The sequence below is a fragment of the Hypomesus nipponensis genome, chromosome 28, assembly GCF_054491055.1.
Source record: "Hypomesus nipponensis isolate SF chromosome 28, ASM5449105v1, whole genome shotgun sequence".
NCBI lineage: Eukaryota > Metazoa > Chordata > Actinopteri > Osmeriformes > Osmeridae > Hypomesus > Hypomesus nipponensis.
In genome coordinates this window covers 4,656,896-4,728,605 of record NC_140388.1, presented here as the reverse complement: position 1 = coordinate 4,728,605, position 71,710 = coordinate 4,656,896, and the positions used below count along the sequence as shown (strand labels likewise).

The 71,710-nt window shown below is 45.0% G+C and overlaps 4 protein-coding genes across 4 annotated transcripts; 1 reads left to right on the top strand and 3 right to left on the bottom strand.

Moving 5' to 3' along the window:
• Window positions 1–6,985: 6,985 nt before the first annotated feature.
• Window positions 6,986–24,700, bottom strand: LOC146219587 (protein NLRC3-like). Its single transcript, XM_084694708.1, has 6 exons — window positions 24,478–24,700; window positions 22,463–24,239; window positions 22,166–22,333; window positions 13,558–13,731; window positions 9,980–10,026; window positions 6,986–8,032 (listed from the first exon to the last, which is right to left on the bottom strand). The coding sequence occupies exons 1-6, from the start codon at window positions 24,656–24,658 to the stop codon at window positions 7,491–7,493; spliced, it is 2,889 nt and encodes a 962-aa protein (XP_084550834.1). The 5' UTR covers window positions 24,659–24,700; the 3' UTR covers window positions 6,986–7,490.
• A 25,219-nt stretch (window positions 24,701–49,919) lies between these two features.
• On the top strand, window positions 49,920–53,848 carry LOC146219586 (uncharacterized). Its single transcript, XM_084695029.1, has 10 exons — window positions 49,920–50,026; window positions 50,262–50,364; window positions 50,474–50,586; window positions 50,770–50,815; window positions 50,986–51,087; window positions 51,295–51,798; window positions 51,936–52,016; window positions 52,120–53,316; window positions 53,471–53,513; window positions 53,641–53,848. Exons 1-10 carry the CDS (start codon window positions 49,989–49,991, stop codon window positions 53,757–53,759), a joined length of 2,346 nt encoding a protein of 781 aa, XP_084551155.1. The 5' UTR covers window positions 49,920–49,988; the 3' UTR covers window positions 53,760–53,848.
• A 6,246-nt stretch (window positions 53,849–60,094) lies between these two features.
• LOC146219585 (stonustoxin subunit beta-like) lies at window positions 60,095–68,982 on the bottom strand. The gene is made up of 3 exons (XM_084695308.1): window positions 68,866–68,982; window positions 62,935–63,055; window positions 60,095–60,772 (listed from the first exon to the last, which is right to left on the bottom strand). The coding sequence occupies exons 1-3, from the start codon at window positions 68,980–68,982 to the stop codon at window positions 60,240–60,242; spliced, it is 771 nt and encodes a 256-aa protein (XP_084551434.1). The 3' UTR covers window positions 60,095–60,239.
• On the bottom strand, window positions 68,847–70,364 carry LOC146219584 (olfactory receptor 1D2-like). Its single transcript, XM_084695307.1, has one exon. The coding sequence runs from the start codon at window positions 70,362–70,364 to the stop codon at window positions 69,423–69,425; it is 942 nt and encodes a 313-aa protein (XP_084551433.1). The 3' UTR covers window positions 68,847–69,422.
• Between the last annotated feature and the right edge of the window lie 1,346 nt (window positions 70,365–71,710).

Below are 71,710 nucleotides of genomic sequence, written 5' to 3'. Positions count from 1 at the left end.
TATCACAACCATCAGCACGACTTGCCTCCCATAGCAGCTGCACCTTTCTTCAGCCCCAGGAGAGGGAACTGATCCATGATGTGGAAAGTGCTGTTAGTATGAGGACTGTGTTTTGTGTTGACTTTGTACTTGGTAGGAGAATAGCTCGAGTTGATCTTGTTGTCTTTATGCCTGTACCCTGTATAGAGCTTTGTGTTTGTTTGTTTCCACCTTCATACAGTGGAAAGAGGATCATGAAGCTGCCCATGGGCCTGCATCCCATCACATCGTTTCTATCCTGTTGAACAACACCAGGTACGGAGCGGGGCACTTTGTGATGAGAGAGTCATTATGTGGTTAGGAATCAGAATCATAAAACACGGGACGAGATGTTCAAACTGTCCATTGTGCCAATAGATGGTATGCACTCACATGAGATTTGCCGTGATGTTGACAGAGTGGCATGGGAGCTTTATTTCTTAAACTGGGTTAAGATATCAATTTTGGGACCCATCCTCAGTAGTGTGCCTTCGAATCAGTGGGTGTTTCGGCCTTTAATCACTAAACACCCTCATCCAAGGAGGCCAGCTACAGGGTGATCAAGCCTTAGCTTGTGTCCCATGCCCAATTCAGATTTCCCACAGGACTATGCAAGGCAGGGGCGTCCTCTTGAGCCAGCCCTACAGCTGACCGCATACCTCACATGCCCTCCTCAAGTTGGAGGGATCTGACCTGGGTTCTGATGAAGTTACAGCCCAGCTTCCTTCCATTTGATCCAGATCCACTGGCTGCCTCTTTCAGCTGCTCGACAAACTGCTCTGACGGTCTGCCGCAGAGCCTGGCCATGGATTCCAAGTTCTCTCAGCAACCTGATGGTGGAAGAAGCCACCAATCCTCTGCATCCCTCTTCAACTGGCCAGACTTTAGCATTCCAGCCACGCTGAGTTGTGTCTGCTGCCAACTCTGTGGAACACAGTTTCTTACGCTCGCAGGGCTCTTCAACAGAGTTTTCCCACGGGACTGTGAGCTCTATGATGTACACGATGTGAAGGGGACCAGAGTACCATGTCTGGCCTAAGGTTGGTAGAAACAATCTCAGGTGGGAAAATGAGTTGCTGGCCAATATCGACAGCAGGGATGGAAATTAGCACCCGCCACCAGCCAAATGCGGGTGATTTTGTGTTGTGGCGGGTAAACTCGCTTCACCTACCGGCCACCGTGGCGGGTTAATAAAATTATTACACGGCTGTTCTTAATGCTGTAGAATGCCCCATTCGCTTGCATGGGGTTTCCCAACGTTTTGCAGTCAATTATTTTTCGATAACAGAGCGTTGCTATGTATAACTTACCGCTGTCAAGAGAAGTGGCCTTTTTGCCTCGGATTCACGTCTTTCGTAATACTCCGGATGTAGTTTGGTAACTTTTCAAACAAAGCGTACTCCGTTAGCGACGTCAGCTGATTTGAAGCCTAAATGTTCAAAGTCTATGAAGTTAAACGTCTTTGGCGAACTATTTCTCTGCTGATCAACACTACGAATGGGAGCATATAAATTGTAAAAAGACATACTGTCTTAACTTATTTTTTGGGGCAAGTAGCCGTGTAATAAGCGGGATAATGTATAGAAAGCCGTTGTCGTTATCGGGAAAATAAGCCCCTTCAGAGCGAAGCTACACCCCTCCGCGAAGAAGAACGCTCAGGAAAGCACCTCTGAAACTTCAGAATCAGATTCTGATGAGCAGGAGTAAATTGTACTGGGAGTGCGGGGGATTGGTGGAGGAATTTTAGTTTGTTGTTTAATCTGCCCTACTCATTTAATGAAATGTATATCAGTTCGAGGTTTGTGTATGTATAAGAGACCAGTGTTTCATTGAGACTTGAGATTAAATAAACTGGTTTTGTAGTATTAATTTTCACATGCAGTTACACATTGTCGGTTAAAAACAAGAAAGTGTCTGGTAAAAACATTGAGTGGCTGGTAGATTTTGAAATCCACCAGCCACAGTGGCCGGTGAACAAAACATTTAATTTCCATCCCTGATCGACAGGCGTCTTCCAGTCCCGGGCCATGGCTAGGTGTCCAGTGTCTGGCTTCGTAGGAGGATGCTTGGGCCTTTTCTGTCCCTCCCGGATGAATGTTGCCGTTTTAACGGGATTGCTTGTTTTTGAAGGTAATGAATTGGTTGCACTCCTCTTGGTCTCAAGTGCTGCAGCCAGGCTCTCGAGGACCTGACTGTGCCTCCAGGTGTAGCAGCCTTGTGAGAGGCTGGTCTTGCAACCTGTCATGATATGCCTGGGAGTCGCTGGAGCTGGGCAGAGGGGGCAGGTCGGGTCCTCGCCATACCATGGATGGAGGTTCTTTGGTGATGGAAGCACATCATGAACAGCTCTTCTGATGAAGCTCATGTTGCTTGCCTCCATTTGCCAAAGCTCCCTCCAGTTGATCTTTCTCCTCTCCAGGCCTTCCCACCGCGTCCATTGCCCTTGTTGAGCAGGAGAGACAGCCTTTGCACTTCTTGTAGTCTCCTCCTGTCTGCGCTCCTCCTCGACCACCAGCTTCCTGCATTCAGATGTTGTTGCCTTATGGAACGTTGGTCTGCTTGCTGCCAGGCCAAAGCCTCCTCTTCCATGCTGGATATTCCCCACAATGTCTGGGTGTCTCAGGGCTGATGTTGCTTGCTGCACAGCCTTGGATTATGTCCATTTCCGTCCAGTTTGTAGGGGAGGTGCAGCCTTGCTAATGGTCTGGTCTTTGGAGTCCTTCAATGTCATCTGAAGTCTTACTTCAGAGCACTTGTACTCCTCCATTAGACTTGTAAGAGGTAGTTCAAGGACCCCTTTGCCATAGAGGCCGATGTTACTCAGACATGGTGGGACACCCAGCCATTTCTTCAGGTATGAGGTGATGGTTCGCTCCATCTTCTCCACTGTTGTTATCGGGACCTCACAGACGGTGAGTGGCCACATTACCCGGGGGAGAAGTCCAAACTGGAGGCACCAAAGCTTGAGCTTCCCAGGCAGTAGGGTCTTGTTGACGTTCTCAAGACCATCGGCGATGTTCTGCCTTACCTGCTGCACTTGATCTTTATCCTGGAGGCTTTCGTTGCACCATCTACCCAGGCTCTGGATGGGTGGCTCAGACACCGTTGGTATGGAGTCATCTCCAATGCATCACATCTTGAAGCTGTCCCTTGACTATGGAGATGCTTCGAGATTCGCTCGGCTTGATTTTCACCCGGGCCCACTTGATGTTATCCTGCAGTTTGGCAAGTAGCCGCCTGGTGCATGCTGCAGTGGTGGTCAGTGTGGTCATGTCATCCATGTCTGCTCGGATAGGTGGGAGACGGAGCCTTTCCTTAGTTCTCCAACCACCCATCTGGATGCCCTGATGATGACTTCCATGGCCACAGTGAAGGCCAGAGGTGATATTGTACAGCCTGCCATTATGCCTACAGCCTGCCATTATGCCTACAGCCTGCCATTATGCCTACTTCCAAGTGCTGCCATGTTGTTGTGAAGTCAGGTGTTGTGAAACACAATTGCAGGTCTCGGAAATAGGCCTTTACCAGTGTAGTGATGGGTTCTGGTACGTGGAAAGAGTTGAAGGATTCCCAGAGGAGTTCATGGGGAACTGAGCCAAAGGCATTGGCCAGGTCGAGAAAGATGACATAGAGGTCTCTCTTGTCCTTCTTAGCTGTTTGGATCTGGTGCCAAATCATACTAGTATGTTCCAGGCAACCAGAGAAACCAGAAATGCCTGATCTTTGTGCAAATGTATCAATGTCCCTTTTCTTTTCCAGGTAAGTGGACAGACTCTGTGCTATTATACTGAAAAAGATCTTCCCTTCGACGTTGAGAAGGGAGATTGGTGGGAGTTGACTGATGTCTGTCGCATCCTTCTCTTTGGGGATTAGCACACCACTAGCCCTTCGCCATGCCTTTGGTATTATCTCCTTCTGCCACACTATCCTCATGAGCCTCCAGAGAAAGTGCAGAACATCCGGGGCGTTCTTTTAGAGCTTGTACGTTTTCTACTTCCTTCCATTTTGGAGGGTCAGCGTCCAGATTGAATTCTGGTGGTTGAATAGGTGGGATGTCATGTGGGATGATTATCTGCTCATGCCTTGTTGTGTCCTGGTGGACCTTTTCCACATGTTCTTCCAGGTTATAAAACTAATATCCCACCTCCATCAGACCCGCCTGCTTATATGAGCCAATAGGAAACAGGAGGAGATGAAAGTTGATCCTTAGAGCAGGAGCTGAAAAGAGACAAACACACAGGAGACACACCACACATAAGAAATGTAATTATCTATTTCATTTTATTTCATTATATAGTTGATTTGAATGAATCCACAACATATGTCTAAGACACTACAATGAGATGAATCTATATGTAATGTATGGCGCTAATGCTCACATTTCAGCAGGATATGATTATTAATATCACAGGGTTCTGTTCTGTCTATGACACCTAAACGGATGATTCAGTGTGTTTTCAAGCAGCTTTGCTTTAGATCGAGAACAGTTACTTACAAAAGGCAGCCTACAAGTATTACACAGTCTTAGACTGACATCTAGTGGACAAAAGTGGAACTCCCGAAGCTGATTTCTGATTGGGTTGGTTAGTGCTGACAACATTAGCATGACGACCATCTCCACAGCAATATCAGGTTGTTGTTGAACCCATTCAGTTGAGGCTGCACTGCCTGGTGTGGTGGGTGTGACTGTGGCCAGCTCAGGGCCCAGCCCTCCCTTAGAGTCCTCCACAGACCTGCTTCCCTGGCTGCTCTGAGAGACACTCACCTCTCTCCCATTGTCTCTCTCTCCATCCCTCTCTCCATCTGAGAGACACTCACCTCTCTCACACTGTATCTCTCTCCATCCCTCTCTCCATCTGAGAGACACTCACCTCTCTCTCACTGTCTCTCTCTCCATCCCTCTCTCCATCTGAGAGACACTCACCTCTCTCCCACTGTCTCTCTCTCCATCCCTCTCTCCATCTGAGAGACACTCACCTCTCTCCCACTGTCTCTCTCTCCATCCCTCTCTCCATCTGAGAGACACTCACCTCTCTCCCACTGCCTCTCCAGTGTCTGGTGAAGACGTATTAGATAGTACCCAATTGCTGTGAAAGTACCAAGTCAATGAAGTGAATCAACAAGCAACAAATTCAAGACAAAATCAACGTATTTATTATAGATCTATAAGGTGCAGGGTGTCTGATACACTCAAGTTGATTATCTCAGAAGACTGGACCATGAATACAGGAATCAGGGCAGTTAAATAGTATCACAATATGGGGGTTTTACTCTAGCAAGAAACGTCAGGGGGGATAATTAACAGCCTTTGCAAGCACAGAAAAAGGCCGCTGCATGCTAGATAGCTTGTGTTGAGGTCTTTAGATAGGGCTCCTAGAAATGGCCTTGACGCTCCTCCTATTTTCCTCGTTCATAGTTGCATGGCATTATACACTTTGGGAATAGTGTGACCTCTGACCTACACTAGTGTCACAGGAATTTCCTAGTCGCACCTTAGAAAGAACTAACTTAAGGCTGTGCAGGCATAAGCAAACAGCAGTTTATCAATGATACAAGCAACATCATTCATAGATTAGGCATATTTCTCTCCTGGACATAACCAAGGGTTATGTTCTCATGAGCTTAATATAGCAGGGTATTGATCAAACATTGTTTAATATATTTAGAGCATTCCAAACAGTATACAAGTAATAAAGTCATCATTAGTTCTTGTTAATTGATCAGTGGTTAAGGACAGACCTCTTCATTCCCCTCTTCGAGGTCTCTGGACCTCCACAAACAAGGAGTCTCTTTGTGTCAGTATTGGCAGATCAATTTAACGAGTCCCCTCTTCTTTTGGCTCTCGACGAAGGCGGTCGCATTTTTCTCTCCCTCCCCTACCCTTGACCTTCCCTGCTTGGCTTCTATCGTATTGTCTTGTCCTGTATACGAGAGACTCTCTCTGCATCACTCTCCGAAGCAAGAAGGATGGAATTGATTAGCTGGTCTCTAAATGCAATTTACACCATCTTCTCGAAGAGAAGCTTGGGTTCGGGGGAACCTAATTGCCCTGACGGGACGTTTGCAGCTGGCTCAATGGACCCAGGCCTTGGCCAAGGCCATTGCTGGAACAACAACTCCCCTGGAGAGCAATGCAGTGAGACTCTCTGTAGTCTCCTCCCTTCCCCCTCCCACAGACACCTGTGGATTGTGTCTCTGTCTTGGGTCATGACCAAGGATGTCTCCATGTCAATACTATCTGCGAACTGAGAATCTGACTGATTGGGGCCTAGGCGAAGGCGCCAACCCAGGCATACTCATAGACTATCTTAGACGTACTACAGATATGGCATCACCCCCCCCACCCCCATCCAACGCCTTCACCTGCTTGTTTCCCCTGGGTGGCTGGCGGGTCTGTGTCCAGAGCCTACCATGGCTGCAGGTCCAGATGCTGCTTGTCTACCCCAACCTCCTCCCCGTTGCATGTGTTGATGTGTTTCTGTAATGTTGTACAACTTATGTGCTGAGGTGTTTTTTTCCTGTTCCCACACTGTACTCCTCTGGGAGCATAGTCTGGGGGTTGCCTTTTTCCTCCCCTCCCCAGGGGCGGTTTTAGGCACGGGCAGACCGGGCATCATTTTTTCATGTCACGTGGGGGGCGCACGAGCATTTAAAAAAAAGAAATATCTCCGCGGTTTTGTCTTATCGATCATTTAAGTTAGTGGGCAATTGACATATTGGCAGCCAGGTTGTACCGGTGCTCGTTCTGGGGGCGCTGTCGGGGGGCGGCCGACGGGATAGGGGGCGGCACACGATTTCTTCCTCCCTGGGCGGGGGGGGGGGGGGGGGGGGTGCAAGTGATTAACTCGCCCTGGGCGCACAATGTGCCAGAGCCGCCACTGCCCCTCCCCTCCCCTCTCCTCATGTTATGCTGAAACCTTCTAGATGGCGCCGATAATGGCTGCCTCGGTAGGCACCTTCCTGCCAAAGTTAATTCCTTGTCTGTGCAAACTTTCATGGCGAATAAAACCCATTCTGATTCTGATTCTGATGGCATGACTGCGAATCAGCCAATCGGAACGCTTGTCCTGTCGTTGCCTTTAAATAATAGCCAGTAACGTCTCGTAGTACATGCAATACATGCAGTATCGTGATATATACCGTAACCGTGATATACAATTACGCATACCGTGATAGAAGATTTTGGCCATATCGCCCAAATGATGTTGTGTCCCTGGGCAAGGCACTTCACCCTACTTGCCTCGGGGGGAATGTCCCTGTACTTACTGTAAGTCGCTCTGGATAAGAGCGTCTGCTAAATGTAAATGTAAGCCACTATTTAGTTCATCACATTCAGTGGAACTGAGATCAAACAAAACAAACATTCAACACACACCAGTATTTACAAACACTCCGGGATATCAATTACAACTGCATACAGTTCAATCTTCAATGACATCTATGTGAGCACAGTGTGTGATAGTGTGTGTGGTCTATTCTACCTCACACAGGGACACTGAGGAGTCATAGTTATAAGCACAGAACCCAGGATAGAGGGGCTCAGTGAATGTGCTGTGGAATGTGTGCAGGTGGGTCAGTGTGTCAGAGGAGACTGTGTAGAAGGACAGAGTGCCGGCTGGCCAGTCCAGATACACTCCTACTCTGAGGGAGCTGGAGGGGGGGGCAGGTATGACAGTGCTCTTCTTATTGTGACAGGCAGAGTAACTGTTATCATGACACTCCAGACTCCAGGACTTGTTATTGTATCCAAGCACACAGTCATCACCCCCTCCTCTCCTCCTGATTCCTTTATATGTCACTGCTATATCAACCCTTCCTCCTCCACTCCACTCTGCCTCCCAGTAACAGCGCCCAGACAGACCCTCTCTACACAGCACCTGTGGACGATAGTCAAATCTCTCTGGGTGATCAGGATACGGCTGCTGGTCTCTCCTACATGTCACCTTTCTGTTCTCCTCAGACAGAGAGAGGCGTCTCCGTGCTGTGTTTGGGTCCAGTGTGAGCTCACAGGCATCTGATGGGGGAGACCAAGACACAATATATTACTGATCATCATCATTCACATTAGAATGTCTCCCTCTTCCTGCCCTCCCCCTTTCATCCCCCCCCCCCCCCCACCTCCCTTATCTACTCCTGTACTACGGTACTTAGGGATGATTTGCTGGACCTGATGTGAGTTTCCTCCAGGAACACAATGGGCCTCATTCTCGAACATTTTCTGAAGTTTCTTCTGAAATGTTTCTTACGGGCTTCGGAATAACAACGTAAGAAAAAGACATCCGCCAAATTCATGAACGCTTGAAAATGTGTTCCTACGCAGCAGACGTTTTCTGATCTGTGCTCCCCGGGAAGAGTTTTCTTAAGTTGAAAGCGCGTCCTCGTGCTCCTGAATTTGCATACATACACGCCCCGACAGCTCCTCATAAGGGCACGCAACAGCAGTGACGTGTGCAGTCAGAATCGACACAATTAGGAAAGCAACAGGAACACACGTTATGTCCATGCGAAAAGCAATTGTGCCATATTGTATGCCTAGGGTGCACACTCGTCCCTTTAAATAGGTCGAGTGGTCAGTGATAATTGGATGGCCTGCTTGAATTTATATGATGTTGAAGTTCAAGTGCAAGTTAACGGTTTTATTTGTCACATACAACATCATACCAGTAAGATGAGCAGTGGAATTGTTCTCCACTAAACCTAACTGTTTGCACACTCACTAAGCAAGGTAAATTATTATAATTCTGGTGTTTTTTGCCTGTTCCCACACTGTACTCCTCTAGGAGGATAGTCTGGGGGTTGCCTTTTTTTCTCCTCTCTCTCCTCATGTTATGCTGAAAATGTCTTCCTGTCCTGTCTACCCCCTTGTCATGTTTGTGTATTAGAAACTGCAAGTGACAGCTCGGATCTAAGACGGATTCGAGAGACCGCAGATAGAGTGCGGCTAGTTAGATCAACACTTGTATTATTGTTTTTGTTGATTTTATGTAAAGCTCTTTGAGCTGCAATTCTTGTATGAAAAGTGCTATACAAATAAAGTCTTACTTACTTACTCTCCCCCCACCCCCCTGACCTCCTCTCCCCCCACCCCCCTCTCCCCCTATGTTCCCCATGTAAAGCCTGTCACACCAAAATTAAATAAGTTGGGAATACTACCAACTTTAGGAATCATGTGAGCCGTTTCCATCCTGAGTTGCTAGCAACAACACCTGCGGCGGAAAATGCAAACTCTGGGCCAGCAACTCGGAGGATTGATGCAACTCTGTTTTCAATACTGCTAATAATGCTGTCTGTTGTGTTCAGACTTGGTTCAGATTTTTTGATGAAAACATAACCATATGAAGTAATATAGAAAACTGTATTATATTGACATAGTATACAGTATCTTAATGCATTCTGTCAAGTCAAATATCCTATATGGCTTTAATAGAAAAATGTATTTGACGCATCTTGATGCATCGAATCGCTGACATGATAATAGTAATCGAATCGGGAGATCAGTGAAGATTCACACGACTACCCCCCACCCCCCTGACCTCCTCTCCCCCCACCCCCTTTATCTACCCTCTGCCCCCCAACTCATCTAATGTCAGAATACTAAAACAGGTCAAGTTCAGGTTGGGACGGTTCATTTTGCACTTCTGGACAGTACTGATCAGTGAGAAACAAAGTTATTTGTGAGCCCTGGGGGTGGAGTTGGAGGAGAGGTAGGAGGGGAGGGGTGAGAGGAGAGAGAGGAAAGGGGAGAAGGAGATGAAGGGAGGTGGGGGGAGAATAGAAGGGTGGAGGAGAGGGAGGAGGAGAGGGTAGGACAGTGGAGAGGGAAGGAAGAGAGGAGTGAGGGAGGGGGAGAGGGTGATGGGAGGGCACATACCTGTCTCCATTTCTGACAGTGTCAAAGTCACTAATGGTATTGTCCCTGTATGACCCTGTGTACTAGAACTAAGTAGCAGTCAATACTCACATTTCCTAAGACCAGGTTTGATCCAGCACTCTCCACCATGATCCACACTGTAGGGAGAAGCAGAGGAATGATGAGGAAATGACACTTCACCTGTTGCTAAGTGACTAAAGTAAACATGTTGTTTCTATGTTTATCATCAGAGATGTATTCCAGAAAACAGGTATTACAAACTCTGAGCCTAACCCTGAACTCTGACTTGATGAACCCTGAGATGGGAAGCACAGAGTTATCGGTTCCAGAAAAGCTGATCTGAGTTAGTTTAATTGTAATTCACTGGAATTAGAAATTCTCTTGTGTGCAAGCGAGTATGCAAACATTTTCTGAAAGATAAACAACAACTGCAACAGCAAAAGACAGACAAGTGGTCAATGAGTACATTTCAATGCAGTCTATTTATTTGACACTTAACCACACGTCTTACTACAGCTGAACAAGTGGAACAATAGGTAGGGCAGGTAGGGCATATTTTGCTTAGGCCTACCCGACACATGATTGTTTTAATCATGTTTGACAGGATTAACCAAGTACATATCATTCAGTGGTTGTGGTGTTACCTGCCTTGTTGAGCCTTCTGCCACAACAGAACCTCTTGCAGTTTAAGTTCTCAATATTGCAAATAATGTTTACAGTACAGTAGAACAGAATGCTTTTCATCACAGAATGATAAAGATATTGTCACGTCTGTGCATGTCCGTCGCTCCTCCAGAGGGCGATGCGGATCCTAGGACACACCTTTCACCTGTCACTGACTTCCTATTTAAGGACAGGAAGGCCCTCCTTATTCACTCCGTCATGGTTTGTCATGGACACGTGAACCGAAGTTGGTGAGAATGTTTTCTGCCGTGGATTACTGTTTCTTTTGTAGTATTTTGGAATATTCCTCTTTCGTTGTGGATTATATAGGACTATACTGACTGCTCCACACTGTGAATTTCACAGTAGCCGGATACAAACTTTCCTTTGTTTTTTCTGGTTTCCTGTGTGGATTATCTTTTGTTGAAATATTGCCCGCTCTGTTCCGAGGTGAACTCAATAAACCCTACACCTGCATTCTGCGCTTGTGCTTCAGACCTAGCCTGATAGATATGTTAGATAGATCTGCTGCCACAGAGAGGGATTCAGAAAGACCTACAGAGGTATACATCTTACTGTATGGTAGCTACTGAGCTACACTGTTCTCTCCCCATGTACATTGTTTTGAGGTTCTTGTGTGGAATTATGGGTTTGACATGTACATCGACGTGATGAGAAAAAAGAATGAATGGTAAAACAACTGGCACATTCTTCTCCTTTATAACAGAGCATGACTGGGCATTACAAGGAGGAGCAGGGTTTCCCACAGAAAAGGTGTTAGTTAAGGTGGTAGAGTTTGCCGGGGTGGGGGGGGTTGTAGAGTCTAATGTGTTCTGGGGGAGGGTTGTTTGTACGATAGACTAATGCATTCTGCAGAGAAAGGACGGTTTGGAATGAAAGGGAGCAAACAGGACAGAGTAACACGGCATTAATAAAAAAAATGACGTAGTTAAGGCAGCAGGCGTGTGTTACTTAGGCGGCCGCCTTAACTGGAAAGTGCTGCAGGAAACCCTGAGGAGGGTCCATCAACCTCCACAGCACAGATTAACAGGGACATGTTCAGTAAATACCAGGTTAGCTCTGCATGGAAAACTGGAGAATTTCATGTCATCCTTATGTGGTATACGGCTTCAACGACATTTGGGTTGATGACAGGGCTCTAGAAAGATGGATTTTTGCGATATTTAGTTTTTTGATGGTGCGAGTATCTCTTACAACTACTCGTACAAGTGTGACCTGTAAATTTGGCATTTCTAAGATTTGAACATAACTACTTTTTTTTCTTAATGTAGAAAAAGGAGGAGGGAGCGAGTCTGCCAGAGTTGGCCAACGTGTGTGAGGGGGGAGGGTCCAGGAGGGATTATTCAACTGTGGGTGTAACGTCATCTACACTCGTGTGTCTCTCTCGTGTCTCGCAAAGGGAGTGATTGACGGTTAATATTAACCAATCGAAACTCTGCATTAAAATTAAGAGTCTAAAGATGAAGTTTAATTGGTTGTGTAACGTTGGATAGAACGGTGGACCGGTCACTGTATCAGCTCACAGCAGACACATACTACTGTGCAATTAGCCAGCATTTTGTAGAGAAATGAAAATTTTTATTCAAGTAGGCCCACAAATACTTTTTGAACAGAAAACGTAGCTATCTACCTTCAGGGCTGAAAAATGAAGCCACACGCCCTTCGCCCCTCCACAACTTCACCCTCTCGTCCAAATATGGTCACTTCTGGCTCCAAAACCACAAGATGGCGACCAGGAAGTGCAAAAATCAAGGCTCCAAAACGGGCTTTCACAAACCAATAGGGTAACGTCACGATGACTACGTCCATTATATATACATTTACATTTAGTCATTTAGCAGACGCTCTTATCCAGAGCAACTTACAGTAAGTGCAGGGACATTCCCCCCGAGGCAAGTAGGGTTAAGTGCCTTGCCCAAGCACACAATGTCATTTTGCATGGCCGGGAATCGAACTGGCAACCTTCAGATTACAAGCCCGATTCCCTAAGCGCTCAGCCATCTGACTCACTCACTCAGTCTATGCTAGCTACCCACAACGTAGCCCAGACCTCACTGCACCCTTAAAGGTGCAGTGTCCACTTGAACCTATCCACTGAATTATGCACAAGTAATCTGCTACACTCCCAAATATATTTTGAGGTCGCACAGATAACATTTCGGGAGCATATGCAACCAAAATGGCTGCAATTTAGAGCCTCTCCATGTGGTCATTTTATATCAACTATTTATTCATTGAATTAAAAAAAAAAAGTGCCATATTGTGTTATGTATCGTTATCGGGATATGAAAGGATCTATCAGGATATGAGATTTTGGTCATATCGCACAGCCCTACTGCAAACTAAAATACAACAGCACATTATCAGTAATACATTTAAAATGGGGAAAATGTGAAAGATTGCTTTGCAGGTCAATTTAAGGTGTACGCCCCTACATGTTCTGCCCGTGCCCCCAACATGTTCAGTTAGGGGCTACAGTGCTCCTAGTAAAACAAGTTAGTCTGGAGCCCTGGATGAGGAAAGGACACCCCATGTCTGATAGTTGCTTCAGGCTCGGCATGAGGGAGGAGAGAGGGAGAAATTCATGGTTTGTTAAACAAAAGCTGCCAGCAAGCAGGTTAGGTTAGTGACCGTCAGTTACCGTGTTAACGTAACCAGAGTTTGTGTTTCCTCTCTTTCTGGAACAGAAAACCCAGAGTTTCCCTCATCTCAGGGTTAACAAACTCACTGTTTTTACTTAAACCCACTTTCTGGAATAGACCCAAGGAAATACAATTGTGATTGTAGCTATATAATCATAATTGCACTAAAGGCTACTGTAGATTATATAGGGCTTCTCTCTTCCTAACCCACTGTCCTAAATAAACATGCAGTCTGTAATTGTATCATCATGAAATGCAAGGCATGTTAACATACTTAGATGTCTATTCAGTGTTAAGCAACATTACATTAAGAGGTATATAAAAACACAAACATCTCCTTACTTGAGTTTCTCCAGTCTGCAGTGTGGATCCTCCAGTCCAGCAGAGAGCAGCTTCAATCCTTTTTCTCCTGGATGATTGTAGCTCAGGTCCAGTTCCTTCAAGTGGAAGGGGTTGGACCTCAGAGCTGAGGCCAGAGAAGCACAGCCTTCCTCTGTGACCAGACAGCCTGACAGCCTGTAGAAAGAGAGATCAATGTTGTGACAGAATCCATCTGGGCCTCCAAAGCAGTAGCGGACTGGCCATCGAGAGAATCGGGAGAATTCCCAATGGGCCGAAGCACTTTTGGGCCGGAGGGCCCATAAAAATGTTGGAAGAAGATTGAGCAACACGGTTTGCCGGCCCCCCTTTCCCCCAGGCCAGTTGGTCTATTCCAAATGAACGTCTATGCAGCCCATAGTGCCGCTTACACACAACAGTGACACTGACAGATCGAAAGTTAGCTATGGAGACAATATAAAGATGGAAAACCAGGTTAAGAAACGTAAACGTAATTACCTTCACAAGACAATGTTTTACCAATTGGACAAACGGCTATGTTTGTTTTTTTCAAATCAGCCAAAATAATTTGCTCGCGCACTACGCGCGCTCGCATTAGTCGTGGAGGTCCCAAACTAGCATCACATCAGGCACAGAAGTTGCATGCAGTGGTGGCTTATACGGGACCGGTTCTGGTAGGCCGGTCTGGATCAAAGTCCAGGGCCTATTTTTACTCCCAGTCCGTCCCTGCTCCAGCGTGAGTCAGCACAGAGGGGTTCATTTGGCAGGTGCTGTCATAGCTGCTCCTCCCCCTCATTAGACAGAGTGACCTTTCCCCCCAGTTCAGGAAGGTTTGTTTTGTGTTCAGTTTGGTGCTAGTAGTTCTATGCAACATCAGGACGTCTGCTACATAAAGCCCGCTAAAAAAAAATTATGATACAAGTCCAACACTTGACTTTAATGAACACATTTACATTTAGTCATTTTAACAGACGCTCTTATCCAGAGCAACTCACAGTAAGTACAGGGACATGCCCAAGGACACAACATCAGTTGGCACGGCCGGGACTCGATCTGGTAACCTTCAGATTACTAGCCTGGTTCCCTAACCGCTCAGCCATCTGACGCCCTGAATCTGAACACAACAAATTAGTGGGGGCTATAGCCCCTATTCTTAAGCAGTCCGAGTCGAGACATAGAACATGGATCATATCTATCCACCATTGCAGAATGCAATGTTCACGGCCACGTGACCTCTCCCTTTAATAAGTTCTCTCTAAACCGAGTTCTATGACATCTCGATGTTATGGAAGCAAATCGTGACCAAAATTAAAATGCATTTGCAGAAATGCTTTTTTCATTTTAAGAATGTGGCTGCATTATTTGACTCATAAATGAAATTAGTATTCAATCATCCTATTTACATTTAAATTTTCTTCTTCAAGAGTGCTCAATCTTTCACTTAATTAAAATGAAAAAGAAATAAACATTTGAGATTTAATTTTCAAAATATGCCCCAGCAAATAGATACCAAAATTCAATTTGAAATGTAAAATTTGAAAATTAAAATGCATTTGCAGAAATGCTTTTTCATTTTAAGAATGTGGCTGCATTATTTGACTCATAAATGAAATTAGTATTCAATCATCCTATTTACATTTAAATTTTCTTCTTCAAGAGTGCTCAATCTTTCACTTAATTAAAATGAAAAAGAAATAAACATTTGAGATTTAATTTTCAAAATATGCCCCAGCAAATAGATACCAAAATTCAATTTGAAATGTAAAATTTGAAAATTAAAATGCATTTGCAGAAATGCTTTTTCATTTTAAGAATGTGGCTGCATTATTTGACTGATAAATAAAATTAGTAATCAATCATTCCATTTGCATTTGCATTTTCTTCTTCAAGACTGCACATTTTATGCCATAATCAAAAAGAAAACAGAGCGGACATTGCTTTTTCGTTTTCGTGGTCTGCCTGCAAAGTACTGCCATAGAATTATATATTAATAGACACAACTAGATTTTTCTTCCAAGATGGCGTCCCCATTCATTTCTATGAAAAGTGCTCAGTGGCGCAGTGAGGCAAGCGAGAGCGCGAAATGGACCGCGCCATCTTTCCAGACCGACTCGTCCGGTCTTGCGCAGAAGCTTGTTCCTAGCTCCGAAACTCGTGCATGCTTGCAACTAGCTGTACACGTCATGCTTTGCAACAACCAGTCAAATGAAATAATCTCATTAAATACTTTTTTCTTTACATAGTTGAATGTGCTGACAACAAAATCACACAAGAATGATCAATTATCAATGGAATCAAAGAAAAAGAAAGTTGTTTAGGCTTCATTTTATGTCAATTAACCAATTATTTTTGAAAACAGTTAAAGTGACATTATTTCTTAACTTTAAATTAATATATTCTTTGGAGATTAAGTAAACACGTAAATCCATTCATGCTGGGTCATATTGTGAGATGAACTGCAACTGATTAATTCTGCACTTGTTTCCGAACACAGACAGAACAGAAGTGCTTTGCGCGCTGGAATTCACTTGACGGAACTGTCTCTTGACATTGGTTCCGCCTGTTTGAAATGATTTGCAACACATCTTAATTTAGCTTGACCATCACCCTGACACGGAGCAGGCTAGTTCAGAGGTATAAGTTACCTTGGTTACTTAGCTAGAACTCGAATAATCCACCTTACTGGAACAGAACTCTTGCGGAACGAAGCAAGACTTGTCGAAAGCCTGTGGATGTACAATAATATGATGTGTGTGTGTCGCGGGTGATAAGGTATTGATGGGTTAATTGGTCGAGGGAGTATCTGGGTGGATTATGATTGTCAACAGGTGCCGACTCCGGAGGGGGGCGTGGTCGCTTGGCAAACCAGCCCAGAAAAGATGGATGCAGCAGCCAGAAGGGCAGGTTCCGGTAGACAAAAGACGCTACGACAACCCTTAGGTTCCAGCCATTGTCTCGGGCTACCGTGGACTCTTCTACTGGGAAGAATAGACTACGTCCACGAGCTGGTGTGGGAGTGCCGACCTAGTTCTGGATTCTAGCGGACGCTCTGCTGTGGTGCTGGAACAAGGCCGCTGCTTCTGAAGGGGGGGGGGCTTTCATGGAAAGTGGATTACAGTCATTCCTTTTATATTTTAGATAAATAATAATTTATGCTTGTTTGGGATTGGGATGATTTAAACTCAAGGGAGGGATTTACAAACTGGAAAGGGGTAGCTAGGGATTGGGGTCGGAATTCATTTGAACTGTGGCCCGACAGACCCCGGCCCGCAGCCTGTGGCCTACCCTGTGTGGAGCGTGTCAAATGCATGTTTTAGACTAGTCAGGTTAAGGTGTGCGCAGAGGCGTGTTCGTCAACTTTGTGGCCCCAATCAAAGCTGAGTTAAAGGAGACATGACATGAAAACTTCATTTTATGAGGTTATTTAACATTAATATGAGTTCCCCTAGCCTGCCTTTGGTCCCCCAGTGGCTAGAATTTTCGATATGTCTAAACAAAGCTCTGGGTGTTCTTCTCCGCCTTTGACAAAATGAAGGCTCAAACGCTCTGTTTGAAAATCTCCTCCAAGTGACGTAGATACGAGAAAGGTTACCTCCCCTCTCTCTGCTTTGCCTGCCCACATCATCTGGCCCGCCCATGAGAAACTGAGCTCACCATGCAAGGGCAAGTGCGATATCGGTTTTTCCTGGAGAGACATCATGGCGAGCAAACAAACGAAGCACAACAGTTGCTCAGTGCTTGGATGTACAAATGCAAGCACAAATCTTTATTTAATTCCTTCATCCGAGCCTCTGCACAACCAATATCTCAATTTTATTTTCGCTGGAAATGCTCCGACACAACTTCCCAAAGTTTTGCATGTCTGCGCCAAACATTTCAGCCACTACTGTTTCCTCAACTTGAGCCAACACAAAGCTGGCCTTGCTGAAATTAAATTCTGGATCATTACTAAATCTCCTTGGTCAAGCTACAAACCTTGGACAAGTAAGTTAACTAAAGCTATATCATTTTGTTGCTTTACTGTATATGGTTACCTAGCTTGCTACCCTTAGAATGTGGCTGTTACATTAGCTCTGCAGCCAACAGCTGAGTTACTGTTGCTAACGTAAAGATAAATGGCATCAAGTGTGTGTGTGAATACAAACGCTGTAACGCCAGTGTTGTACACTTCTTTGTTATTTGGATAACCGTTCTGCTGTTGGTGTTATGGCTCGCGATATCCGCCTTTCTCCACATTGAAATGACTGAGAGTGCACCTCTGCAAAACAGGGTGATCAGATGAGAATGGCTAAATTCGAGGCATCTTACTGCAACGGGGGCTACGAGCCATTGCGATACATCCGTTGTAAACATTAGCGCATGTTGCCGCCCCTCTCCTCCTCATTAGCATTTAAAGCTACAGACACAGAAACAGCGCGTTCTGAGGAAAGCTGATTGTGGGACTACTTGTAGTGGCTATAATTCTGCACAATGGCTGAATTTCGGGAAAGAGACTTCAGATACAGTATTAGGGGACCACTAAGGCCTATATAAAAGCATCCAAAAACAGCATTTCATGTCTCCTTTAAGGGGTCCTCCTTCTCTTCAGGGTGAGCTACAATAACGACAAACCCTGGTTTACAGCTAAACTCAGAAGGCTGAGGCTGGACAAATAGGACGCGTTTAGGAGTGGGAAGTCCATCAGCACCGGATCACCTCAGGGCTGCGTCCTGTCCCCTCTGCTCTTCTCCCTGTACACCAACAGCTGCACCTCCAGTCATCCGTCCGTCAAACTCCTGAAGTTTGCGGACGACACCACCCTCATTGGGCTCATCTCTGGTGGAGACAAGTCTGATTATAGGTGGGAAGCGGCCAACCTGGTGACCTGGTGCAGCCAGTACAACCTAGAGCTCAATGCTCTCAAGACAGTGGAGATGGTTGTGGAGTTCAGGAAGAACACAGCCCCACTCACCCCCATCAACCTGTGTGACTCCCCAGTCAACACTGTGGAGTCCTTCCGCTTCCTGGGCACTATCCTCTCCCAGGACCTCAAGTGGGAACTGAACATCGGCTCCCTCATCAAAGGGGCCAGGGCCAGGGCCCCTGTAAAAATGTCCCTGGCCCTGACTGAATAAAAAATATATATACAGTATATACATATATTTTTTTTACACGTTTTTCTTCTTCTAGTAGTCATCATGAAATGAGGAAGGGACATTGCAGCCTTTTTTTGCCCCAGTAAATACAAAAGTTAGAAAAACATATCAAGGTATTGAGAGAGCTGAGGAGCTGGAAGAGGGAGAGCCAGAGACGTTTTTTTTATGATTTTAATGTAAAGCTAAATTAAAGTATTTAATGTTTAAATATCATTTGTTTCCGTTTTTTTTAAGTGCCCCTCTGATTAAACACTGACCCCCTTGTCCCCCCCAGTAAAATGTGTCTAGAACCGCCACTGAACAGGGCGCACTTGGGTAAATCGCAGATTGCCTGCCACATGAGCGAGAACAGACAAGTTGCGCTTTCAATACGTGTTCGTGGGAGGGTCATGGGTAAAGTGGGAGGGTCATGGGTAAAGTGGGAGGGTCATGGGTAAAGTGGGAGGGGCATGGGTAAAGTGGGAGGGTCATGGGTAAAGTGGGAGGGTCATGGGGAAAGTAGGAGTTCCACCCAAAAAGGTGGGAGGATACGCGTAAAGTGCGCCTAATTATATATTCTGCGGTATTTACAAAGACTGCCAGTAAGAGCGCGCCTCTGTTTTGCGCCTCTTAAAACCAGGAGCGCATTTTCCTGTGTGTACAAATGTACCTTATTCAGTGGCAGAAGTGTCCCAAGTAAGGCGAAGACATAGGCCAATTTTTTTTCAAGGGTATGGATGTTCTTCATGTTCGTATGCTTCATGTTTTGGTTACTGTGAAGGCCTGATAACTATACTGCTAATCAATGCTGCTATACCAATCACTACGTCAAGTATATAAAATGTGTAATGCTTAATACTAAAACATATATCCAATTGTGATCAATTGCTTTAATTAAGAACAGATGGGATTATGCAACAGGATGTTTCTCGTCAGATGCCCTTTCCCCCTTGGAGACCCTGCCCCACTCGCCCATGTACTCATCAGACCTTGGAGGGGTCTGAAACCCCCCTTCCCCTGGAGACACAGCCCCAGGTCTTTGGACTACCCACCCCGACCTACGACTCACGCCCTGGATACCTAATTGTAGACCCCGAAGCCATTTGTTTTGAGAATAATGGCTGGCTGATGAAGTTATTGGCTGGCTAGCCAGCTCAGCCAAAACCTATATGGCTGCTGCAGCCGCCAAAATGTTAATAGCTACAAATGGCTGAAGCTGCCACTTCATGTCTACAGATGTGTATGTTATACTGATTTACTAGATCTCAATATTTCCAAGTTCTAAACAGTGTTTCCTCTAGGATTAGGATTTATTTTTTTTGCAGTGGGGGCAGGTCTGTCCGACCTATCAACAGACGTGCAATTTACTGTAGCTAGAAGGGGAAGAATACAAACAACAAAAATCACCAGTTAACTTAATTTAAATACTAATACAATAACAGGCTTAAATGAACTGACAACATAGGTTATACGATTTACACTTCTCAAGGACGCACACACGCAATCTCAACTGCGGTGTGAAGCGTGCCATTCTCCGACATAGACCCCGAAGCCATTTGTTGTCCGCCACAGCAAAATCAACATAGAGGAAACACTGCTAAAAAGTCGCCTACAAAAATATCGATAAAACACTAGTCCTGACACAACGAAAAACGTCATTCTAGTCCTGACAAAACGGCATTCTTACTTCCAAAAACTGAAGACCTAACAAAAGTCTGAGTATCCAACGTAGAAATTAGGAAAGTATGTGAGAACAACACAATTACCTTTTCTAGTTGTTTCCGCCATTTCAGCTCAGCGTGAGAGAAAAATGCATTGCTTCTTTAACTGTCTATGTCTATGATCATCACTATCGGAAAACACGCAATTTTAATTGGTCATCAATTCACTGAGTCCTGTGTATCATAGCAATGAGCATGAGACTGGCGAATCCGGTGTGCAAAATTGATTTAGTTTATCATTTATTTTTCGTGTGTGTATGTCTCTATGTGATAGATAGAATTATTGTTTGATGCAAATCATTTCAGCTGACTCAGCCAAAAAATGTCAGATGGCGGCTGAATATGGCTGACAAAATTATTAGCTGGCTTTGGCTGAAACTTAAATGGCGGTGGCTTCGGGGTCTACCTAATTGGATGACCACACTCCCTCCCTATGGTCTTCTGACCAATCACCTGACAAACACCTCCCTCTCTTGGGGGGTACAAGACCTGTCTCCCAAGGACAGGGAGACAGAATTTGGACTGGGCAGAACTCTCTCTGATTTCTGTCAAGACTACTTTCTCACAAATGCTTTCGTTTAATCTACTCTGTAACTCTTTGCTCTGTGAAGCTGCATGACATCATCGACTGGTTTTACTGTTCTAGACTGAGAACATTCTGGTGTGTTGTATTCATTGTGATTGCATCATTACTTATTAATGATTGATGAATGAATTATTAATAAACTACATATAACTTGGTCTGGTATTTAACCTTGTATCATTCTTCACCACCCAGATTTGACACACTTTACATTACCCGCAATGTTTTTGATCATTACATCTCGTTGTTTATGATCATTGACCTATGCACTTTTGTAAAGCTCTCTCTTAAAAGTCGCTTTGGATAAAAGCATCTGCTAAATGAATAAATGTAAATGTTCTGCACTGTAATATGTTCAGGTTTGCAGTTACTTCATGCACGTCACTAAATTTAAGCATGTGCTTTCTTTTTCCCGTAGGAAGATCCATGATGGAAACATGCGGGCCCATTGTTCTTTTAGAGGCGCAATAATTGCGCTTGAGGGCGGAGTATGCGCTGATTGCCTGATGAGTGTCAGGTTTGATAAATACTATCATTTTGTTTCATTCCCCTTTGGACAAGGGCTTACAGATTGTTAACACTACCCAAATACACTCACCTTCCACTGCTTGTTAACAGAAATGGCTAATCAGCCAATCACATGGCAGCAACTCAATGCATTTAGGCATGTAGACGTGGTCAAGACAACTTGCTGAAGTTCAAACCGAGCATCAGTATGGGGAAGAAAGGATTTAAGTGACTTTGCGATGTCTTGTCCTAAGAATTTCAGTGCCCAGCCTGACCTTGTGGTGTTCTGTGCATCTCACAATAAAAGACTTGAACTTGAATGTGGCATGTTGGTGCCAGACAGGCTGGTCTGAGTAATTCAGAAACTGCTGATTTGGGATTTTCACGCACAACCATCTCTAGGTGTGTGGACCAAAATTCCTTGTTGAGGTTAGAGGAGAATGGGCAGACTGGTTGGAGATGATGGAAAGGCAACAATAACTCAAATAACCACTCGTTACAACCAAGGTATGCAGAATACCGTCAAATACAATACAATCATCAAATGATGACAGAAAGCATATCTTATTCTTGCCATGATGTTTATACCCAATTTGAGAATAAATTATATTGTCTAAAATGAACCATACGAAGACATTGTGCTATTATAACTTTGCTATTGTCTCATGTAGAACATAAATACAGACCTCAGTGTCTCCAGTTTGCAGAGTGGATTCCCCAGTCCAGCAGAGAGCAGCTTCATGCCTGAATCCCCCAGGTTGTTGTTACTCAAGTCCAGCTCTGTAAGCTCTGAGGAGGGGAGAGCTGAGGCCAGCGCTTCACAGCACCATTCTGAGAGGTTACAGTCATTCAGCCTACATGACATAAGGAGAACATGACACATCATCAGAATCAGTTTGTACAATAGGATCATACGATAATCAAATATATCACATCACAATATGTTCTAAATCATATCATTATTAAAATAGCTTTATACATACAGAGCAGTTTTGGAGTCTTTGACCACTGGCAGCAGCCTCAGAAGACCTTGCTCTGATCTGGAGTATATCTTCAAGTCAAACACATCCCTCTTGTCTTCTGAAGTCAGCAACACAAAGACCAGAGCTGACCACTGTGTAGATGAGAGCTTCTTCTCACTGGAGAGACTTCCTGAGCTCAGGTACTGTTGGATCTCCTCCACCAGAGAATGGTCATTCAGTTCATTCAGACAGTGGAACAGATTCATGCATCTCTCTGGAGAGGACTCCTTTCTGATCATCTCCTTGATGTAGTTGACTGTTTCCTCATGGCTCTGTGCGTTGCTTCTTGTCTGAGTCAGTAGGCCTCGTAAGTCAGTCTGATTGGACTCCATTGAGAGGCCCAGGAAGAAGCGGAGGAAAAGGTCCAGGTGTCCATTCTTACTCTGCAAGGCCTTGTCCACAGCACTCTTGTAGAGGTGGACGTCAGATGTGTCTGAGGTGGACTGAGACATCAGATTCTCATTGTTGTTGATGAATGAGAGAAACACAAACACAGCAGCCAGAAACTCCTGAAAGCTCAGATGGACAAAGCAGAACACCCTCTCCTGGAAGACTTTACCATCCTGTCTGAAGATCTGTGTGAACACTCCTGAGTACACTGAGGCATCATGGACATCAATGCCACACTCGGTCAGGTCTTTCTCATAGAAAATCAGGTTGCCTTTGTCCAGCTGGTGAAAGGCCAGTTTTCCCAGTGACAGAATGCTCTTAATGCTCTCTTCATCCCAGTGTGGATCTGTCTCAGTTTTCCCATGATACTTCACCTTCTTCTGTTTGGTCTGTAACACCAGGAAGGCTGTGTACATCTCAGTCAGGGTCTTGGGCATCTTCTCTTTCTTCTCTGTTGTCAGCATGTGCTCCAGGACTGTCACACACATTAGGGAGAAGACTGGAATGTGGCACATGATGTAGAGAGTCCTTGATGTCTTGATGTGTGAGATGATTCTCCTGGCTACAGTCTCATCACTGCATCTCTTCATGATGTACTCATCCTTCTGATAATCATTGAACCCTCGTACCTCTGTCACCAGGTCAACACACCCAGAAGGGATCTGATTGGCTGCTGCAGGTCGAGTGGTGATCCAGATGAGAGCAGAGGGAAGCAGGTTTCCTCTGATCAGGTTGGTCAGCAGCACATCCACTGAGGTGGACTCTGTGACATCACACCAGCTCTTGTTCTTTTTGAAGGCTAAGGGCAGTCGACACTCATCCAGACCATCAAAGACAAACAGAACATTGTACTTGTCATAGTTGGAGATTCCTGATTGTCTGGTTTCTGAGAAGAAGTGATGGACAAGTTCCATCAGACTGAACTCTTTGCCATACAACAGATTCAGCTCTCGAAACGGCAGAGGAAAGATGAACTGGATTTCCTGATTGGCTAGTCCCTCAGCCCAGTCCGTGATGAACTTCTGCACAGAGACAGTTTTTCCGATGCCAGCAACTCCTTTTGTCAGAACAATTCTGATAGATGCGTCTCGTCCAGCTGAGGGTTTAAAGATGTTGTTGCATGTGATGGCTGTCTCTGGACTTTCTGATTTCCTGGATGCTGTCTCAATCTGTCTCACCTCATGTTCTTTACAGATCCCTCCACTATCACCCTCTGTGATGTAGACGTCTGTGTAGATTTCATTAAGAGTTGGGTTTCCTTGTTGAGCTATGCCCTCAAAGACAGTCTGATACTTCTTCTTCAGTTTACATTTGAGTTGACGTGAGAGTCTATGATGAGAAAGCTCTCCTGAATGACCAAACACAGATGTTATTATTAACAGGGCTTTAGTTTGCAAAAGGAAGTTACTTAACAGTTCAGAATTGTTCCTATTATAAATATAATGGCAGTCATTAATGGCTTATACATAAACATGTATTTTCCATCACTGCACTTTGCTAGATGAAAGTTACTCTGATTCTCTTAACCTGTACCTTCATCATATACCATCAGTCAGTCAACTAAGACTAAATATGGAGTCTCTTACTTTTCTCCAGAGTGTCAGCCAGCTCCTTCTGGTTCATGTTCCTCAGGACGTGCAGTGTGATCTTCAGAGCTCCCTCTCTGGCACTGCTCTCCTGCTTCTGATATTCAGGGTCCACCACTTCCTGGTCCTCCCTCTGACTCTCTAAGCCTTCTGGGAAATTTGGACTCAGAATCCTCTTCATCCTCTTCAGCTCTTCCTTCACAAACTTGATGACAGTCTCCTCAAGCACCTGAAACAGGGAGGGAAGATATCAGAGGAACCAGGAACTCTATACACAGTAGTACAATCGGATTAAAATTAGTATGTCTTGTTTGTACTTTAAATGAACACAAAACTCACTGTGAATATAGCAGACAAGTCCTCATGGTGACTCTGGTCTGACTTCTGTTGATCTCTGTGGACAAGAAATTACATTACTTAAACACATGAACCACATGGGCTAAATATCTAAGACTAAAATACTGAACTGTCTCCATTCATGCATACACACAGACACACTGTTTACAGTAAAAGTGATAGAATATACTATAGTATATTCTATACCACGAGATGGCACGGATTTGTTCCTTTCCATGAGGGGGTTTCCTGTTTTCTAGCTGTCTGAGTAATCGATAATTTCCTTAAACCAGCGGTTCCCAAACTTTTTAGGCCACGCACCCCCTACTACATCCCGACCGGGTTCACGCACCCCCACTCCCCCACACCTTTAAAAAAAAAAGCAACAGCCTATTAAGCCGCATTCAAATCGTACCAATGAGAGAACAGTTTGCTAGCGCGTGGAGTTTATTTACAAGATTTAGTCCGCTGTTAAATGTTGCAGTGTAAACACAAACTGAACAAAGGGGCAACAGCAACATTTTATCATATTAATCCCTGAATCGGAACAAAGCAAACAAACTACATGGGTGAAAACGCCCTGTTTTAGCAGAGTAGGTTTCGGCAGCGATCCTGGCGTAAGTATTTGACCCAGTGTTAACAGTGCAGTTGAAAGAAACACGTTTTCTGAACTAGCTCTCATGGGAGAGAAATGAGAGAAATATTTATTTGACAGGAACACATCAATTTATATGCTGAAGTCACGTGCCAATCTTGCTGGCGTTCATTGGCTAACATGTACCTTTAAATAGCCTGAGGAGTGAAACGGGCAAAACTAGCCTGGCTAGCTAGTAACGGAGGTCGCTTTCTCAGGCAAATGATGAATGAAACAGGCTTGGTTGAAGAAATCCGAGATTCTGGCTATCTTCAGCAGGCTCGTATCTACCAAAGGCCCTGACGTTCTAAGTGTAGAATGGAGTGACAAACAACATTGTGCAGACTGCCAGTGAGCGACCCGAGTCTGACTGAGGCTAACGTCAAAACACTACTGTACAGTAACGGGGACGCAGTCTCACTCAGATTTCCAGTTTTACACAAATCACAAAAATAATTGGACCAGCTGGCAAAAAGCAGAATTCCCAGATCTCTTGAAAGCTGCCCTGCTCGACTTTTTTTGTTGTAGGACTGACTGTAAAACTGTAAAAAAGATTAACTTTGTCATGACGTGAAGACATGGCTGCCGCCTATGCGGTCTACCGGGCGACATTCTCACTCAAATTTCAAGACTTTCGCGCCCCAAAGCAAAATTATGATGTGACAGATCAATGTGGAATCGCTTTCTCCCAAAAAGGTTGTCCTCCTCGACCTTTTTGGTCTTTTAAAATCTAACTATTGGAATAATCCGTGTAATTCTCTAGCCGTTATAAAGGCTATATTTTCCCCGTTTTCTGCCACCATGCTGCGCGCGCATCCCGAATGTTTACAAACAAATAATTGGTCCGGATCCGTGTCAGACGGGCGAGGAAGGCAATACGCGGCTAGCAGGACCCATTAGCCAATCAGAAAGCTTGTACTGTCGTTGCCATATAATAATTCATATTACACCAATAGACCACCATTACATTTTTCCTCTCGCGCACCCCCTAGAGGCAGCTGCTACAAAAATGGCCGCCGGAGTAACACGGCATGGTGCAGGAGAGTCTTGTCAAAAGTTTTCTCGGATTAAATCGTAGATCTACCAAACCAAAGACGGTAAAGTCATAGTTGAGGATGAACTTTTGAATTTTATTGTGGTTAAACTGCGAACTTTGAGCCACGATGACATTGTTTCGCTTGCTACAAGCAGCTTCAGTTCTGAAAGGATTGAGGCTTCTAAGACTGTGTTGTCAGAACTCTTCCCAAACAGCATACGCTGGGCAGCGCAGAGAGGACAAAAGAAGGACATTAACAATGTCAAAATGTGCCTCCAAGTGCTCAATGAATGTGGTGAAGATATACCAAGATTTGTGTCACATTTCCTGGATGAACTACCTGCTGTTTCATATAACAACATGGATGTGTCAGCGCTTCTCTGCAAAATGCTGCAAATAAATGCCGATATTGACTACCTAAAAAGAACAGTTAACTCTCAGGTAGCAGCCAGTGAAACATTGTCTGACTGCCGTGGAAAAGCCACCAGTCCTGGGCGCTTTGGCCTCAACGACCTTCCTCTATGCTGCGGCGAACTCACCGGATCCCTTGGTAGGCCCTTCGACTGTGGCAGGGAAGCCCCTAGGCCCTGAACCAACCTCCTCTATGGCTAATGGCAGACCATTACCTACAACCAGTGAGACCGACAGCAGTCAACCAGCCCAAACCGTGGATATAGCCCAGAGACAAGCACAGTCCCCTGCATGGAGCAAGGTGGTGAGGGATGGACGTCGATTAAAGGAGTTACCTGAGACCTCTGCCCTCCGCCCTACACCTCGCACTGTGATGAATCCAGCGAGGCATGTGAGAAAGAAGACCGGCATAATCGGGACTGGTGTGGTCAGCAACATAGTGGCTGTCAAAACAAAGATGGTGAGTGTATTCGCAACCAAGTTTGATCTCAATTTGGCTGCCAGCACTCTCTGTTACTATTTAAAAGAGAAACTGAAACGGGAGATGAAGCGTCGAAAAATTTAGACGACACAGAGCAGATTTAGATCCTTTTGTGTCACCGCCGAATGCAATGATGTTGCAGAGATGTATGACCCACTGCTCTGGCCCTCAGGGGCTTTTGTCCGATGCTACTATGAGCCTTGTCGCTTTAAAGGAGCAGTCGGAGGCCCGTCTAGACCAGAGCAAACCCCCAGCAAACCCCCAGCAAACCCCCAGCTCAGTCATGATGCTGGGGTGAATGTAGGCCTATCTGTAGAGACCAGGAAGACAGACACACTGGCCAGCTGCCCTGATGGGTCCGTGGAAGATCATTAATGCGGGTCGTATCCTACAACGCTCGTGGCCTCCGAGTAGGACATACTGCTGCTGATAGATCAAGACGTTTGGTGGTGGACACATTGCTGGACGAGAGTGACATTGTCTGCCTTCAAGAAACCTGGATGGCCAAGCAAGATCTGGACCAATTGAACACCCTACCCAAGAACTTTCATGGTGCTGGAGAGTCCAATACCGATCTCAGCATGAGAATGGTTCGTGGGAGGATAGCTGGTGGTGTAGCTATACTGTGGAACATAAAATATGACCCAATGGTGGTACGGCTTAATGTTGACAGGGCTATTGGGTTGGAGTTTAATCATAATGAAAAAAAAAAAAAAAAAAAATGCAACTGAAAAAAAAAAAAAAAAACTAACAAACTCAAACTCAAAAAAAGTTTTGAATCTGAAAACATGAAATGTGAAACTTTGAGAAAATATAAAAGTGAAAAATGAAAATTAATAACTTATTCAAAATAATTCCAGAATTTAATCGAAATTTTATTTTATTTATTTGAAAAAATTGGTACACTTATTTTTTCTTTGAATACATGGTTTTATTTTTTCAAGTTTTCGACCAAAACGTACATTTTCAATGTCAAGCTTTAGTTTTTCAACTTTAGATTTTTTTTCTTCGAATTAACAAAACATTTGGCCCTGATTTAGCTCCACAGGCACACAACTTCCTGGCTAGACCATATTGTGACCACAGCCGATGCTCATGACTCACTGGAAAGTATAGAGATATGTTATGGGCTGGCCACCACTGATCACATACCAGTTGCTATGCTGCTAAATGTTGAGAGTGTTGTTGGCCAACAAGGGTAATGCTGCTCCCTCAAGAAAACTGGACTGGTCAAAATTGACCAAAGAGGATATGCACAGATATTCTCTATTAACTGACAGCTTACTCAGTGATGTTGAATTGCCTAGGGATGCCCTAATGTGCACGGATATGAACTGCAAGGATAAACATCATGCTGAAAAGCTCTGTGCCATGTATGATGTGCATTGTCAAATGTCTTTATGCTTCCAGTGAACCTTTTATTAATCACAAGAGTAAGGTCCCTAACACAAGGCCTGGCTGGAATGAGTTTGTGTCTGAGCAACATGCTGCTGCTAGAGAAGCCTTTAGAGTCTGGTCAGAGGCAGGCAGACCCAGACAGGGAGTGCTGCTTGATCACAAAAAACTCACAAATGCTAGATTTAAATATGCACTTCGTTTTATTAAGAAAAATGAAAACACAATGAGAGCACACTCGCTGGCCAGAAAGATGCAGAATAACAATCTTACTGACTTCTGGAAGGAGGTCAAGATCATAAATAATAACAGAACTCCCCTCCCTTCTGATATCGAGGGGGTTAGTTGTCCAGAGAAGATTGCTGGCGATCTATGGCGTGAGCACTACAGTAAACTATTTAATTGTATTAAAAGTAACACGTGAGAATTAATAATGAATATAAAGGTATCTCTGCAGACTTGATAGTTAGATCAGTAGATATTTATGATTCCATCCACATGCTAGACAACAACAAAGCTTGTGGTATGGATTGCATTTCTGCAGAGCATCTAAAAAAATGCCAGTTATAGAGTCCATTCCACTCTAGCCATGTGTCTCACTGGAATTATGGTTTATGGTGTTCTGTACTGTTAGTGCCTGTTGTTAAAGATAAGGCTGGTAAACCGAACAGCATAGACAACTATCGACCATTGCATTGGCCAGTATCCTGTCTATAGTGTTTGAGAGAATTCTTTTGATGAAATTGGAAATGTATATTCTGACTGCAGACAATCAGTTTGGTTTTAAAAGAAAACATGGTACTGATCTCTGTATCTATGCTCTGAAGGAGATTGTCTCTAGGTACACAAGTCTTAATTCATCTGTATTTTTATGCTTTATTGATGCTTCCAAAGCTTTCGATCGAATTTGTCATGAAAAACTGTTTATGAAGCTGCTAGCGAGAGGTGTCCCTAAACCTCTTGTGAGGATTTTGGTGTTCTGGTATGCCAATCAAACTTTTCATGTTAAATGGGACAATGTTGTATTAGCTCCTTTCTATGTTGGTAACGGAGTTCGACAAGGAGGAATTTTATCTCCCTTTTTGTTTAATGTGTATATGGATGACTTATCAAGCCAGCTGAATAAGACAAATACAGGCTGTCTTGTAGGGGAATCTATTGTCAATCATCTGATGTATGCAGATGATCTGGTCCTACTCAGCCCATATAGTGCTGGGTTGATGCTGAGGGTGTGCTCTCAGTATGGCATAGATCATGATATACTGTATGTACTTATATGTTATGTTATGCCAGGTGCTTGCGTTGTCTTGTCTTAAGAATTTCAGTGCCCAGTCTGACCTTGTGTTGTTCTGTGTACCTGACAATAAAAGTCTTGAACTTGAACTGATATAAATATAATGCAAAGAAAAGCCACATAATGATAGTCAGAAGTAATCAGGACAGGAAATTAACCTTCCCTACCTTTTATGTATCTGGCAGTCCCCTTGGTGTTTGTGAGGAAATAAAATATCTGGGCCATGTCATTTCTGATGATTGGACAGATGACAACGATATATATCGACAGCGCTGTAAAATATATTCTCAGGCCAATATGTTATTAAGGAAGTTTTCTATGTGCTCAGATTCAGTTAAATGTTCCCTGTTTAGAACCTACATAACACCATTGTACACTGCTCATTTGTGGTCTATGTACAGGAAAAGGAGTATACAGAGACTGAAAGTAGCTTACAATGATGCTTTTAGATTGCTGCTTAATGTGCCAAGGTGGCATAGTGCTAGTCAGTTGTTTGTGTCTAAGCACGTACCAACCTGTGAGGCACTCTTGAGACAACTGATGTATGGTTTCATGTGTTGACTGGACAAGTATGAGAACTGTATAGTAGAGGCTCTGGTCAACCCTCTAAAGAGCTGCTATCGATTTACTTCGAACTTAAGACAACATTGGCACAAAAGTCATACTTTTTAATGCACTGTATCATGTATGTTTTACCTTTCTCTCTTTTTTATAGCTCTGTCTGTTATTTTATATGGAACTTGGCGTCTGAAATAAAGATTTATATATATTCCCCCGAGGCAAGTAGGGTGAAGTGCCTTGCCCAAGGACACAACGTCATTTGGCACGGCCAGGAATTTAACTGGCGACCTTCAGATTACTGGCGGTCAAAGGATTCTGTTCTCTTGTTGGTCACGGCAACCCCGCCCCCGGCGGGTTCCTTGACGGAGAGGGCGTTCCCTGTGTGCGTGTCCGTAAAAACGCAGAAGTATAAATTGGCCTTAACTACTTAACACACTCACAGGCTTATCCTGGAGGTCCCTCAAGTCTCTACTGAATTAGAGAGAGCAGCTTTGAGTTACTGTTCTGCAAAGATATAGAAGGACCAAATGGTAGCCATGCATAATTGTATTTGTTTCAGGGTAGTAGTTTGTTGCGATTGTGTTGTGGTTGTGTCTCTGTGTTAATGTCAGTTAAAGTTCAACATTAAAGCAGCACAGTGGACTGGTAGGTTGTGGTCCTGTCTCTCACTGATCAAACACAACAAGGAGGTCAAAGGGGTTGATGTGTCTGATGGTAGTCTAGGGGTTAAATTATAGATGAATAAAGAGAAGACCAACACTACATCTTAATGACATTATATTAAATAACAGCTTCCACTCACTGTGTACCTCTACCACATGGTCTGAACATCAGCCAGGCTAGGAGGTCTAAGCAGGCCTGGACTGGTAATCTGGTATACCGGGCAAATGACCGTGGGCCGATGCACTTGGGGCCGATATGATATGAGATTTAATATATACTGTATATTTATAAATCTTTATAATAAAAAGAAAAGGAAAGCAGGGTTCATTTTCCAAACTGACACTGGGCTGGCCCAATCACATCTCTTAACAGGCTCCACTCCTCCCCCTCTGTTTCTTGTGTCAGATGCAGTGGCTCAGAGCAAGACATTTGTGGATTAGCATGGAAAAAACGAAAAGGGGGTGCGGAGAAGTTGCGAGGCCAAAAAGAATCTAGAGGTTGATGCCTCCACATGTGCAAAAATAACCGACATGTTTAGGGCTGTAGCTTCAGTTTCTAAGCCTACAGTACCTGACATTCTGCAAAAACAGGTGAACATAGGACATGGAGGAGAGATGACTGGCCATGGCACCTGTCAGTCAAAGGAGCAGGTGTCGGACAGTGAAGCCCAGAAGGGACAGAGGGTGCAGGAGGATAGTGTGTGTGGGCCATGATGACGACCACGACGATGATGATGATGTAGCTAGATTAATGAATATTAAAATAAGACAACATAATCGTTGTTGTTTACTGGTGTCCGACCGATTGTGGTGGGTCAATCTGAGCAAAAATGCCAGGGCCATTTTTTTTGTCCCAGTCCAGCCCTGGTTCTAAGCTTTGTTCAGAAGAAACGTCGCATGATGATCCTGAATCTAGTGATTGCATTATACTTCCAAATATTGATCACCTTAATATAAAAACCAGTGGTCAGTACATACCCTTCCTCATTACAAGGTCCTCCTCCATCACTGAACATGATAGGTCGATACATAGACCTGTCACTCTTCATGGACACACAGCTGGGTACAGGTGAGGCTGGTCTCTGCTGTCTGATCCTGTCAACAAACACAACAACGTATCTTACAAACATAAATCACTAAAGTAGACAGCACAGATATATCCATACCACAGATAAATCCATACATGCCAATATGGGTGGCTAAAATGATCTTTCCAGATCTGTTACTCTCTCACTGTGAATATTTACCAAATGGTCTGTAAGTTACCCATTCTGTACTGTACTTTTTAACTCAATATCACCTTCAGTACCATAACAAACTCAATATTGACAAACATTTATTACCATTAAACCCATTAAAATCTGACATTCCCTCCTGGATCTTCAAATGAATGAGAGTCAGACAGGCAGGGATGTGATGAGGGATACTTTAGTATCTACAGTCAGCAGCTCTAACCCTGTGTTTTAGTAGGGATGTGATGAGGGATACTTTAGTATCTACAGTCAGCAGCTGTAACCCTGTGTTTTAGTAGGGATGTGATGAGGGATACTTTAGTATCTACAGTCAGCAGCTCTAACCCTGTGTTTTAGTAGGGATGTGATGAGGGATACTTTAGTATCTACAGTCAGCAGCTCTAACCCTGTGTTTTAGTAGGGATGTGATGAGGGATACTTTAGTATCTACAGTCAGCAGCTCTAACCCTGTGTTTTAGTAGGGATGTGATGAGGGATACTTTAGTATCTACAGTCAGCACCTCTAACCCTGTGTTTTAGAAGAGATTTTACATGCATAAAGCAAAGGACAACATTGGGCTTTTATATTACTTTAAACTTTGCTTCACAAAGAAAATAGAATAGAGACAGCTTCTTTACACCATGTCACCTTCATCACATAACATTGAACACCAGCAGAGGTCAGTACATACCCTTCCTCATTAGAAGGTCCTCCTCCATCACTGAAATGGATAGGTTTATGCATAGACCAGTCACTCTTCATGGACACACAGCTGGGTACAGGTGAGGCTGGTCTCTCCTGCTGGATTGGGCTTCAACACAACAGAGACAGACCTTCAGTCTCTCATTTATTCTGACTAATGATGATGTCATAAAATCACTGCTGAACTCTGAGATGGAGAACAGTCCTGAACAGTTATGGATTCTCATCTTACCTCTTAGCTTTGGTGTCCATGTCATGTTTCCCAGAGAGACTCATTTTAGAGGCAGTGCCCCCCTCCTCTCTCTCCCCTGAGAGACTCATTTTAGAGGCAGCACCCTGAAACACAGTAATGTGTTGTTGGTTGCTTAGTATAATTAAAAAACATGGATTACAATGTTGATACATGGATATTTTCACATCCAGTATTAAGGCCTTTTGAGTCCCTCAGTGACATCATGTGCAGACTTTCATCTGTCAGAAACATGATGTTTCCCCAGAGAGACTGGGCTGCTCAGTGAGTAGAGAGACCAGCAACTTGTCTCTGGACACCAGCATGTCATGCAGCTGCCCTGTTTCCTGCAAGACCATCAATACAGGAAGCTCCTTATACAGTATACTGCAGGTTACAACCTCCACATGTATATATACTGCAGGTTACAACTACTACATGTATAAATACTGTAGTCACAACCCCCACTCCACAAGGCAGACCTGGAGGGTACTATAAAGGATGACTATATCTACCTCTGTATCCAGGAGAAGTTATACTACCTCACTGCTCTGACTCCAACAATACTTGTGCTGAGTCAAGGATGGTTTAGACTCATGAATCCAAACCCTTTGTAAACAAAGACCCTCTGTTGATAGGGTCTATATACAGTAACATTGATCTGTTTCCAGCTGCTACAGACACTGGGGACCTCAAGGTGCCACTAAGACACAGATCTGGTACAGGGACCATGAATCAGGATAGACTGATCTGGTCAGATCTGGTACAGGGACCATGAATCAGGATAGACTGATCTGGTCAGATCTGGTATAGGGAGATACAGGCCTTGGTAGTCAGGATGTCTGAGTTGCAAACCACACAAAGATTCACACAGGATTGTACCAAGTCAAACTCCCCCTTCTTTTTCTCCCACTTTCTGTACATGTGCTCCTTGTCAAGGCTGTTATCAGCGTGGGTCCAGCTGCCCACAAAGGATCACCAGCACCCTGGACAGCTACTCCTGAGCTTGCACCTCCCGTGACGCACGGCTGGCGAGGGATCATGAGGAAACACACCTGCACAGGATTAGACCTCGTCAGCCGTGCCATAAAGGGAGAAGAGAGAGCAAGCCCAGGCGGCCGGTCTCGTGAGCACCCTGTTTCAGGAAGACGAAGGACTAACGTGCTGTATTGTTATGCTCTCTCCTCTTTGTTTCCCCACAGTTTGGTTCACTACCAGACGGTCTGCTGTGTACTTTCAGTTGGTCTCTGCCTGACCTCTTTCTTTGCCACAACGTAAAAACAAATGATGGACAAATCAAATGTACAATAACCCCTAATCATTCCATAAATATGAATTGTCATCCTCTAACATGATTATCACAGTACTGTGTTCAGTACTGTAACTCTGGATGTTCCTCAGTCACCTGCAGCCTACTGTCACGGTGTGAGTGTGGGGACTGGACCCCAACACAGAGAGAGGCAGGCAAGGCACGAACTAAACACTGTTTCTTTTCCTCCAAAAACCTGGGCCAAGAGGACATACTCATACGTACATAACACCATGTACACAAAACAACAAGGAAGTGACAAAGACTGACCAGGGGAGGAACCATAAATACACACTCGACCAAACTAGACACAGGTGAAACAAAATACGACAAACAAGCAAACTCCAAACCTCTCACAGACTCTTAGTAAGGCACAGGTGCAGGTAATCACACAGAGACCACAGGGAAACACTAGGGCACATATAAACATGAGCACAAGCTGGGGCACGGCCGTGGGTGTGACACCTACATCACCTGCCCTGCCAGAACCCTCCTCTCTCTGCCCTGTCTCTGATCACCTGCCCTGCCAGAACCCTCCTCTCTCTCTTTGTCCTGTCTCTGATCACCTGCCCTGCCAGAACCCTCCTCTCTCTGTCCTGATCAGGATCATCTCTGATCAGGGTCTCTCTCATGCTCAGGATACTCTTGCACTGTGCAAATGAAACCTTCACCAGTGCACAGAGGAACATGTGGAACAGGTTTACACTAGATGGTGTATTGAAGTTTTTGAGTTGATGTCATCCTGGGTTGTCATGGACTAGCCAGCTCTTTGACCCACCATCAAAAGGTGTTAGCACTAGCGTCCTAGTCTATAGAGAACCAAAACGCTCTAAATATGATACAAAAATACTATATCATTTAAACCCTGTATTAGACATGTACAGTGTTGTCAAATGTCACTGCCTGTCTCCTTCCCTGGCCGCTGTTAACTGATAACACAGTATATCCCCTTCCTGTCAATCATCACAGGTGGGAGGTCCTTAACCACTGACTGTTTAGACAGTGTTGCTAACACACATTAGCCTAAGATCACATTTACAGACACACAGACATGTTTAATGGACATGAAACAATGTAATACTGTACAGCCTAGGATCTATGCTGTCAAACAAACACACCTCCTGTATATTAAAGTATAAGACATCAGACCAGGGTTGGGATGCTCATTTACTTCATCATAACCTATTCTGGACTGACAGTAAATCATCCACTCTCCAGCATGTGAATAAATACCATTCTACTGACCTTTATAAAACTCTGGTTTCACCATCAGCCTCCTCTCTGTGCTCCATCTGGTTTCGTGTGTGTCTGACAGTAATGATCACCTGTAGTGTGTCACACCCACATACAATCACCCACACACACTTGTGTTTGGACCAGTTGATCCTGTTTGGAGTCTTATTACTGGAACTTACTTCTGTAAGGGTGCATGCATGCCCCAAGAGGGGAGAAAGGGGGAGGAGGAGGAGGAGGAGGAGTAGAAATAGGGTTAGCTGCTAACATCGGCTGGCTAGAGTGTTTGATGCTGCCTGAACAAAGTAGGACGTGGAACCTGAATAGAAGACAACACTGCAGAACAAGATAGAGAGGAGATGGAGGACTAGGTTCTACAGAGAGAAAGAAATACAGAGGAAGAGAGAGAGAAAGAATGGGGAGAGAGAGCAGGAGAGAGGAAGACAGAGAAAGACAGGAGAAGGGGAGAGAGAGAAGGAGGGGCAGAGACAGAGAAGAAGCCAGAGAGAGAGGAAAGAGAAAGAGAGATACAGGGAGAGAGAGGGAAAAGAGAGAAGAATAAGAGGGAGAAAGAGAGAAATACACAAAGAGACAGAAAGAAGACCAAGAAAGGGATTGAGAAAAGAGGGAGGGTTAGAAAATGAGAAAGAAGAGGACAAGATTGTGAGGGAGGTAGAGAGAATTAGAGAGACAGAGAGATAAAGACAGATTCTGTGACATTCATTGTAAGGTTCTGAGGAAAGACCAAAGGCTCTACCTTGGAAGATGCCACTAGTTTTATTTAGGTGTGCTTCATGTATAAATTATTAAATGTTTAAAAGAAATGTTTGGAACTGACATATTATATTTATTAACAAACTGATATAAATCTCTTATTTCTGAGAACCAGCCAGTCACTCCTCAGCTGCTCACATGATCTCTGTCCATGTTTGATGTTTACCAGTCTGTCAGCCTCTGTTGTGTAGAAACCATGTCATGAATGAGGAAATGCAGTTGTTGTGAACTTGTCCCTCCCTGTAACAGAAGACAGAGCTAGTCTAACCAGTTCAGGTACCAGAGAGGTTGTTTTGTCTGACATAAACCTCTGGGGCAAAGATAACCCAGATATGGACACATGGTGAGACTGAGGGGGGGTTACACTGTCTCCAGGGCTCCCTTACAGCAGGGGGAGAGAGACAAAAGGAGAGAGAGAAAGAGAGAGGAAGAGAAAAGGGGGAGGAAGACAGAGAAATGGAGAAAGAGAGAAGTAGAGGGAGAGAGAGAAGGGCAGAAAGAAAGACAGAATGAGAGACAGAGGGAGGAGACAGAGGCAGTGAGAAGAATTGACGGGGAGAGAGGGGAGAGAGAAGGATGGGAGAGAGAGATAGATAGAGAGAGAGACAATACACAAAGAGAGAAAGTGGGGAGAGAGGAATTGAAATAGTCCCATAGTCACAAGTGATCAGCCCACACCTGCGTTTGGTCATGATAGGGGCATGCTGGAGGGGCCGGCCTCTCTCTGTGTTCCCCTCAACCTGCCGGGCCTCTCCAGCCTCTAGTTTAGTGCAGTCTCTAACTGCATCCCAGATGGAACTACAATCTGGGACAGGAATACAACCTACATCTACGGTACCAATGTTCTCCTAACACTGGAAGGGCTTTCCCAGAGTCAAAGGGACTCCGACAGGGGGAGCTACTTCATCAGAAATAAAGGGCTGTTTAACATCCGTTTTGTGGCGCATTTCCATCATTGTTGCACCCACTTGTTCATCCTGATATTCAGTTAGGTCAACAAACTCTTGGGATCCCAAATACACCAGGCATTCAGCTTCACACATCGGGCCGTATTGTTCAGTTCTATTTCCGGGCACACGCATCCATTCACTCATTGTCTCTTCACAACTTCCCCACCCTAAATGAGTGAACACAATACACAGTTGCTCAGGTTTAGCCTTGGTGCACACATAGCAGTCTTGTCAGTTATTCATTGTTCCTGTATACACAGTCCATCTGTACCATTGGTTAGCTTGAGCTCAGTTAAATAAGACACTGTTATCAACGTCCTTCTCCCGTACCAGTAGGTCGGGGACAGGTATTACACCTTGAACTACGGGCAAGTGTTCTGAAGCAGGTGGGGGTCTTCTGGTAGGGAGTGGTCCATATCCCTGGACCTCTATTCTATACATAGTTCATGTTTGGGTGTGAATTGTTTAGTAAATAAAACTCAAATTACTCAAATAATACTCTGTATCAAATAATACTCTGTATCAAGGGTTAGAGGACTCATGTCTCAACAGGATTTGGAGGAACTTCATGCATTGATCTTCAGTAGACTCGACTACTGTAACGGTGTGTTCACAGGTCTCTATAAAAGCCATCCCGACCCCTCAGGTCATCTGGGACTGGTCTACTCTGTGTTCCAAGAGTCAGAACTAAACATGGAGAAGCAGCATTCAGTTTGTCTGCTCCACATATCTGGGACAAGGTTCCTGAAAGCTGCAGGTCTGCTGAGACCCTCAGCTCCTTGAAATCCAGATTGAAGACTGTACTGTTTGCTGTTGCCTTTAAATGAACCAGATTCAAGGATATCAATCCATTTCTGCATCTCACTCCTGCATTGAGGGCCAACTGCAATGCCACTTTTTATTCTATTTCTTGCTTTTTGACTGTTTTTAATGTTTTATTGAATGTTATCAATTGCTTTTAAATCTGGCCTCCTTCAGGTAGATGAAGCCCAGGTGCAGGTAGATGGGATGTGTGTCTGAGGCGTCCACCACTAAGTCCAGGGTCCTCTCATAGCCCTCCTGAGCCTTCCTGTGCTCCCCAGTCTGGTAGTGCAGGTGACCGTCCAGAGCCACACGTCTGGGTCCTGCATAGAGGGGAACCATCAGGAGAGAGATGATGTCCTAGTGGGACATTGCTTTGAATAGGATGTCTGCTGCTTGATCTTTATATGTGGATGTTTATTCTTTTGTTTGGGTTTTGTTTAGTTCTAGATATTCTACAGTTGGTTTTCTTGGTTTTGATTCTGCTGTGTGTTTACTATTGAGTTGTTGTGTTTGTATTCATGTGTAGAGCTTTGCTATGTTTTAAATTGGATCAAGGCGATTTGTCAACAGCCGGAGTAAATTGGAGCCCACCCCACAGCTGCCAGGAGATGGTGTTAAAAGGAGAGAGACGAGAAGAGGACGGGAGGTCGAGCAAAGATCAGATCAACACCGACCAACACAGATAAGAAGAGGAAAGAGACTGAAAGAGCAAGAGTGGAAGTGGTGTGAAGGAGCCCTGTGTGCAGGTGGACCGTGACTAAAGACGCTCCCTTCTCTCTCAGTGCCCTCAGCGGGTCCAGGGAGGAGCAGCAGAGGCTGCAGTAGAGCAGCAGGACGGACCCTGGAACCCCCGCGGCTGCTACTCACATCCATAGAACTCTGCTACTCACATCCATAGAACTCTGCTACTCACATCCATAGAACTCTGCTACTCACATCCATAGAACTCTGCTACTCACATCATAGAACTCTGCTACTCACATCCATAGAACTCTGCTACCCACATCCATAGAACTCTGCTACTCACATCCATAGAACTCTGCTACTCACATCCATAGAACTCTGCTACTCACATCCATAGAACTCTGCTACTCACATCCATAGAACTCTGCTACTCACATCCATAGAACTCTGATACTCACATCCATAGAACTCTGCTACTCACATCCATAGAACTCTGCTACTCACATCCATAGAACTCTGATACTCACATCCATAGAACTCTGATACTCACATCCATAGAACTCTGCTACTCTGGATTTTTGTTTGATGTATTTTAGAGACCCTGGACTTTTATGTTCACCACGGTACTTTTTTACTTTTTATGCCTCGTTCTTACTTAATTTGATCTATTATTAATAAATCGTTGTAGTGCACCCTGTGTCGTTATACCATTTTTTATTCAGTTTTCTTGTGTTTTGACAGTGGAATCAATTTTAAATTACTGGTATCCAAAGAATCACACACTCAGTGTGTGACATTTACACATTTGATTGATTTGGTTAACACGTGTGGTGAATGGACATCTCCCACAACCTCCAGTGAGTCTACGTTTACTTTTAAATGATGATTATTCATGTATACAAGAGCCCATAAGGATGTGTCAGTAGCTGCTCCTGGTCTGAAGGTTGTTTGAGGCTCCTGGAAGCTGTGGTTGAGCGCCTCCTGCAGGCTGAGCTGGGCACTGCTGTACTCTGCCCTCAGCAGCTGCAGCCTGGCCATGGCCCCCCTCTGGACACAGCAGCTCCTGGAGCAGAGCCTGCTGAAACATCTGCACACACACACAGATACACAGTACACACACACAGTACACACACACGCAGTACACACACACACACACAGACCCGCATACACACACATGCACACATACACACACACATAGTACACCGTTATGTCACCAGACATCATGTCTCTAGTTTTGGTCTGTATGATGTCTGTGTTTTGTTTGTTCACTCCCTTCCTCTCACTCAATCCAATTTGCCGTCTGATTGGTCCAGTCCGGTCTCTTCCCAGGACCAATCAGCAGCCTTCCCTATCATAACCATCAGCCCGACTTGCCTCCCATAGAAGCTGCACTTTTTTTTGGCCCCAGGAGAGGGAACTGATCCATGATGTGGAAAGTGCTGTTAGTATGAGGACTGTGTTTTGTGTTGACTTTGTACTTGGTAGGAGAATAGCTGTAGTTGATCTTGTTGTCTTTATGCCTGTACCCTGTATAGAGCTTTGTGTTTGTTTGTTTCCACCTTCATACAGTGGAAAGGGGATCATGAAGCTGCCCATGGGCCTGCATCCCATCACATAGTTTCTATCCTGTTGAACAACACCAGGTTCAGGCAGAAGGACTCAGTAATGTTATGTTACTTGATACTTTATTACACACATTACGATACATCATTGTAATATTTGATTTGGCGTATGGTTGTGCTCGCAGCGGCTCCCTGCCGCACCCAACGGAGACACCGTCTCCTGAGACACCGTCTCCTGAGACACCGTCTCCTGAGACACCGTCTCCTGAGACACCGTCTCCTGAGACACCGTCTCCTGAGACACCGTCTCCTGAGACACCGTCTCCTGAGACACCGTCTCCTGAGACACCGTCTCCTGAGACACCGTCTCCTGAGACACCGTCTCCTGAGACACCGTCTCCTGAGACACCGTCTCCTGAGACACCGTCTCAGGACTGAGACACCGTCTCAGGACTGAGACACCGTCTCAGGACTGAGACACCGTCTCAGGACTGAGACACCGTCTCAGGACTGAGACACCGTCTCAGGACTGAGACACCGTCTCCTGAGACACCGTCTCCTGAGACACCGTCTCCTGAGACACCGTCTCCTGAGACAGCGTCTCGACATCCGGGCAGAGAACAGCGATGCATTCCCCCTGAGAAACAAGAACCAGACAAAAGGGAGGAGGTCGGGGAGGTGGAGGCCGCAGGAGACTGAGAGTGTCTGTGTCGAACTAGCAATGCAGGAGCTGGGATCCCTGCTATATACCCCGCCCTATTAGGAGGGTGTGCCCGGACGCGTGATGACGATTGCTGACGCGCTCGGTCTCGCGTCCCCCTGCATGAACCTGCTTCGCTTGTTAAGGTTGAACAATCTCAGGTGGGAAAATGAGTTGCTGGCCAATATCGACAGACATCTTCCAGTCCCGGGCCATGGCTAGGTGTCCAGTGTCTGGCTTCGTAGGAGGATGCTTGGGCCTTTTCTGTCCCTCCCGGATGAATGTTGCCGTTTTAACAGGATTGCTTGTTTTTGAAGGTAATGAATTGGTTGCTCCTCACTCCTTTTGGTCTCAAGTGCTGCAGCCAGGCTCTCGAGGACCTGACTGTGCCTCCAGGTGTAGCGGCCTTGTGAGAGGCTGGTCTTGCAACCTGTCATGATATGCCTGAGAGTTGCTGGAGCTGGGCAGAGGGGGCAGGTCGGGTCCTCGCCATACCATGAATGGAGGTTCTTTGGTGATGGAAGCACATCATGATCTTTCTCCTCTCCAGGCCTTCCCACCGCGTCCATTGCCCTTGTTGAGCAGGAGAGACAGCCTTTGCACCTCTTGTAGTCTCCTCCTGTCTGCGCTCCTCCTCGACCACCAGCTTCCTGCTTCAGATGTTGTTGCCTTATGAAACGTTGGTCTGCTTGCTGCCAGGCCAAAGCCTCCTCTTCCATGCTGGATATTCCCCACAATGTCTGGGTGTCTCAGGGCTGATGTTGCTCGCTGCACAGCCTTGGATGATGTCCATTTCCGTCCAGTTTGTAGGGCAGGTGCAGCCTTGCTAATGGTCTGGTTTTTGGAGTCTTTCAATGTCATCTGAAGTCTTACTTCAGAGCACTTGTACTCCTCCATTAGACTTGTAAGAGGTAGTTCAAGGACCCCTTTGCCATAGAGGCCGATGTTACTCAGACATGGTGGGACACCCAGCCATTTCTTCAGGTATGAGGTGATGGTTCGCTCCATCTTCTCCACTGTTGTTATCGGGACCTCACAGACGGTGAGTGGCCACATTACCCGGGGGAGAAGTCCAAACTGGAGGCACCAAAGCTTGAGCTTCCCAGGCAGTAGGGTCTTGTTGACGTTCTCAAGACCGTCAGCGATGTCCTGCCTTACTTGCTGCACTTGATCTTTATCCTGGAGGCTTTCGTTGCGCCATCTGCACGTTCTCAACTTCTTTCCATTTTGGAGGGTCAGTTGGAGTCCAGATTCAGAATTCTGGTGGTTGAGTAGGTGGGATGTCATGTGGAATGATTATCCGCTCATGCCTTTTCGTGTCCTGGTGGACCTTTTTTCCACATGTTCTTCCAGGTTAGAAAACAAATATCCCCCCTCCGTCAGACCCGCCTCCTTATATGAGCCAATAGGAAACAGGAGGAGGAGCTGAAACTTGATTCATAGAGCAGGAGCTGAAAAGAGACAAACACACAGGAAACACCACACATAAGAAATGTAATTATCTATTTCATTTTATTTCATTATATAGTTGATTTGAATGAATCCACAACATATGTCTAAGACGCTACAATTAGATGAATATATATGTAATGTATGGCGCTAATGTTCACATTTCAGTAGGATATGATTATTAATATCACGGGGTTCTGTTCTGTCTATGACACCTAAACTGATGATTCAGTGTGTTCTCAAGCAGCTTTGCTTTAGATCTAGAACAGTTACTTACTAAAGACAGCCTACAAGTAATACACACTCTTAGACTGACATCTACTGGACAAAAGTAGAACTCCTGAAGCAGATTTCTGGTTGTGTGGTTAGTGCTGATAACATTAGCATGGCGACCACCTCCACAGCAATATCAGGTTGTTGTTGAACACATTCAGTTGAGGCTGCACTGCCTGGTGTGGTGGGTGTGACTGTGCCAGCTCAGGGTCCAGCCCTCCCTTAGAGTCCTCCACAGACCTGCTTCCCTGGCTGCTCTGAGAGACACTCACCTCTCTCCCACTGTCTCTCTCTCCATCCCTCTCTCCATCTGAGAGACACTCACCTCTCTCCCACTGTCTCTCTCTCCATCTGAGAGACACTCACCTCTCTCCCACTGTCTCTCTCTCCATCCCTCTCTCCTTCTGAGAGACACTCACCTCTCTCCTACTGTCTCTCTCTCCATCCCTCTCTCCATCTGAGAGACACTCACCTCTCTCCCACTGTCTCTCTCTCCATCCCTCTCTCCATCTGAGAGACACTCACCTCTCTCCCACTGTCTCTCTCTCCATCCCTCTCTCCATCTGAGAGACAGAATCAGAATCAGAATCAGAATCAGAATGGGATTTATTCGCCATGAATGTTTGCACAGACAAGGAATTTGCTTTGGCAGGAAGGTGCATACAGTAAACATATAGGAATGTTAAATTTAAATATGTGGTCTAACTATACTAAGGATACATAAACTAGCAATACTAAGTGTAATACAGTTAAAATAAAATAAAAATATAAGTTGCCAATTCACAATATAAAATACAATATAAAATACAAATATTACAGTAATTGAATGTAGTGCAAAATGTAAAAAGTTTTTTAAACAGTCAGTGTGAGCTCCTGTTGAGGAGGCCAACAGCGGAAGGGAAGAAACTGTTTGTGTGGCGTGAGGTTTTGGTCCTGATGGACCGCAGCCTTCTGCCGGAGGGGAGTGACTGAAACAGGGAATGTCCAGGGTGGGAGGAGTCAGCCACAATCTTCTTCGCCCGTCTCAGGGTCCTCGAGGTGTGCAGGTCGTCGAGGGAAGGCAGATTGCAGCCAATCACCTTCTCTGCAGTGCGGATGATACGCTGCAGCCTGCTCTTGTCCTTGGCAGTGGCAGCAGCGTACCAGGTGGTGATGGAGGAGGTGAGGATGGACTCAATGATGGCTGTGCAGAAGTGCACCATCATTGTCTATGGCAGGTTGATTTCTTCAGCTGCCGCAGGAAGTACATCCTCAGTTGTGCTTTCTTGGTGAGGGAGCTTATGTTCAGTTCCCACTTGAGGTCCTGGGAGAGGATAGTGCCCAGGAAGCGGAAGGACTCCACAGTGTTGACTGGGGAGTCACACAGGGTGATGGGGGTGAGTGGGGCTGTGTTCTTCCTGAAGTCCACAACCATCTCCACTGTCTTGAGAGCATTGAGCTCTAGGTTGTTCTGGCTGCACCAGGTCACCAGGTTGTCTGCTTCCCACCTATAATCAGACTCGTCTCCACCAGAAATGAGCCCAATGAGGGTGGTGTCGTCCGCAAACTTCAGGAGTTTCACGGACGGATGACTGGAGGTGCAGCTGTTGGTGTACAGGGAGAAGAGTAGAGGAGAAAGGACGCAGCCCTGGGGAGATCCAGTGCTGATGGACTGGGAATCAGAGACTTGTGTTCCCAGCTTAACGCACTGCTTAAGCTGGGAATGGTATTAAAGGCAGAGCTGAAGTCCACAAACAGGATCCTGGCATAGGATGCTGGGGAGTCCAGGTGCTGTAGGGTGAAGTGGAGGGCCATATTAACTGCATCGTCCACAGACCTGTTGGCTCTGTAGGCAAACTGCACTGGGTCCAGTAGAGGGTCTGTGATGGATTTAAGGTGTGCCAGCACCAGGCGCTCAAAAGACTTCATTACCACAGAGGTCAGGGCGACGGGTCTGTAGTCATTATGTCCAGTCGGCCTGGGCTTTTAGGGCACAGACACTCACCTCTCTCCCACTGTCTCTCTCTCCATCCCTCTCTCCATCTGAGAGACAGTCACCTCACTCCCACTGCCCCCCCAGTGTCTGGTGAAGACGTATTAGATAGTACCCAATTGCTGTGAATGTACCAAGTCAATGAAGTGAATCAACAAGCAACAAATTCAAGACAACAATCAACGTATTTATTATAGATCTATAAGGTGCAGGGGGTCTGATACACTCAAGTTGATTATCTCAGAAGACTGGACCATGAATACAGGAATCAGGGCAGTTAAATAGTATCACAATATGGGGGTTTTACTCTCACAAGAAACGTCAGGGGGGATAATCAACAGCCTTCGCAAGCACAGAAAAAGGCAGCTGCATGCTAGATAGCTTGTGTTGAGGTCTTTAGATATAGGGCTCCTAGAAATGGCCTTGACGCTCCTCCTATTTTCCTCGTTCATAGTTGCATGGCAGTATACACTTTGGTAATATTGTGACCTCTGACTTACAGTAGTGTCACAGGAATTTCCTAGTCGCACCTTAGAAAGAACTAACTTAAGGCTATGCAGGCATAAGCAAACAGCAGTTTATCAATGATAAAAGCAACATCATTCATACATAAGCATATTTCTCTCCTGGACATAACCAAGGGTTATGTTCTTATGAGCTTAACATAGCAGGGTATTGATCAAAAATTGTTTATTATATTCAGAGCATTCCAAACAGTATTAAAGGAATAAAGTCATCATTAGTTCTTGTTAATTGATCAGTGGTTAAGGACAGACCTCTTCGTTCCCCTCTTCGAGGTCTCTGGACCTCCACAAACAAGGAGTCTCTCTGTGTCAGTATTGGGAGATACATTTAACGAGTCCCCTCTTGAGGATCCTCTGAATCATCACAACATGTGCTTGTTTAAAGGGTCATACAACAGTAGTCAGCGGAGGTTACAAATAGTAGTGAGGAGAACCTCTAACAGAGGATGTATGTATGTGCTGCCTTGCCCTATAACAGAGGATGTATGTATGTGCTGCCTTGCCCTATAACAGAGGATGTATGTATGTGCTGCCTTGCCCTATAACAGAGGATGTATGTATGTGCTGCCTTGCCCTATAACAGAGGATGTATGTATGTGCTGCCTTGCCCTATAACAGAGGATGTATGTATGTGCTGCCTTGCCCTATAACAGAGGATGTATGTATGTGCTGCCTTGCCCTAGAAAAGGGGGGTGGGTCCAGGTGTTGTAGGAGCCTCCTCTGACCAAACACACACTGGGAGGAGTCTGTGTCTGTTCTCTAGGGAGCATCACCATCATCAAGGCCTCAGGCAAGGCTGTCTTGGTACAGCGTTTACACATGAGCTTCACAGCACAATAGGATCACAAACATACAGCAATGATGATTACTATGACAGCAGAGACTGGAGTGGGGAAGGAAATCATTTGACCTCCCAGATCTCCAAATGTACCCCTTAACCATGAACCTACTTCCCCTCCACCCATCATCTTGGGGGATTCACTGAATGTTTTGGCGTTTCCAGGTTTTGAATGATGGTGGACATGTTGTTGGAGGCTGGGAGCAGAGTGGCACATCTGTCTCCTTTCAACTTGAACACATCGCACATCCCTCCCTCCGTAACTAAAAGTTAGTCTAGGGCCAGACCAGGTTTCATCAATACCAGACGGCGGTTTTGCATCTTTCAGCGTCTTGAATCCTGCTACAGTGAGATCTGAAAATGTATTTAGTGAAAGGTAAATAATATGAATATGTTCTGCAAAAAATCCAACTCCAAAATGAGGTAACAGGGACCAACGTATGCGCTCGGCTTCAGTAGCGCTCCAGTTCCTAGCGGCCTCCACACTGAAGACTGCTCAAGACCTTTTTGACCTCTAGCGCTGTGGGGTGTTTTGATACGGGGCAGGGGCGTGTCCCCTCCTGTCACCAGCGTGGACACCAGCAGGGACGTGTCCCCTCCTGTCACCAAAATGATCAAGTAAATAGTACAGCAAACTAGCACTTCTCATCATTTGCCCTAGAAAACACATAATGGTAGAGGACAGGAGAGAGGACAGGAAAGTAGAGGATGAAAAGAGGAGGGGCAGGGAGAGGAGGTTGGAGGTTGGAGGCTGGAGGTGAGCTGGAGGAGGTGTGGATGAGGAGAGGAGGGGCAGGGAGAGGAGGCTGGAGGTGGAGGTGAGCTGGAGGAGGTGTGGATGAGGAGAGGAGGGGCAGGGAGAGGAGGCTGGAGGTGGAGGTGAGCTGGAGGAGGTGTGGATGAGGAGAGGAGGGGCAGGGAGAGGAGGCTGGAGGTGGAGGTGAGCTGGAGGAGGTGTGGATGAGGAGAGGAGGGGCAGGGAGAGGAGGCTGGAGGTGGAGGTGAGCTGGAGGAGGTGTGGATGAGGAGAGGAGGGGCAGGGAGAGGAGGCTGGAGGTGGAGATGAGCTGGAGCAATCTCACCACCTGGCCAGCAGCCCTGGGGTCTCATTTATAAAACTGTGTGTAGGATTCTTACTAAAAGTGTACGTACGCCCAAAAGCCTAAAATGGCATATGAAAATTCAGATTTATAAAACCGTGCGTACGCACACCTGTACGCAATGTTCCCTTTATAAATCACAGATTACCCACAAGTGTGCGTACGTGAATCAGCATTGTACCCCGCCCTGAACAAGCCCATTTTTAACCATAAATAGTCAATGCAAAGCACCTCATGCTAATCTAGTATCTCATCCTGACCCTGGCATGCGATTGTTCTTTACGGTGAATCATGGCGCATGACAACTTGTCAGACACTGTTATCCTATTGGTGGAGCCCAAAAAGTCTGAAAATGTGGTGGCCGGTAGATCACCAATTTAAAAAACTGTTGCAGTGGCGTCAACTGTGCCAGTGATTCCGCGAATCGAGATACAATTTGAAAACAAAAGCGTTTTGTTATGAATAGTAATCTATTAAAGTCTGGACTGATAACAAGGACGTGAAGTTTAACGATTGCACGGGAGCTTAACATTGTATTTCCAGTTTTTGACATATGATATATGTACAGTATTAAAGACACATATTTAGTTATACAATGTATCCTGCAGTTATTTAAAGGTAGGATATGTGATGTTATCTGCATTTCATGCAGTCAGGCATTTCCCCCTCCTGCAGTCCGGTAGTGGACAATATGATGGTGAGACAGCGCTGAATTTTGATTTAAAATTTGAGTTGATTGTACAAGGTGTTTATGGAACAATTATCACTCAGTACAAGCTCAAATAATACTGCTGGATGTAATCTTCATGATAATCATGAAATTGAATGAAAAAAACGTGTATGATGAAAACCAAATATCTAAATATTACGAGTAGAATCGTTTTTCCCACTTTTACTTCATGCAGTCTGACTACAGTACGGTCATCTGCGTCGCCAATTCCAACTGTCTCCAAAATGTGCGTAGGCCTACGGGAGGGTCAGAGTTTGCGTGGAGGACCGCACATTCTCCCGTCAAGTTTGTTTTTTATAAATCACAACCTTTGCGTGGAAAGTGTCGTACACACATTTTCAGCCCCGTTTTGTGCGTACGCAAGCTTTATAAATGAGACCCCTGGTCTCTACAGCAGGAAGTGACCTGCCATCAGACAGCAGCACCATGGACAGCACCCCTGCTGCACTCCTCTCCAAGCTCTCCCAGCTCGTTCCCTGATTAGCACCACTGAGCTCCCCAGCTGGGGACACTTGGGACCAGGGCCACTGGAGAGAAGCCCAGAGACACAGCCACAGGAGAGGAGGGGAGACATGTCTGACAACTGGAGAGAAGTGCTGTGATTGGCTACCAGGACTGGGGTGCAGATACCTGACTGAGAGTGGCGATGCTGCCCACCTCCTTAAACTGAGGGAGTCCCTGAGTGACAACACCACCCTCCACGCTCTTAGAGTCATCAGATAGACACAACACAGTGCAGGAGCCTGGAGGAGTTCCTGAGTGCTGGAGTCAGACCCCCCCTCCCAACACCCCTCTTTTTCACTCACAGTGAGTTAGACCCCCCCTCTTTATCACACACATTGGCATGTTAATAAAACACAAATAAAACAATTTATTAAACATATTCTAAAGTTCAAGAGCACAAATACTCATGTTGTACCTGAAAAGGGGAGATATCAATAAAGACGCTTGGACACACTGCATTTCTTCTGGCAGCTTCATTGAGAATGAGGCATCCTGGCCGAAAGCTCCCCCTACCGGCTTCTGCAGGCATAACTAAACAATCACAGCTCTCAAAAGGCTCAACAAGTCGATCATAGATTAACACTGTTTATTAATGAATTTCCATTTTATGCCCCTTTGACTGTTTTTAATACCTATTGAACTTATTGATCAGATTTCAAAATAAAATAAATCAACAACAAAATCAATCTATCACACCAAAAGTCTTTTGTCACATTTAATTTGTTAAAACCTATGTTTGATTCCCCATGATGGATGACAGTTTAGTGAGCAGTAAAATCTGATGATCATTTACATAATGTACATTTTGTTGGAATAGCGATTATTGTGACATGCATATTTTTGAATAGCAATAAGAATTCAAAAGATCTTGGTAAATATTGTGATTTTTAACATTAACTCAATACAAGATTAACGACTATTAGGGTGCTAAAATGTTTTATTTATTTGTATCCATGACAATCCCAAGAAGATCAAACACATTTGATGGAATTCCAAACCATTGTCACAATGAATGAATCACAGTGTCGAACATTCCATTCTAAAGTTACCATGAATATGATGTACCAAACACAGCAGAAATCATCAACACAAGACAAGCACTGCCTCTTTACAATTACAATTACACAAAAAATGAAAGACAGACCAACAAATTCCTCATTCACTGCGAGGTAAGTTAACGCCTAAGAAGGTTATTGCCTACAGTATGTACAAAACAATGTACTATCTTCAAACTGTATTGGCCTATTCATGACTTTTGGTGTCTCAACAGGAGACCAGTGTGTTTTTTTGTCCTCAAAAACAATATTTCAACACAAATAATTAGATATAAAAACATAACATTACCAAACCTGCACGCCAATGTTACTCCATGTAGTCCTGATCCAAATGTTTCTCTCCACACAGACCTGCAGCCATGAATTGGGAACTTCCCACCATTGATCCACATGCTCCTGTGAAGTTCACTGAGCTGTATAACTTTTTGACAACACCAGAATGTCTGGATGAGGTAAGATTGTGGTGATAAACCATAACCAAATGCAACAGTATCACTGTGCTTGATGACAATGGCATTATATATGATGACTGGCATAGACATTGACACAACTGTCTCCCAGAAAACAACCATGAGGCAGTTCATGTCCTTACTGGAGCAAGGAGCGGTTCCATCCTCTGTTACTCTGAAGGACATCACCGAGTGGCTCTCTGGGGAAGAATGCTTCATCAGCAAGTGAGACAGGCTTAGTCTTTCTCTCAGGAGTTACAAAATACATGTCTGTGCACATATGTGTATATGTGATGGTTGTGTGTGAATGTGTGTGTATGAGAGAGAGAGAGAGAGAGAGAGAGAGAGAGAGAGAACAATTGTCATTCAAAAAGTGATGGTTTGCTCTTTATTTCTTCTATTTTGAAGGTGTCGGGCCTGCAATCAAGACTTGCGACAGCTGACTGCCATAAGGGTAAGAGCTTCATAGTGGACCTTGTTCACAGTACAAACTCCCAGAGAACCAAAGATTCGTATTACGGTCTCTATATTGAAGACAGTAATAGTGCAAGTTACATTAATTTATTCAAGGTGTTAGTGTGTGATTGCACAGAATTGATCTTTTGATGGTGTTTCTGTACTCAGGTCTGGTATATGAAGAGACGCGACCAGCTTCTGAAGATCCAGCAGGAGATTCTTAGAGAGACCGAGAAGGAGTGTCGTCTCTCTGGGCTGTTTGGCAGAAAGGTATGGACAACAACCTGGTGCAGAGAAACAGTACTTCACATTCTGGAACAAAGGATTTCCTTTATTTCCCTGACTGACAACTTTCTCTCTCTCTCTCTCTCTCCTCGCACTGTCTCTCTCTTTCTCTCTCTCTTTCTCTCTATCTCTCTCTCTTTCTCTCTCTGTCTCTGTCTCTCTCTAACTCTCTTCTATTTTTCTCTGGTGAAGGTCACCATGGAGGGACTTCGTAGGAGCATGAAGATGTTCAGACCGTCTGTAGAGACAGAGGTCCGACATCTGCTCTCTGGCCTTCCTCACAGCCTGATGCCCTCTCACTCCACTTCTGAGGTCCCCGTAGCTCCCAGTCTCCTGCAGGAAACTGGAGAGCTCACCCCCAGGCTGGTCACCATCACCTTCCGCCACCTGCTGGGTGGAGGTACACAGGGAGGAACCACCTGGACCTCCGTAGACGGGCTGAGGGCCAAGGCCGCCATAGAGGAGATCCGGTGGCTGCTCAAGGACACCGTCACCTCTGTCCTGGCTCCGTACGGGGACGTCCCGGTGCACAAGATTGTGTTCATCACCTCAGCTCTGGCCCGGGATGTGGTGAAGGCTGTCTTTGACAGGTTTGAGGTGGAGTCTACCACTTTCTGCCTGCTGAATGACAGCTACAACCTGCATGCTCTGGAGGCAACCAGGAAGGTGGTCGAAGAGTTGGCAAGGGGGAACAAGGTCATTGTGTTTTCAGTCTGTAGCTTATAGATGTCAAAATCACTCACATTTCATGTTTCTCTCACGACAGCTCCAGAAGAGGTGGGCATAAACTAACTCTTAAACTAAGTCTCACTGTTTGAACTGTCTATCAACAGGGTCATAACAAGCCAGGTGCTGAGAGCTCCTTCAGCCTCAAGGAGAGCATCACCGTGGCCACTGATCCCCAGGCAGAAAAGGTGAAGAAAGCAGATTGATTCATAGTTGGCTTTGGGTTCAGTGTAATCGTGACCAAATGGGAGATTGTTTTCAATGGCAACTGAACCTTAATTCTCCCTCCAGTCTTGGTCTACCTCAATGGAGAAAAGCCTCACCATCAAGGCCATCATCCAGGACCAGAAGGACATCAAGGCCCTGGCCACTGCTCGAGGTGACATGAAGACCAGTCAGACCAGACATCTGACTGCATCTCAGCTGTCCACAGCTTCTCTGGCTGAGTCTGGCCTCGACCTCACCCTGAGGGAGGCTGGGGCTCATGCTGCTGAGGGGAAGCTGGAAAGAGGCAAGACCTCAAAGCTGGCCCTAGAGGCTGGCCTCACCAGCACCAAGACCCTGGATCTAGAAGCTGGCCTCACCAGCAGCAAGACCCTGGCCCTGGAAGCTGGCCTCACCAGCACAAAGACCCTGGATCTAGAGGCTGGCCTCACCAGCACCAAGTCCTTGGCCTTAGAAGCTGGCGCCACCAGAACCAAGACCCTGGATCTAGAGGCTGGCCTCACCCGCACCAAGACCTTGGCCTTAGAAGCTGGCCTCACCAGCACCAAGACCCTGGCCCTAGAAGCTGGCCTCACCAGCACCAAGATCCTGGATATAGAGGCTGGCCTCACCAGCACCAAGACCTTGGCCTTAGAAGCTGGCCTCACCAGCACCAAGACCCTGGCCCTAGATGCTGGCCTCACCAGCACCAAGACCCTGGATCTAGAGGCTGGCCTCACCAGCACCAAGACCCTGGCCCTGGAAGCTGGCCTCACCAGCACCAAGACCCTGGCCCTGGAAGCTGGCCTCATCAGCACCAAGACCCTGGCCCTAGAAGCTGGCCTCACCAGCACCAAGACCCTGGCCCTGGAAGCTGGCCTCACCAGCACCAAGACCCTGGATCTAGAGGCTGGCCTCACCAGCACCAAGACCCTGGATCTAGAGGCTGGCATCACAAGAACCACAACCCCGGCCCTGGAAGCTGGCCTCAACAGCACTAAGACCCTGGATCTAGAGGCTGGCCTCACCAGCACCAAGACCCTGGATCTAGAAGCTGGCCTCACCAGCACCAAGACCCTGGATCTAGAGGCTGGCCTCACCAGCACCAAGACCCTGGATCTAGAGGCTGGCTTCACCAGCACCAAGATCCTGGATCTAGAGGCTGGCCTCATCAGCACCAAGACCCTGGATGGAGCTTCTGCCAAGATGCTGTTGCTTCTAGAAGATGAGCCACTGCTGAGCATCCATGGTGTCTTCCCTCAGGAGGCTCCAAGACTCCTCATGGTGTGAACATGACATCATTCTTTTGTTGACAAGTTTCATCAGACTGAATATTACCATTGTACATGTGGTATGAATATACTGCAGTTTGGAAGTTGATGCCAATGCTCTACAGTATAGTTTATGGTCTTACATGCTTAGTATTGTCTGTTCACAGACCAGTGAGGTCCCAGCTGACGTGGAACAGGAGAGCTGCATTGGTGAGTACCTTCTTAGCTACCAGGAAGCTATATGCACACGTTCTACTACATACACACTTCTCAGATATACCAGGAAGCTGTGTGGAGAACATGCAGATACAGTGTTAATGCAGGTTTTCTTCCTCAGTGGGCGGACAACAGGAGAAGGATGGAGGGGAGGAGATAAGGGGGGGGATGAGAGGATTCCTCCGTCGAATGAGGAAGCTCTTTACCTGCTGCTCTGCCTCCTCAGAAGAGGAGGACTAGAGAGGCTCCCCAACAGTGAGAGGGACCTGAGGACCAGGCAATATCATCCATATGGACCCCTTGGACAGAACCTGTGTTCATCACAGAGCCTGAGCACAAAAGAAAATATCATTTGAAGCCATGTCTTTTTTTGTGGTTGACTTTTTATTTCTGGGGATTTACTGAAAATAGCGTGTTTGTCAGTGTTCATTATTTTGATTTATAAATATATATATATATATATACATATACTGTATACTGTATACATAAAAATGAAAATATATAGTCTCTGCTACACTAGAGTCCAAACAACTGAAGTACAGCATTCAAACATTTGAACATTAAAGTTCAAATGTGGCATCATTTCAATGTAAACGTTTTGTAACACGGCGCACAATGCAGCAGAGGGATAAGACCAGAAGCCCTTTTAGACTCTCCATGTGGTTCAATTCTTCAATGAAAAAGACACATGAACCCAAGCACCTTAGAACCCTGCAGAGCATTCCATAAGAGAGCCAGAGGCAGGAGACAGAGAAACAGCATGAAGGAGGCTTGAGACAGCTCAGAGGTAACAGAACAGAACATGAGGTCTACTGCAGGTTTTAGGTAAAGTAGATCTTGTATGTGAACACCAGGGTGCCTGTGTTGAAAGAAAGATCGGGTGATATTAAGACCCGCTTCCATGGTAGGTTTGTTGTTTTGTGGACATTGTGGATGTCAGCTAGTGGTCACAGCCAAACAGCTCCAGGGAGACCCTGTGCTGTTCCGGAAGGGCCTGGGCCACGAGCATGACCTTGACGCTCTCAAAGTGGTAGCAGTGGTGGCCCACAATGACCTTGACACTATCAAAGTGGTCATAGTGGTGGCCCACAATGAAGTAGTGGTGGCCTCTTGACGCCGTCTGCACCACACATGCCCGCGTCAACCTTCTTGAAGAGGGTGAAAGAAGCGTCTTTCACAGGAACACAGGGGCTGGCCATCGGGTCTGTGTCGTAGACGGTTTGACCTCTAAGGAGGCAGGAGGATGGTCATGGGAAAGCAGCAAGAGGGCTCAGAAGACCCAGTGGTGATCAATGTTCCGTCGTGTTAACATATCAATGGGGTCTTGTGGTAGAAAATTCTAGCTGGTCTGTGTAGATATGAATAGTCGAATATGGCAGTTTCAATACAATTTATTCAGACTATAAAATTACATATGATTAAACATAGCTTTGTTGATCAGTCATTTACAAAGGAGGTGCCTATCCACACAGATCGTTCGTAAGAGTGATAGAGAACTATCACACATGCACAGACTTATATACACTTTAGATCAATGGCATTCTATAAAATCTATCAATCAATGTAGCAAACTCAACTTAGTGACAGCTTAAAACAATACATTTACATATCAAATGTCTCACTGTTCTTTGTGTGACCATCTTCAAACAAGAACTTAATTAACATCACCTATGAAACAGGAAGAGTCAGTGCAGCTTGATCCATTTATCTATCTCACCACAGGTGACAAGAACAATACAACCAAACCCACATTGTCCTTAGACCAACTGTCTCTTCCCCCCCCCAGGTGACAAGAACTCTTTCAGGTCACCCAGACTTCCCGTCTCCTAGAATTCACGTCTCCTAGTTAGGTGTTATAAAACTACAGGTGGCATCTCTACCAAATGAAGTCGAATCAACATACATTGTATCAAGCTTCTTATCCAACTGTAAACTTTTCCTAAAACACATACATTGTACATAGGCTCAACATTTCTGCAACAGTCTTATACATCACTCTCATTGCTCCGGATAGCAGCTCCAGGGAAAACCTGTGCTGTTCCGGAAGGGTCCGAGCCATGAGCATGGTCACTGGTGTGGGGAGGGGGGAGAGCACTGTTGTGCTGTAGCAGATTAGAGCTACCAAAATATAGTGTCATCTTGACTTGACAGCGAGCAATTTCAACCTTGATATATTCATATGTGAAATCAATATTATAAAAGTTATGGCATTGTATGACATGGTTCAAAAGTGTTGCAATATAGATATACTTTACAGTCTATAATTAAGAACCTACAATTAGCAGTCACAGCGTTTGACAATGGTGATTGAATCTGCTCCCTGATGGTTTGTGCATTAGCTGTGTGTGTGTAGTGGATTGTTGGTGGAACTGCAGGTGACCGTGCTGACTCCATTAAAGCTGGTACAGAACATAGTTCTGCTGGTGTCAGGAACATGCTAGGTAGCAGTACAAGTCACTGGAGAGGCTAATGCTTCAGAGGTGATCCTGAGGTGTTTAACTGTTAAATGAAGCCAGTCTGCATTGACACTCAGCACACATAGAAGCAAGCCATGTAACCATATGTTTTATTCAATCACCTTGAGGCAACAGTAGCTGATTAAACACTGGTTGATCATTACAATAGAATACACTTTATTGGTCATAGTGCATTAGATACTCAACAAAATTTGCTTGTGCAACCACTAACCCCCCCCCCCCCCCTCTAAAAAAAACTAAAAACAATACTTACATCCACATACACCCTTCCACAACACTACAACACATCTAAGCATGCTTGCAACCCCACGCACTCACACATAAATATATGAAAAACATGAATAGTTGTGTTGGTGGGGGGTAGGAGGGCTGTGTGGGTGTGTAGTTCTGTGATGGCCCTGGGGATGAAGCTGTTCTGCAGTCTGAATGTGGGCTGTGGTGGCCCGCTAGCGCCTCCCAGAGGGCAGCAGGGAGAAGAGATCTGCAGGGTGAGTCTCATCCTTCCAAATGCCCCCTGGCCGGCCGAGGCAGCGTGTCCTCAGGATGTCGTCCAGGGGAGGCAGTGGAAGTCTGATTCTTCTCTCAGCAGACCTTCTGACCCCACTGAGGGATTTCCTGTCCTTGTCTGTGCAGTTGACGTACCATGCAGTGATACAGTCTGTGATGACGCTTTCAATGCCACAGTGGTAAAAAGACTGAAGCAGCTCTGGAGACAGCTCTGTTTCTCTTCAGTGTTCGCAGGAAGTAGAGCCGCTGCTGTGCTTTCTGGACTGTGTTCATCTTCCATTCCAGGTCCTCTGAGAGCAAAACCCCCAGGAACTTGAAGCAGGAGGTCCTCTCCACTTCCTCACCATTGATGATGAGGGGTCAAGGGTTCGCCCTTTTGCCGTCTGAAGTCGACCATGATCTCTTTTGTCTTCTTGACATTCAGGGTCAGGTTGTTTTCTTGAAGCCATCCTGTCAACTTCGTCTCTGAAGGCACTTTCGTTTCCGTCGGTGATTTGTCCTGCCACAGTCGTGTCATCTGCAAATGTGATCACTGCATTTGAATGATGGGTGTTGGTGCAGTCATATGTGTAGACGGAGTAGAACAGGGGACTTAATACATAGCCTTGTGGAGCTCCAGTGCTGAGGGCCAGGCTCCATGATGGGTGAGGACCCAGTCTCACTGTCTGCGGGCCATCTGTTAAGAAATCCTTCATCCACTTACACAGGCTGTAGCTGAGGCCCAGATCAAGGAGTTTGGTGATCAGCCGGTTAGGGACGATGGTATTAAAAGCCGAGCTGTAATCTATGAAGAGCAGTCTCACATGTCTCCTTCTTGTCCAGGTGTGTCAGCGTTGTATGGAGGGCTGTGACGATAGCGTCCTCAGTGGACCTGTGTTCCCTGTCAGCATACTGATGCTGGTCCAGGGAGCGAGGGAGGGCAACCTTAACGTGCTTCGCCACCAGCCTCTCCAAGCACTTGGCGATGATGGGGGTGACGCCCGAGTCTCTAGTCATTTAAAGTGCTGATGTTGCTCTACTTGGGCACTGGAATCATGACTGCTGTTTTAAAACAGGTTGGTACGGCCGCTTTGGCTAGAGACTTTTTAAAAATGTCTGTAAAGACATCTGCAAGCTGGTATGCGCATTGTTTGAGCACTCTTCCTGGAATGGCATCTGGTCCTTCTGCCTTCCTTGTGTTCACAGACCTGAGGATGCGTCTCACATCCTCTGCTGTTGCCATGGCTGTGTGGTCTGGGCCTTAACTGCCTGTGCATGAACTCAAGTTGAAGGTAAAGCAACGAGAAGACCCAAACTCATGTTCTCCTGTTCAACCAAGATCCAGACTCCACGCTCAGGAGACTCACAAGCCTTCATGTCGGCTTCCTCAGTTCACCTGGTGACCAGAAACCAATTACTGCTGATATCATTCACCTGTCCTCAAAGTCTTATTCTAGGGACAGTTCCCTTCCTGACGGAGGGTTTTAGTCCTTACATGTGTAAGGTAATAATATCCTGTTAATATCTTTCTTAGTTTTATAGTGCTCAAAAGGTATCTCACTTTGAAGGGACAATATTTGCACATGTAAAGGAGCTGTACATTGCTGAAACAAAGAGAAACTCAAGAAAAGCACAATAACATGTCTGATCAAATACATCAATAATCACAATAAATATGAACCTGAGGACCAACCAAACCAGCTGATCTGCTTACTGAAGGTTCACCACCACAGAGAACTCTACTGACAGAGTAGCTGACTGAAGGTTCACCACCACAGAGAACTCTACTGACAGAGTAGCTGACTGAAGGTTCACCACCACAGAGAACTCTACTGACAGAGTAGCTGACTGAAGGTTCACCACCACAGAGAACTCTACTGACAGAGTAGCTGACTGAAGGTTCACCACCACAGAGAACTCTACTGACAGAGTAGCTGACCACATGTGGAAAGGAGACCAACAAGGGGAGGAGACCAACAATAACAAACACAATACTGACAAGCTGGGATACCACAGGTGACTGTGCCACACTGGTGACACATGTTTCCTCCCCAACCTCCTCCTCCTCTCCTCCCTCCTCCTCCTCCTCCTCCCCTCCCTCCTCCTCTCCTCCCTCCTCCTCCTCTTCTTCCTCCTCCTCCCCTCCCTCCTCCTCCTCTCCTCCCTCCTCCTCCTCCTCCTCCTCCTCCTCCTCTACTCCCTCCTACGTACCCTCCTCCTCCTCTTCCTCCCTCCCTCCTCCTCCGCCCCCACCCTCCTCCTCTTCCTCTCTCCTCCTCCTCCGCCCCCACCCTCCTCCTCCTCTTCCTCCCTCTTCCTCCTCCGCCCCCACCCTCCTCCTCCTCTTCCTCCCTCCTCCTCCTCCGCCCCCACCCTCCTCCTCCTCTTCCTCCCTCCTCCTTCCCTCCTCCCTTGTTCCCTGCATCTATCTCCAAAGAGCTCATGGACTGTGGCACAGTCACTGACATTCCTACCAAAACGGGCATGCAGGAATGCACACAAACAAGCACCACACACACACACACACACACTATGCACAGACACTCTCGCATATACACACACAAACTACGCACACAGGCAAACCCACACACACCCACATAAATGCACAAAAACACAAATATGTAGACACTCATACACACACAAACACTACTATACCTGTCTAACAATTTTTGGATTTCATGTAAACGGCAGTCATTACTTAGCTCAGCTCAACACAGAGATATCAGTTGTTCATGTGGTCTTCATCAACTGTGGACAACTGTCTTCATACCTGGGGACATCTGGAACACGCACAACAAAGAACTCAACAGGACATTTAGAAACACACATGGCTTTGAATAGAGGAGTGTCAATGTTAAGATTGTATGTGATCATGTTTCTCTGCTTCTATGGAGAACTGGAAGGACACAGAGGTAGAGAACTGCATCCAGGAGGATGTCATCCATGAAACGTTCTGTTAGACCTCAGGAAAACAATTCCAATTCCCTCTTTATCACTCACAGTGATTTAACCCCCCCCCCCACCACTTCCCAACACCCCTCTATAACACACACTGTGAGTTAGTGGGTAGAGAGAGATAGAGAGGAGGTGGTGGTAGAGAGGAGGTGGTGGGTAGAGAGGAGGTGGTGGGTAGAGAGGAGGTGGTGATAGAGGAGGTGGTGGTAGAGAGGAGGTGGTGGTAGAGAGGAGGTGGTGGGTAGAGAGGAGGTGGTGGTAGAGAGGAGGTGGTGGTAGAGAGGAGGTGGTGGTAGAGAAGAGGTGGTGGTAGAGAAGAGGTGGTGGGTAGAGAGGAGGTGGTGGTAGAGAGGAGGTGGTGGTAGAGAGGAGGTGGTGGTAGAGAGGAGGTGGAGGTAGAGAGGAGGTGGTGGTAGAGAGGAGGTGTTGGGTAGAGAGGAGGTCAGGGGGAGAGGGGATCACACTAGACACACACAGTGTATATTCAAGTGGGTAATAGTGTCCCACTACTGGTCCTAAATGTAGTGTTAACATTGTGTGTGTGTGTGCACGTGTGTGTGTGGGTGTAGGACCACTGGGTCCAACGAACACAGCATGTCTTCTATCATCCTGTCTAAAACATCTTTATCACATTCAGTGGAACTGACATCAGACAGGATTGTTGTTTGTTCAACAATGAAAACCAAACAAACATTCAACAAACACCAATATTTACAAACACTCTGGGATATCAATTACAACTGTGTACAGTTCAATCTTCAATCACATCTATGTGAGCACAGTGTGTGAGAGTGTGTGTGGGCTATTCTACCTGACACAGGGACACTGAGGAGTCTTCATAAACCCAGAACCCAGGATAGAGGGGCTCAGTGAATGTGCTGTGGAATGTGTGCAGGTGGGTCAGTGTGTCAGAGGAGACTGTGTAGAAGGACAGAGTGCCGGCCGGCCAGTCCAGATACACTCCTACTCTGTGGGAGCTGGAGGGGGGGACAGGTATGACAGTGCTCTTCTTATTGTGCACGGCAGTGTAACTGTTATCACGACACTCCAGACTCCAGGACTTGTTATTTAATCCAAGCACACAGTCATCACCCCTTCCTCTCCTGCTGATTCCTTTATATGTCGCTGCTATATCAATCCTTCCTCCATTCCTCTCTGCCTCCCAGTAACAGCGCCCAGACAGACCCTCTCTACACAGCACCTGTGCATAGTTCTCACATCTCTCTGGGTGATCAGGATACGGCTGCTCCTCTCTCCTTGTCACCTTTCTGTTCTCCTCAGACAGAGAGAGGCGTCTGTGTGCTGTGTTTGGGTCCAGTGTGAGCTCACAGGCATCTGATGGGGGAGACCAAGACACAATATATTACTGATCATCATCATTCACATTAGAATGTCTCCCTCTTTCTGCCCTCCCCCTTTCATTCTCTCCACCCCCACCTCCCTTATCTACTCCTGTACTACGGTACTTAGGAATGATTTGCTGGACCTGATGTGAGTTTCCTCCAGGAACACAATGACTCTTATTGAGGGACTTGTTGCTCTTGTTGGTTAGTTGGAACTGATTTAACTTCTTGTACTCGCTGTGAATTCTATTCTTGTTGCTTTTCTACAGGTACCCTCTTGTACTTTTGAGGTTCATGTTGTTTAATTGTAACTTGTTTAACTACATGCTCTTATGGTTCTTCCCATTGGTAGTTATTTGCTTTTCACAATGTAGGCTTCATGTTTTGGCTCCCCACAATGTTTTTGGGGCGTCTCGTTGTTTATGATCATTGACCTGTGCTCTTTTGTAAAGCTCTCTCTTGGAAGTAGCTTTGGATGAAAGCGTCTAAATGAAGAAATGTAAATGTACTTTCCCCCCACCTCCTCTCCCCCCATCCTCTCCCCCCATCCTCTCCCACCTCCTCTCCCCCCATCCTCTCCCCCCATCCTCTCCCCCCATCCTCTCCCCCCCATCCTCTCCCCCTACTAGAGGTGTGGAAATTAATCGAATAATCGATGCATCGCGATGCAGACATGGACAATGCTGCATCGATGCAGTGGCCAACCAGAATCGATTATAACACGATGCAGTCGCTTGTTCATTTTCCGGCCGCGGCATAAACATTCAAATGAAAAATATGATTCCCAGTAGCCTAACCCGTTTCATCTAGACCAGGGGTACTCAATTAGAAACTCAAAGGGTCCACTCACCAAATTTCCATTCAGTCGAGGGTCCGGAACGGACCATGGTTTATGTTTCTGGCCCTTACCTCTCCCATTAACTCCAATTCAAAATTGACTTAGGTTTAGGCACAGTGCCTGTGCCCCTGGGCATCTTTCTCCCATAGACCAGAGTTCGGGGGGTACTTTTGTTCAGTGTCTATGCTTTGTGTCATAGTGACGTTTCACGTTAGCTCTACCACTTTTGACAAGGGCCACCATCTCATTGCAGATTAAACACATCTGTTTTGTGTTCCCCACCGGCAACACAAATGCGTTCTTGTCAGTCCATTCTGTCTGAAATTCGATTTTTCTGAATCAACTTTTCGCTGGGTTTTGTCACGCCATTATTTTTGCCAAGGAAAAACAGGTAGGCTAGCTACTATTAGCAAATCGATTAGCCATGCGTTGTTGCGAATGACAAACACAACCTGCGTGACCCACAGAGGTTGCGGCCAACGTTGAGTGAGTGAGTTGTCATGGTGATTGCTATTACAGCTCCTGATTGGATCTTTGGATTGGATAGAAACCACATCTCGTAATAAAACCATATACATAATAAATAGCGTACAGGCTAAAAAATTTGCCGGTTAAAATGGAAACGCTCCGTCAAAATGAATCAACTCCATTGGCTAATAATATATCGGCTAAAGGTCCGGGTCCGGATAGGAAGCCGCCTGGGTCCGAATTCGGACCGCGGTCCTCCATTTAGTGACCCCTGATCTAGACCTATGATAGACTCTGGTCTCATCTGGGTCTCATTCACCTGACGTCATTCGTCACGATTCGCATACCTGCCAAAGCAAAATGGCTGAGGGTGGTTGTGAGATCGTCCTTAAAAACGCTCCAAGCGTTTTAAAAGCTGAGATGTGGAACTTCATTTGGGATTTTACCAACAGGCTGGGAAGTACAAACTGGATACATTGCATGCGACACGGAAAGCCTGTCACACAAAAATGAAATACGTTGGGAACACTACCAACTTTAGGAATCACGTTAGCCCTTTCCATCTTGAGTTGCTAGCAACAACACCTGCCGTGGAAAATGCTAACTCTGGGCCAGCAGCTCGGAGGATTGATGCAACTCTGTTTTCAATACTGCTAATAATGCTGTCTGTTGTGTTCAGACTTTGTTAAATAAAAAAGATTGTTTATATCTTACTACGGTATTTTTGGATGAAAACAACCATATGAAGTAATATAAAAAACTATTATATTGAAATATACAGTATCTTAATGCATTCTGTCAAGTCAAATGACCCTGTGTACTACAACTAAGTAGCAGTCAATACTCACATTTCCTAAGACCAGGTTTGATCCAGCACTCTCCACCATGATCCACACTGTAGGGAGAAGCAGAGGAATGATGAGGAAATGACACCTCACCTGTTGCTAAGTGATTAAAGTAAACATGTTTCTATGTTTATCATGTTTTCCAGAAAAACAGGTTTTATAAACTCTGAGCCTAACCCTGAACTCTGACTTGATTAACCCCCTGAGATGGGAAGCACGGAGTTATTGGTTCCAGAAAAGCTGCTCAGAGTTTGTTTAATTCTAATTTCAGTCAAGACACTCACGTGATTGATTTCACCATTTATTCATCCACATGACAAATGGTTTAACATTGGGGGAATGGATGTACATGGGGAAGCGCTCCCTGCATGAGGCAGGGAGCAACGAGTTCAATCCCCCACGGGGAGGACAGACAGACCACATGGGGGAGAAGGGGATGGTGGTGGGTGGCAGCAGTGGCGGTCCTAGCACATTTGGCGCCCTGGGAGAGTTTTTGGCTTAGCCCCGCCCCCCGTAAATCAGATTCTGATTTACATGTACCATTTAGCTGAAATATGAATTGTAAAAACTTTACAAGCAATGGCGGTCAAAGGATTCTGTTCGTCCTGCTATCACGACAACCCCGCCCCCACCCCTGACGCGAGCGGTACTTAATACTGACAAATCACAGCCAAGGGAGTCTCCGTAGCTCTCCGTAGCTCTCCGTCGCTACGACGGACAGTTACAAAATTGAGGAGGTGTACGTCAAGCTCTCCGAGGCTCTCCGAGGGCTGACGGAGAGCCCGTAGAGGGCGTTCCACGGAGACGAGGGCATTCCCATGTGTCTGTTTTTCGAAAAACGCAGAAGCATATAACGGCCTTTACGGACTCTGCAGAGAAGGGACGGTTTGGAATGAAAGGGAGCAAACAGGACAGAGTAACACGGCATTAGTATATATTTTTTGGACTACGTAGTTAAGGCGGCAGGCGTGTGTTGCTTAGGCGGCCACCTTAACTGGAAAGTGCTGCGGGAAACCCTGAGGAGGGTCCATCAACCTCCACAGCACAGATTAACAGGGACATGTTCAGTAAATACCAGGTTAGCTCTGCATGGAAAACTGGAGAATTTAATGTCATCCTTATGTGTTATACGGCTTCAACAACAATTGGGTTGATGACAGGGCTTTCGACTGAAAGATGGATTTTTGCAATATTTTTTTTTTTGATGGTGCGAGTATCTCTTACAACTACTTTTACAAGTGTGACCTGTAAATTTGGCATTTCTAAGATTTGAACATAAATACTTTTTTCCTTCATGTAGAAAAAGGAGGAGGGAGCGAGTCTGCCAGAGTTGGCCAACGTGTGTGAGGGGGGAGGGTCCAGGAGTGATTATTCAACTGTGTGTGTAACGTCATCTACACTTGTGTGTCTCTCGTGTCTCGCAAAGGGAGTGATTGACTGCCAATATTAACCAATCCAAACTCTGCATTAAAGTTAAGAGTCTAAAGATGAAGTTTAATTGGTTGTGTAACGTTGGATAGAACGGTGGACCGGTCACTGTATCAGCTCACAGCAGGCACATACTACTGCACAATTAGACAGCATTTTGTAGAGAAATGAAAACGTTTATTCACAAAGGCCCACAAAGACAATAGGTGCGTTCGACATGGACTGCGGCTGCATGAAACGACCGGCGAGAGTAGCCGCTTGCAGTCGGGGAGGAGTTGAAAACGGCGCTGTGAAGTCGGACATTCCAGCTTCTCGTGGTTTGCTGCGTTGATGTCAGTCATGGCCGATCAAGCGCTGTTTGCTTACTTTACTTTATTTATAATTAAACGTAGTCTTTCCGTTAGTGAAGAGGCTGACTAAAACCCTTTCTTCAACACATTTTTTATTAAATTAAACTTTTTTGATCGTTGGCAAAACTGAAGGTGTCCGAATATTACAAAACACGCGTCAAAGTTGTCGTGTGTGAGTCTGGCCAATCATGAAATAGCTGTGTCGTCACTTGAACCCGTGCAGTTGCTCTCGAGAAAATGCCGCTACACAGCCGGCAGTTCTCGTATCGATCTCACGGTACTTTGATGGTGACGTCACAGTGACGTTAAACCAGTTCTTCTTTCCTGTTGTATGTATTCTCTGAATGTAAAAAAGGGTCAACTATTATTGGCAGTCACAAGATGCTGTAAACACTGTCATAACTTTGATGGCTACGTCACAGTGAGCTAGCCTTGGCGTCGTCTCAAGTCGGACAAAAAGTCTAACCAGAATTCACTGTTTCTTAAAAAAAAATTTTTTTTTATCTTTGTTCATTTTTTTTTTTTTTACAATAAAAACAGTTCAAACATAGGGGGAGTTTCATTATACCTCTCTGAGAGAGAATAAAGAAAGAAAAAGAAAAAATGGACAAACATATACATATACAAATACAGCCAAACAAACAAACAAAAAACAAATTTAAACAAAATCTGATTTTAAGCCTATATGTTCAACATACCCAGTCCATTTAGACCATATCTTTTCCATTTTATATTTATCACGAACCACATCTAACCATTCTCCTATTGTAGGAGAGTCTTGTTTTAAGCACCTTCTTGAGATTGCTTTTTTGCTCGCCACCAGAAGTAACAACTTTTTATCTCTGTAATCCCAAGAGTTGAATGAGATGTTTCCTATGTATAAAGTGTCAAACCTACATGGGATGATTACTTTGAAGGTTGCTTCCAAGTGAGAGTGTATTTCTTGCCAGTATGAAGTTAGTACTGGGTAGTCCCAGAAGACATGAAAGTGATTGGCCTCATTTGCACCACAGGCCCTCAAGAAGGCTGTGCTAGGTATTTGGGTCCGTTGTTGTACTGGTGTTATAAAAAATCTGGACACATTTTTCCAGCTATATTCTCGCCAGGTATTTGAGCATGTTGTTCCCCATTGTAATCTACATAAGCATTCCCAATATTCTTCAGATATTGAAAGACCACCTTCCTTTTCCCATTTCTCCTTAATATATAGAGTGTTGTCTGGACTGGCTTGGCGCAACCCATGATCTAGACACAACCTTCTTGCATATTGATGAATTGTTTGCACCTTTGAACACTTCCAAAATACCTGTCTTTTGCCCTTCTATTGCTCTGGCTATATTTTCCTGAAAGTAGTGTCTAACCTGGAGATACCTATAGATATCTTGGCGTTGTAGTCCATGCTCTTGTTGCAACAATTCAAAGCTCTTAAGGGTTCCTTTACTTACAAAGGTGTAGTAAGTGGTGTTTCATAGGTATTTCCACTGGGAGACTTTGGAAGAGGTATAACAATCTCGGCAGCACATTCATTCTCATAGATTCTACTCTGGAATTAAGGCTTAAGAATGGAATGAGGCTCCATCTCTGTATGTCAGATTTAATGTTATTATTAACGCGCCAGAATTCACTGTTTCAAGTCAGCCGACTGCAGCGCTGCATAAAGTCAGTCCATGTCGAACGTTCGACTTCATGCAGCGCCGGCGTCACCTGCAGCCGATGGCATTCCAGCTTCAAGGCAGCCGATTGCAGCCAGGAGTCAGGTGGCTGAGCGGTTAGGGAATCGGGATAGTAATCTGAAGGTTGCCAGTTTGATTCCCGGGCCATGCCAAATTACGTTGTGTCCTTGGGCAAGGCACTTCACCCCAACTTGCCTCGGGGGAATGTCCCTGTACTTACTGTAAGTTCCTCTGGATAAGAGCGTCTGCTAAGTGACTGAATGTAAATGTTATGTGTGTGTTGCAGATTGGAGCAACTAAAAAGCCAGCAATAAACTTTTTTCCATTGGAACAAATTCACTTATAAAACTCTCTCTCACGCGCACACACACACACACACATACCACACACACAAACCGTTGCTTGTGCTGCTGTTACTGCCATGACCCAGTTTCAGGGATAATACAAAAGGACATGTGTTTGTGTGGAAAGGTTATAGGTTTCCAAATAAATCAAGTTCTAAATACATTTTCCTCAAGTTAATCAGTATCAGTATATTTGCTTCCACAAACTATTCTTATTCATAAATAATTCATTATTTCAATTAGATCCTCAATACAATAAAAGTCATGCCAACATGCCATCCCTAATCTTCTGGTTGGGAGAGAAAAGCAGGGATGGATTAAAAGACTCACCGATGCCCTGTGCTTTGACTGTCACAGCAAGCTGCAAAAGTGCCAGTGAGATGATCATGGTCCACAGGGCCATCCTCAGAACCATGGAACCTCAGAGTTTAAAAAGCTCAAAACCACCGAACGTGAGCCACTGAAACTCCTCACACAGACAGGCTGAATGACTGGCAGACAGACAGGCTGACTGACAGACAAATAAAAAGGTGAAGAGACAGACAGGCTGACTTCCAGATGTTGAAGAAGAATTCCAGCTGCGGTGTTTGTGTGACCGGTGAGCAGAGGGCTTTATAATGGCCAGGGGGTGTGTCCTGAAAGCTTCCTCAAACTGGAGTGAGGTATAGCAAAGTTTTTATGGCAGGAGGGTATGTTACTGTTTACAGTAGTTAACAATGCTGTTGTTAATGTTTCAGTCTGCTAAAGAAAGGGTCTGTTATTGATTCAATACAAGAAAGATGCATGGACAGAGTATTCAATCATCAATAAAATACACAAAAGATGTCAAATAACAATACAAATCACAAAACAACACAACTTTAAACCCAAACCTAAAATATCCATAACCACAAACCTAACATAGCCCTTATCCTGAACCTAAAACCTCTCTAATCCCAAACCCAACATAACTGTAAACCCAAACTAATATAACCCTAAACCTACCACATCCTAATTCCAAATTTAACATCACTGTAACTGCAAACCTAACATAACCCCATAATCCCAAACCTAGCATTATAGCTGGACGAAGATATCTAAAAGAAAGGTTTAATCCTGGAGACAGTTCAAGATGAAGGTCTGGTACTCATCGTGGCTGAGATCTTTTTCAGAACCATAATAAACATTTAACCATCTATGTGACCTACATTAGCCGAGACAGACAATTATCATCACTAAACTATTCCATCCACTCGTCCATCTGTCTGTCTGTCTATATTTGTTGAAGGAGACAGCTTTATTTGCTTCCAAAAGAAAGTCTTCAGGATATCATCCAACACTCATCAACACTTAGTTTAGAAAGCTGGTTGGGTAGTCATTTAATGTCTTGTATTTACAGTTTTTTCAGTTGCTAAAATACATTTTTATCGTTTGTAATGTGTGTTAAAGTAATTATTCTGAAAATGTGAATTGTCTTCACATTTTTTAGATGCTTAAGCAATCTAGACACTGTAACATGATTTTAACTCTTATGTTATGTTTGTCTCATCTTAACTCTGTGTTCCTTGTCCAAAATGATCACCTGCATTTTAGCTGATTCTGTAATCCATAATAATATCAAGTATTGTGATTGATAAAAAAAACAAAAACAATTTAAGGTATTGTGAACTTGACAACTAGTTCTAGTAATAAAAGCATAATGTATGGATTGTTTTGACTGACAAATACACAGATGAAACATGTTGTGCATTTTTGACAAGGATTTGAGGTCTGGGAGAAGAAGTGTGTCCATCTGATAAATGGGCATGTGCCTGAATCATTCATTTCTAATGACTGGTCAATTAGAATTGGGAACACCAGGTGAACAAAAGTTAATACATAAAACATACAAAATTGAATGAAAATAATGTATTTATTTAGTGTGTATTATGTGTGCCCTGTATGGACACATACAGGACTGCATGGACACATGGAACCTTATGACAATCAGATTAAATATGCATACTTTTTTGAGAGAAAGCTTGTCAATTGGGCCAATTTGATCAGAACACAATAGGCATGTTTCACATCACTGAAAAAACATCCCAACGTTACAAGCAGAAATTATTTTATTTATTTTTTTACTTGAGTGCTTGCTCCACAATACTGTAACTACCTCACCTTCTCCACTGCAACAGTGAGGGAGATACTGCCATGAAGGGAAGTGATCTGTGTTTGGAGAGGCCAACCAGGTCTTGTCATTTTCTGTTCTGCACTAGGTGCATCAGTGGTTCCCATGGAAAATATTCTGAAATCTCTGATCAATACAGCTCACTCACAGGGTGGAGTTTACAGTTGATAGGCAGAAATTCTAGAAGAGAAACATTCACTCTCACGTTCCCTGACCAGAAATGAGGGAAGGTGTCAGAGATGGTACCAGGTCTTGCCTGTCTGTTATGTAGTTCTGGAAAGTTATAGATGTAGCATCCTAAACTTGATTGTAAATTATTGTGAGATTATTGAGTAATTAAAGGAGATGTATTACTGGCAGGATTATAACTTGGTTCAGGGGTTTATTCATCCACATAATTTTTGTCCAGTTAAGTCATTGTTGATAATATTAGAATGACAGTAATATACACATATACACCAATGGTATTGGAGTTACACTAGTGGTTGTAGACAGCACTCTGAAATGTCATTCACCAAAGTACCAATGAGACTACAGTGAGACTAGCTTAACCTTTCATCCTGACATTTTTCGTGCACAAACTTAATATCCTGGTTCTAATTTGAACCAGTTTAAGACCATAAATAACAGGGTTTAGAATTGGAGGCACTATTAAAAACTCTATGGCCATGAAATTCTTAAGGCTTTGTGGCAAATCTCTTGAACCATATCGTGTATACATTACATCAAAAAGCAAAGCGATTGTGATGTTTAATAATGACAGTAAATGTGGTACACAGGTCTGCATAAACTTCCCCCTGTTCTCTATGGATCCCAAACATGTTCTGACCAGGCACACATATGAACATACAATGAACGTTACATGTCCAAAAAAGAATATTATGACAGAATATCCAGCTATATTGTTTACTGTGATTGAAGAGCAAGAAAGTTTAACAACAGACCAGTTCTCACAGTAGAGTTTTTCTATGTGGGACCCACATAATCTCTGTCTGGATGCCAGTAAAGATAGCATAGTGAAACAACATAAGGGCGACACCCAGGAAAAAAACACCAACTGAGCAACCCTCTTATAAGTCATAACAGAGTGATATTCCAATGGTTTACATATTGCTACATACCTGTCGTATGCCATCACTGCCAAAATAGAAAAATCATAGTTGGCAGAAGAATATATTACAAAAGCCTGAACCAGGCACCCTGCATAGGAGATGACATGATGAGGAGACAGCAGGTCCAGCAGGAACTTGGGATAGAAACCTGTTGTACCAATAAGTCCATTGAGGCACAAATTGCAAAGAAAGATATACATGGGTTTATGCAAGTCGTCATCCAAGATGATGGTGACCACCAGAGCAACATTGACCAGAATAATTACACAGTAACACAGTAGAGTGAGAGAGAAGAGTGTGGCTCTGTAGTCCATGGTCTCTTCTAACCCTGAAAGAGTAAACACTGTAACAAGGGACACATTATCCTCCAAGGTCATTGTGAATCTTCAACAAAGAACACAAGCACAAAACCATTTCAATAATTCCTCTAATACCTATACTTGCAACGTGCAAAAAGAAAACAGTTTAATTCTCACAAACCCAATGTAAAGTTAGTAGATAAGTATGTATCATTAAACATGTATGTTGTACATGATCTAATTCATTCCCTTGATGAACAGCGATCCAGCCCGTAGTCAGTGATTCCACAGGTGATCTACGGGTGGTAACTTGCCCTCTTGCTCTTATACTGTTTATTCTCAAGTTACACACCCACACTGCTGACACTTTTTGTTTGTCAGCATTTTGGTGCACTTCCCCCTTTGAGCAGCTAAACTCAGAACATGTACACTTATGGGCTAGTCAAATATAGGCCCATGAACAGATCTGTACCTTTTAGAGCTACATTATGTACAATTATACAGCTCTTCAAAAGTTACCTTTACAACTAGAGGGTACAATTTCTGAGGAAATTGTGGGGCATGCTTGCGTCGGTTGCAGTTAGGTTATGTATATCTGAATCCACACATTTGTAGATATAGGCCTACTTTTTAACTATATGGAAATAGATTATGAGGTAGAACGGATGAAATTGTGACGGATTGGATGATGTTGTGACGTTAGGCTAGCACTGAATTCCCTTGTGCCCCACAAGACACTTTTTGCCACAAAAACTTAATTCAAGCCTAAAGGCCGATTTAGGGTTCTCCGTTTTCCAAAAAACTGACATATTGGAATGCCCTTGTCTACTTGGAACGCCCTCTCCGAGCTCTCCGAAAGCCCTGGGAGAGCCCCTGAGAGCTTGACGTGCACCTCCTGAATTTTCGAACTATCTGTCGTAATTTCTGATAGTTACGGACACCCCCTTGGCTGTGATTGGTCAGTATTAAGAACCGCTTGCGTCAGGGGCGGGGTTGCAGTGATAAACACGCAGACCCCCACGCCTCGCCCCTCGGCTTGAAGCAATGGCCCCGGTGGATGTAGGTGGTATTGCATTTACGGTTAGGTTCCCGTGTCTTCTGGTCGTTTTTATTCTATTAACTGCAGTCAACATTTACAAAACTATCTCCCCCAATAATTTTTGTTCGATTCTCGAACCTGGCTCATACTACTAGCTTTTTTAGAGAATAATTTTTCGAAATCCAAAATGGGTAAACTAGCACCCCATTGATTTGCCTACATCAATAAAATTTGCCTGCAAATGTGCTCGTGGATACTAACAGGGCACGAGCAAAAAAGTTCACATTGGCCAATTTACATTGAGCTGAATGAGCCATAGACCTCTATTGAATGAGCACAGGGAGAAATGGCTTGAGTTGTCTGCCCTGTTGTAACTAGTTTAGCA

Excerpts from the sequence above, each read along its gene's own strand:
- LOC146219587 (XM_084694708.1), bottom strand. The coding sequence starts at position 24,658 with ATGAAGAGGATTCTGAGTCCAAATTTCCCAGAAGGCTTAGAGAGTCAG. Across the intron at positions 22,334-22,462 it reads AAAGACTCCAAAACTGCTCT|GCTGAATGACTGTAACCTCT; the intron begins GTATGTATAAAG and ends TATGTCATGTAG. Across the intron at positions 8,033-9,979 it reads CAAACCTGGTCTTAGGAAAT|ATGCCTGTGAGCTCACACTG; the intron begins GTGAGTATTGAC and ends CTCCCCCATCAG.
- LOC146219586 (XM_084695029.1), top strand. The coding sequence starts at position 49,989 with ATGAAAGACAGACCAACAAATTCCTCATTCACTGCGAG. Across the intron at positions 51,088-51,294 it reads CTGGGCTGTTTGGCAGAAAG|GTCACCATGGAGGGACTTCG; the intron begins GTATGGACAACA and ends TCTCTGGTGAAG. Across the intron at positions 52,017-52,119 it reads CTGATCCCCAGGCAGAAAAG|TCTTGGTCTACCTCAATGGA; the intron begins GTGAAGAAAGCA and ends TTCTCCCTCCAG.
- LOC146219584 (XM_084695307.1), bottom strand. The coding sequence starts at position 70,364 with ATGACCTTGGAGGATAATGTGTCCCTTGTTACAGTGTTTACTCTTTCA.
- LOC146219585 (XM_084695308.1), bottom strand. The coding sequence starts at position 68,982 with ATGGGAACCACTGATGCACCTAGTGCAGAACAGAAAATGACAAGACCT. Across the intron at positions 63,056-68,865 it reads TCACTGTTGCAGTGGAGAAG|AAACATGTTTACTTTAATCA; the intron begins GTGAGGTAGTTA and ends TGATAAACATAG. Across the intron at positions 60,773-62,934 it reads CAAACCTGGTCTTAGGAAAT|ATGCCTGTGAGCTCACACTG; the intron begins GTGAGTATTGAC and ends CTCCCCCATCAG.